This window comes from Arachis hypogaea, chromosome 18 (assembly GCF_003086295.3).
Source record: "Arachis hypogaea cultivar Tifrunner chromosome 18, arahy.Tifrunner.gnm2.J5K5, whole genome shotgun sequence".
Classification (NCBI taxonomy): Eukaryota; Viridiplantae; Streptophyta; class Magnoliopsida; order Fabales; family Fabaceae; genus Arachis; species Arachis hypogaea.
In genome coordinates, this window is record NC_092053.1 from 134,087,253 (window position 1) to 134,159,341 (window position 72,089).

Consider the following 72,089-nt stretch of genomic DNA (forward strand, 5'->3'; position numbering starts at 1 on the left):
GGTATTATGTAAAAACCGAACAGATCGGTTCAATTAGTTTTTGATCCAAAACCAAACCAAACCGAACCGATAACACCCCTAAATAGAGCGGTGATTTTTTACTGTCTTTTGTTCTTCTTTTTTCATTGTGATTGTAGCCAACCAATTTTTGGCCAATATATATATATATATATATATATTTTTTTTTTTTTTCCCCTGATCTGGCACTTTTTGTAGTGGCCCAATATTATTAGATTTCAGTTCTCCAAGACTTGCAATTGTGATTTTTGGGGTTTGTTGCATGAGGATAAAATTATAGGAAACATTTCAGGTGTACCGGGTACACTGGTGTTCCAGTTATTTTAACCGTTGATTTTAATAAATATATATTATATATATTTTTTATAATTCAGATTAACGGTTAAAATAACTGGAACACCGATGTTCTCGGTACACCTAAAATATTTCTAAAATTATATCTTGCCATGTAACCGAATAAAAACCCCTCTCTTGCCATGTTATAAAATTTAATTAATTTATTGATTTTACAACTCTTTTATGCAACTCTACCTCTTAGATTTGCAACTCAGCTTCATATGAATATTTATTAAGTGAAATATCCTCAAACGTAGGTTTCTCCACTTTTTCTTGAGCTTGTCCATTTTTCCTTTGATCTTTGCTTTGTCTTCATTTTTCATGTCATGATTTTCTCCTCCTTAATACTCTGCATGATTTTTTCATAGATATTCTGCATATATAACTTCTGATAAAGATCAATTACACACACCAAAGACATCAAGTAGTATTATGTTTGTAATTATCACAAAGCTTATCTCAAAATAATAGTTTGAGCTAACACTCTTCCCCTTGCTAATGAGAAACATAATCCAATGAGAAGCAAGTATGTTATACGATCATGGAGTAAACTATCAAAATAGTACACGAAAGTTCGTATCACCGATAAAATAAACCAAAACATATGCTAACAACAAATAAGCCCTCGAAATATTTAAAAACACGACAAAAAAATAAGATATTAAAAAAATATATATATATTCAAAAAAAGATTTAAGAGATCAAATTTTGATGCAAATTTTTGTAATTATTATTAAAAAAATAAGATATTTTCATCCTTAAAATTTGATAAATTTTTGTCAAGTGAATTTTTTTATGAAAAAAATCTTGAGATCAAATTTTGCTCCGAATTTTTTTGTGCACCTTCTGAATATGTATTCAAATGTTGCCATCTGTTACTTATAAAAAATATAATATTTATTAGTTCTTTTGTCGAATTTTTAAATTATTCAATGACTATTTTGTCGATAACATCTTTCAAATATTTTTTTTGTCCGTGATTGAATCTTTTGGATACCGAATTAGTAGTTAAGCTGTGATCCTACAAACATAATGCTTTGATTCTTCTCTTACCAAAAAGAGCAACTATAGTTATACAAGGATAGTAAGAAAATAAGTATTGGTATATATCATGTTATGCATATACACTTTTTGTATTGTGAATGTATCTTTTGAATCACAATTACAATTATCAACCTAATCTATTTACACTTGCTCTTCCTATCTAGTAGCTTCAACAATTACATCTCAATATTCTTCAAACTACAATTCTGATCTCTTTGGTTTTGGCTATTAATTTGTTCTTGAAATTTGGTGCCATTATTTGCACCCATCTCATGATGCTGAAGCATAGATTCTGCCCATTGGAGTAACCTAGTATAGGCCTTAGATGGGAACCGAAATTGAGGTACCTGTCTATGCTTATGGAACTCACCCTTGTCCATCCTCCTATCATAATCCTTGATGGTCAAGGCGAACCCCATTCGATTGTCCAACTTGCGCTGGTAATACACGACGGCCGAAAGGCGAGGGAGGCGAAGCTTCTGGTTCCAATAAGTTGTTTGGAACAAAGGGCTATTGATCATGTAGTTTGCTTGCTTGTTAAGGCAACTAAAATGTGGTAGCACTTGTGGAGGAAGGCGTAAAAAGATGTCGAAGATCACATCATTACAAAGCTCAGTAGGTGGTGGCAGCGTCGGAGGAAGAGAGGAAGAGCGAGGAGACGGCCGGAGGAGGGATTGTATGAATTCCACCATCCATTTCCAGCATAAGGATAATGGCAATGTTGTCTTCATTGCAAGTTTGAGAATTCTACTATAACAAAAAGAAACATAAATGCTATTGGATTTTAAGCCAAGCATTGTTGAAACTTGAAATAAAGGGTTTGTACTTGAATTTTAATGCTTGATTTATATTATAAGATTAAAAATTATGAGGTTGTGAGCTATTGGAATGTGAAGGTCAAACGTTCACTAAGGAGACAAACACGGCAAAGCAGAGTCAATGCATGGCATTTTTTATTTTTTCATAAAAAACAAATTGTTGCATGGTATGTAATCCTTTTTTTTTTCTCTTAAAATAAATCAGAGGATAAGAGTGGCATTTTTTCTAAAATAAAACAATAATAAAAAATTGTAACATGCAAAATTTGTCTGTTTGTGTTGTATTATGTAATCTTTTAATAAAATTTACATATAACATATGATTCCATTACATTGCAAATTAGAAAAAGAAGGGTAAAAAATTGAAACAGTGATGGCCATCATGTTGCTCTTCAATAAACAATTCAATCAGCAACATGAATGCTACACTAAGATGAACAGAACCGAACACACAAGCAACATATAAAATTAACCAAAGAAATTTCCACACTTTCTCTTCAACTCTTTTCTCCTTTTGATTCTATGTCTTTGTAATTCTCTGACATTGTGGAACCACATTCTGTTTTGCCATTGCCACTAGTCTCTTCAGTAAAATCACTCGCGACGCGTTTTGATTCGCCAACTTCTTGTATTTCGTCGAGAAATTCTGGATTCATGTCCCACTTTCTGCTGCTTCTGTCCCACAAAGAGTGCCTTAGAATCGAAGCAACTTGTCTCTCGCCGCTTTCTGTTTGAAATATCTTGCTCAAATCCACAGACACATCGGTTAATCCACTACCCTTGTCATTGGTAAGTTCATCTTTAGAATCACTTCCACCCTCTTCTGAGTCATTGTAAACCGGCCATGACCTTCCTAATTCTAAGTCGCCCGGTGGTTTTCTCATAAGAGGACCCTGGTAATCGACACCCCTTCTTTGAGATGAACCTGATGGATCCTTCGGAATTGCAACCTTAGCTCTGAATTTGTTCTTGGACGGAGGAATTATAGTGCAGAACACTTCTTTGAAGTTCTTGGCTATCCCTTTATTGTACGGATTGACTAGTTGTCGGTCATATCGGTATCTAAAATTTTCATAAGTAGACTGCAAATAGAGCAGGAAAAAAAACCTTATGATTTACTCAGGTTAGAAGACCAAACAGAGGATGTTTAATCATTCCGGACGTTCCTATAGTTTCATTAAATTTCAAATAGCTCCCTAAGTTTAAAAGTTTGTAATGAAACTCTTGTACTGTATAAAAAATTTCGACTAGATATATCTATACTTTAGACATTTCTAATTAAGTCCTAATTCTATACAAACTTTTTCAACTAGGTCCTCTTAGTTTAAAAATTTTGTGATCAAACCTTTATACTGGATGATAATTCGCTGGTTTTTTCTGAAAAAACTGTTTATTACAAATACAAATTTATCGCAAAGTTTTTAAATTAGAAGAACTTGGTTGAAAACTTGCTCATATTGTATATGGACTTAATTAGACTGTTCAAATTATATAGAATAAAGACTTGCTTACAAACTTTTAAACATAGGAATCTAATCTAATTGAAAGTTAAGTGAAAACTACAGGGAATTCTAAAGTAATTAAAAAAAAAAAGAGAGACAGGTAAATATTTCGTAAATGAAATCTATCATATTGTCACATATAGAAGAACATCAAGAGGGGCTCACACCTGGTTTGTGCTGATGAGATATGTATGTAAAACAGTGAGCCCGCCAACAAACCAGACGGAGATGAAAGAGTAGACAATTAGCGCAATTGAAGCAGGAGTTTTGATCATTGCTTTCCAGATTGATATCTCCTCAGAATCCTTGATCCTTGTAATATAGACCCAGCTAAATGCATGTATGTATAAGCAAAGAAGCGTTGCAGAGAAGACAAACATGTAGTAGAACCTATAATTTCGCTGCAGCCAAGTACATAAAATTGCAGTTATTGTCATTACATTAACCTGCAAATTTTGGCCACGGATGATGAAAAGATATGGCCATGGAAAATATGATCATCATACAAACAAATAATAAGTAGCCTTGCTATTGGAGGCAAGAAATTGCTCAACCGGCAGAACCAATTCTGTTTAGCCAGTTTGCAGATTTCTGGCCAGTTCAAGCGGTTCAATGGTTACTTTTTGGGATAACCATTTTTTCAGTCCAACCAAACTAGTGGCCCGGTTGGTTCCTTGTTAACTTGGTCAATCCAGCCGGTCTAGTCTAATTCTCAAAACCATGATAATAAGGATCCCTACTTAGTGCTTTTTGTCAACAGATTACAATAGTCAAGTTTTCTTCCTCCAACATGGTGCCTAGTCCTTGTGAATAGTAATTTTGATCATATTCATGTCTACTTTTAGGTAGGCCATAATGGCAGCATCTGAACATAATAAATTGGGTAAATATCCAGTTAAAAATTGTTGCTTAGTGATTCATAATTGCACAAGAAGGATTTCATGCAAAATTCATAATGCTAAACAGAACACAAATGACAAATACGAATCAGAAACACAAAAAACGGTTCTAAATCCTATCATTAAAAAGTAATGAAAGAATGAGCATTACCAATCCAATACACTGACCCACCCATGGGCAGTGATGATCAAATCGCTCCACACAGTTATCGCATACTGAACAATGAGAACAACGGGGAGGTCTATAGAGCATGCAGGTATCACAATATTTTACTTTCACGGATATACCATTGATGATCACATCCTTTGTTCGAGGCAAACTTAGCCTTTGATTCTGTTCATTGTTGACATTGGCACTCCAATCATGAACATCTGGTTCTGGAGGACGAGTATTTCGAGGCACTATGCCAGGATCCCTTCCTGAGGTCAGTAGAAGGGCGGTCAAAACCTGGGAATACATTTTAAGACTTTTAAGAGAACAATGGTCTATGAGAAAAGAAACATAGTGCTTTCACATATTTGAATAATCTTTTTTGAAAATTGTTATACATTTGAGTATGGAAAATAGAAGTCTGGGCTACATTTTTTTTTCTTGGATCAGATTAACTTACAAAAATGGTGTGAATAATAACTATGATCATTATTGAATATCCTGAGTGATGAGAAAAATCGTCCAACAATTTTCTAGCTACAAAAGCACAGAATACAGCAACAGGGGCCACAATAAGAAATATTGTCAGAAATATAGACTTTATATCTGGTCCAAATATAAACCTCCCGCAGCATAAAAACTCCTGAAAAATAGAAAAGCCATGAATCAAAACACAAGCTAGTAAGTAAAAGCAATAAAACAAAAACTTGATCCTTGTACAATACAGATAATACATGTTAAGATGTGAGTTTCCTGATACGTGAACTCCATGAATGAATTTTAATAATCGACACTCAACAACCAATAGAAGCTTGACAAGAAAAATATGCATTCAATACCTTTTCTTCTGCTGGGACAAGATGACAGTGTCATAAACCAACTCCCCCAAAAACTTAAGCTATTACATAAAGGCACGTGAATGGTTCATAACTTGGACAATGCACAGACTCATCCTAACTTGTGCTGAAATTCAATTCGAGGTAACAAAAGTCGAACTCTAGAGTCTAGATCTTATGATCATAGAAGTTCTGATGATAGTACAATACCATATCAGGATTCATCTCTAACCAAAGCTTAAGCTAAAACGAATGATTAATTAACATTTGAACTTAAAACATGGTATGATGCTATATATCAGTATAAACAGGTTGCTCCTAGAACTCAAATTTCTAACTGTATCAACTATCACTATTCATTAACACACACAAACACACATTGATGATTATTCAAAATGATTACTGTTGATCTAACTCATAAAATCAATCCAAAAGATAAATTCCCAAACAACTGATTTCACCTCACAAAAATTTTTTTTTTTTTAATTAACAATAAGAGTCAACGAACAATAAAGTGAGAAAATTCAATTAAGAAATGGAAAATTCAAAAGGCTAATTGTAATTGAACTGAAAAGAAAGTGATTGATGAAGAGGAACACAAAGGAACGAAAGTCAAAGGAAGTATTTGGCTTACATTACTGCCTTTCCAGATTCGATAAGTTCTGATGAGAGAAGAAGAAGGAGCAGTTGCAGAAGCAGAAGTGTCTCCGGCACCGTCACCGTCGGAATTCGGCGGCGGCGGCGGCGCCGGAAGTTGCACTGGATGCATTGTTTGTGAGTAATTGCTGAATAGAATCGATGGATCGATGACGCGATGAGTCAATCACAGAACCCAATCAGAATAAAAGGTCAAAATTTCAAAGGGAAAGGTGGCTTTTTTTTTCATTTTTTTTCTTTCCTTTTTCTTTCTTTGTATATTTTGTTTATTTTTATGAATTTAATTTTGATGTCTTGAGTTAAACGTTTTACATAATCATATAATTATATCGCACATAATTAATATAAAATTAAATGTATGTATAATATTATTCAAACTAAAAATACATTAAAATTAAATTATATTTTTGTATATAAAATTTTATATTTGGTAAAAATACTGAAATAACGATAATGATATTTATTTTAGTATATATTTGTTGTTTATTTTTGTTTTTTGTTTTTTTTTTTACCAAAGATAAAAGACTCGAACTCGCAACTTCTTAATTAAGTATGAGAAGATTATGCCATTTGAGCTATTATTTATTAAGTATTTTTTCTGTTATTTATTTGTTTTTTCTATTAAGTGTCTATTAATTAAGGCTTTTATTTATTAAATATACAAAAATAATAAATAAAGGATTAAGTAAAATAATAGACATCTTTCACCCTAATAAAAAGGATTTTTTTTAAAAATTTAGACATTACAAAAGAAAAAGAAAAATTATGAATATATATGATAAAGAATCTTTCATGAACAAAAATTTGTACAGCAAAATATATAAAGACTGACAAACCACAGATTTATTAATATTTTTTAGGTAGACTTATTGCTTTACCAGTTTTGTTAATAAGTTTTCTTATTAAAAAAATATAAAAAATGTATTAGAAATTTCTTTGTAATATTAGTAAAATACGGTTGACTTTTTTATTTTTTTGGGGTATAAATTGCATCCTCATATATAATATATTTTTATAGAATTTAATTTTTCTTTTTCATCTCAGAATAATTGTTTATTTGGAACATGTAATCTATTAATCTAATAAACAATTATTGTAGATAGTAGAGCCTTCAAAAAGACATTAAGTTGTAATTAAAACTCATATAGTAAGTACTTTTTTTTCTTTTACATTAAGTATCAAAATTAATTTCATATATCTTCTATTAAATTATGATGATTCTGACCTAATTAAGACCTCTCCTTATTCTTATCTGTATTTTATATTTAATCGGAAATTTTTGATAACCAAAGAAAATCAACCAAAAACAGCAATAACTTGTCTTATTTAGTATTCATTAATTTTTACGATAATTAATTAATACTAAATAAAACAAGTTCTAACTATTTTTTTTTATCTACCTAGCATATTTAATATTGTATAAAATTTTTACTCGAATTTTCTAAAATTAAAAGAAATAGACAAGAAAAAAGCCAAAAGAAAAGGTTGAGTGTTGGTTAGATTTCGGTTAGGTAGGTTTATTGGTTGACTCTCTAACTTGCTTCAAAGTTGAATATCTCTTCAAAGTGTTACTTTAATTAGAAGAATAGCACCACATCGTTGACCCATATTTAATTTTTATTGTTGAACTTCCATTATATAATTTTGGAATGAGGAGAGTATTGTTTTAATTTCATCCTTAACGCTTAAAATATCTAATTTTTATTTTAAATATTTTTTATTTTATTTTAAGTTTTTGGTCAAAATTAAAAAGTTTTTTTTTTCAATATCTTTTCCTTCATTATGAATTTATTTTAGACAATGATAAAAATCCTAATTATATTGGTTATAGTAATAAAAAAAATTAATAATTAAATAAAAAAGTATTTTTAAAAGAAAAATATTTAATTTTGATTAAAAAAATTAAAATAAGATAAAATAAAATAATTAAAATAAAAATATAATATTTTAAATATTAAAAAATAAAATTAGAACTTAATTTAAACATTAAAAACTAAAACATTACTCATTTTAAAAACAAGAATCAATTCAAATAAAGATTATTATAGTTAACTAATAATAAATAATAAATTGCATTATGTTAATTTTGAACTTCATAAGCGTGACATGCGGGCAACATATTGAGTATGACTTTTACTATAATAAGATAAGAAGAATTTTAGATATTTTAAAAATATAAATGTTTCAGTAGTTTTATTCATTTATTTCGTCAACAAGATTTTTCAAAATCTGTCTGGGACCAAGCTGGAAGTCTACATATATGACATGCTCGCCAAGACCGATCTATAACAGAGGAAGCACTCGCTAAACCCCAAACAAGAGAGGTCCTCTACCTATACCTATCTATAACAGAGGAAGCACTCGCAACAGCGCTTATCCGAGAAGACGAAAATAAGGCCCAGTGACCCATCTACTTCATAAGCAAAGTCTTACAAGACACAGAATCGCGCTACTCACGTCTCGAGAAACTCACATTTTCACTCCTCACGGCATCCCGTCGTCTCGGACAATATTTCCAGCCCCACCCCATTACGGTATGAACCGACCAAGCAGTCAGGCAAGTCCTGCAAAAGCCCGACCTAATCAAAGGAATAATCGGGAAAGGAGCCTACAAGCTCGAAAAACTCGACGGAACCGAGATCCCGAGAACCTGGAATACTGCCAACTTACGGCGATATTACACGTAGGAACACTCCCTCCCTTAAAACTATGTCTTTCACTTATATTATTTTATTTTATTCTCCTTGTATTATTTTAGGGTACTCTTTTCCTCCCCCCAAAACGGAGGGTTTTAACGAGGCCCAAACTTAATAAAATTTCATTTAAAAACGCACTTGTCCTGCTTCGTCCGATATTGCCGTAACGGCAAAAAGAGTAAAACGGCCAAACACCCGGGAATCGATCACCCCAAAGCCAATAAAACGGATATCCAAACAATAAAACGGATATCCAAATAAGTAAACGGCTACTCGGGAATCGATCACCCCGAGGCCAATAAAACGGATATCCAAATAAGTAAACGGCTACTCGAGAATCTATCACCCCGAGGCCAATAAAATATATCCAAATAACCAAACGGATATCCAAATAAGTAAACGGATACTCGGGAATCGATCACCCCGAGGCCAATAAAACGGATATCCAAACAATAAAACGGATATCCAAATAAGTAAACGGCTATTCGGGAATCGATCACCCCGAGGCCAATAAAATATATCTAAATAACCAAATAGATATCCAAATAAGTAAACGGCTACTCGGGAATCGATCACCCCGAGACCAATAAAACGGATATCCAAACAATAAAACAGATATCCAAATAAGTAAACGGCTACTCGGGAATCGATCACCCCGAGGCCAATAAAACGGATATCCAAACAACAAAACGGATATCCAAATAAGTAAACGGCTACTCGAGAATCTATCACCCCGAGACTAATAAAATATATCCAAATAACCAAACGGATATCCAAATAAGTAAACGGCTACCCGAGAATCGATCATCCCGAAGCCAACAAAACGGATATCCAAAAAATAAAACGGGTATCCAAACAACAAAAATGACGGTCCGAGATCGATCACCCCAAAACCAATAAAACGGATATCCAAACAATAAAACGGATATTCAAATAAGTAAACGGCTATTCGGGAATCGATCACCCCAAGGCCAATAAAACGGATATCCAAACAACAAAACAGATATCCAAATAAGTAAACGGCTACTCGGGAATCGATCACCCGAGGCCAATAAAATATATCCAAATAACCAAACGGATATCCAAATAAGTAAACGGCTACCCGGGAATCGATCATCCCGAGGCCAACAAAACGGATATCCAAAAAATAAAACGGGTATCCAAACAACAAAAAATGACGGTCCGGGATCGATCACCGTGAGGCCAACAAATCGAAAATCTAAATAAGCTAAATAAACAAAGTCTTGAAATCGGCCCACCAAGAGGCCTAAAATAAGTTCACAATAACGGCCTAGAAAAGGCCACACAAAACAAGCATGAGCTGACGGTCTTCCAACTCGCGAAAAACCGGACTGACCAACATCCCGCCAATCAGTGCAGGATGACGTCACGCCCTTTCTAGGCTCCTCACAGTCTCCCGAATTACAGAGAATTGGACTCTCCAAACAACTTAGCATTGAGACCAAGTAAGCATGCTCTCATGCTCCAGGGGCAACTGTTCCAGACCCGATCTCCGGGCCCTTCCTCGGAACGGTCATCAAACCCGGCATGTGATGAGACGCACAAAAAATGCGGTCCTCGCCTGACCATAAAACGGCTAGAAACTCCCCAAAATTCTCGACCTTGATCGGAAAAATCAAACAACGATCTCCTTGTCAAACCACAACGGCGAGGAAAAGGTTCCTCCAGCGATGAGACCGAGCACCCTCACTCTCTCGCTCCGGGGGCAACTGTTACGGATCCGGCCCACGGATCCTACACCCGGAACGGTCTCCGAACCCGGTTACCAGGGTCTGACCCGCTTCGCCATTCCAGAAGGCCCGGAACCAGCCCACTAGAGCTCCTAACCAACTTTCGAATTCAAACGTCTCCCTTATATTCACCATCACCTATAAATAGAGGACCCAAGTCCCTCCAGGTATTCATTCATTCCTCACACCTTATACCTCTTATATCCATCATGACTTGAGCGTCAGAGTGTCTTTGCAGGTATCTCCCCCCATTGCTCCAGTCAAGTGATCCGGCATCCGCCTCAACCCGCAAGTTCTCGATCCATCTCTCAACCCGTACCAGAGACATCTTGTACATATAATATAGATTGAAATTAGCAGTTAAAATTACTTAAACACTGATATTTAAAAATTTTCAATAGTATATTAGTATTCTTGACACAAGCAAATGATTTTCTACTTAAGTTACAAAGCCAATTTGTTATAATTTGGAAAAAAATGTTTATGGGGTTAAAGGTGTTGGAAAAGATTTTGAAAATTTGTTTGATATATAAAGCGGTTTTGGTCAGAAATTTTTTTTTTTATTTGCATTTTTTTATTCACGTTATTCTCTAATTCGACAGGTCAAAGATTAATCTGTTACAGATCTGAACTTCATTTAAGGGTCTGTGGCTTGCCAATAAATTGTTGTATGTATAAGACGAGATTCGAATCTTCGATGTCACTTGACCAACTCAAGTTGTGTTTTTTTTTTTTTTTTTTTTTTTGGTGAACCATGCACTGTTATTTAAACTGGGCTATCTTATGCAAAATCTTAAAATATGAGATGACCCAACTAATACCCACATTTTTTTGCCCAAATCATATAACAGAAAAAATATCCAACAAAAACAAACTGGCCCACTGAGAATTAAAGAAACAGAACTCGGACCCAAAAATTACAATCCAGAATGAAAAAAAAAACTTTTGGACTCAGTCCAAAACAAAAAAGTAAAATTGTTGAACATCACCACCACAATGCTAAGTCCCGTTTCGATATAAAAAAAAAATCACCACAATATTAGAGATATATGAATATTTCAAGTCCAAAAAATAAAAAAGAGATATATGAATATTCATTTGTATGCTTAAATTTTTTAAATAAATAATTTTGTAATATAATATCAGTGTTAAAAATGTCTATAATACGATCATTTTTATCCCAGAAGAAATAAATTTAGCATAAAGACGAACTAAAAAATGAAAAGAAAAGATGGACAATAATTTTTCAAGTCTAGAGAGCATTATCTTCTTAGTAAATAATTTTTCACAAGTTTTTGTGTTTTATGCATTATTTTAAATATAAAAATAATAAACTAATTAGTAATATATGTATATGATGATGATGTTGCACAATTGCACATACAAATTTGTTCACGTTTTCTTGTATGAATATATATAGAAAAATTAAATAAAAAAATAGAAGTATTTGTTATACGTTGTAATATCATCGTTGCTTCCTAAACCTGATTGATGGAAACAACAGTTTTGGATAGCAATTTCTGAAAACAACACAATAATAATAATAATGAACGAACAAACACTATTTCTTTATACAAAAACTTTGCCACATTGTTACTATCACTGTGCAGTTCCCATAATTGAACATTGTCTCGATGCAACACTTTATCATTTAATTTATTTTCTTAATTAAAAAGTACTATATATTATATATAATATTTGGTTATTTACTACCACTTAAATACATATATATTTTTCTTATTAAAAAAATTTCCAATGATGGCCACGAATGCCTAATAATACAGTGGTACGTGTGGACTTCATTGTCTTTCAATTTTGGAGTTATCTTATATTCTTATTATATATATATATTATAGAAATCTAATTTTTAATTAATCAAAATTTTCATATTTTTTTAAAATTTAGAGATTAAAATTCGGATTTAAGATAAAAAGTAATTCAAAAAATTAATTGATATTAGTTGAAAAAAATGCTCACTAATTTACTTATATATATATATATATATATATATATATAATTTTGGATTTTTATTGTCTTTTTTTTTGTTGACAACGATATATATCTCCCAAAAGTCTAACAAGTTAAAGATTAATTCGTCGCGAATCTAAGCTCTTTTTTTGGTTGTCCACGGTATTCCGCAGCCCGACTGGCTAAAGACTAATCCGTCGCGGATCGGAGCTCAATTTAAGGGTCTGCCGCTGGCCAATGAGTTGCTGCATGCACAAGGCGGGATTCGAACCCCCGACACTTGCTTAAGCGGACGAGTGAGTTGACCACTTGACCAACCCAAATTAGTTCGCGAATCTAAACTCTATTTAGGAGTTGGACAATAGCACAAAGAAGAATTTAAATTCTCAACATTTATTTAAACGAATGAGTGAGCTAGCCACTCGAGTAACCAAGATTGATTATTTTCAATGTCTTTTAATAAGATAATTTTGCTTTCTGGCTCCGACAAGATGAGATAAGATCTACTACTAATATTTATTTGATGATCTACATATATACACATTTATCAAACATGGTATAATAATGTTGAAGAGACAAGAATTAATTAATTCCATTGTGAATGTGACTCTCTTCTACTTAAAAAGAAGATTCATATAAATTCCATTAAGCAAAGGGAATTATCTACAAAAGGGTAGAAAGAGAGAGATCCACAATTTTATGCATAAGCTTAGTAGGATCTTAGTGTGCAATGGCTAAGATCAAATAAATATGTGTCATATATTTGTCTAACATACACTTGAATTAAATTTGGTTTCTTCAAGTGGGAGAAGAATAAGAGGAGATGGTAAATTGCCTTAACCTTAGGCCAAAGTAATCTAAATTGCATGGTCTTAAATTTTGGTAATTAATGCTTATATTTGACCAACAATCTCTATCTCTCTCTGTGACAATAACTTCACATTAATTTACTCAACCAATACACAACTAGCTCACTCCTATTAATTCATATATTATATGATTTATATCATAGTACGTTAGAAAACCCTAGCTAGCTTCATTGTTCTTCCTTCGTTTTCTAGGGTGTGGCTAATGATATCAACATCTTGGAAATTTTAATTAGCAATATTTATTTATATGGATATTGTTGATCTATCGGATAGTACCACATTTCCTGCCGTACTTATTGTTAATATTTACGTCTAATATGTCATGAAATTATTTATTCTAAAAATTTAAATTGATAGGATGTGTTGAAATATATTTTATCTTTTGATGTTAATAAAAAATGAATAATTCTAATACAATATTATGATATCACTTCTAATAAAAATTTAAGCTAATAAAAAGAAGTACATGAATATTTATATCTCTAATATTATGTCATAAGAAGTTTTGATATAAATATCTCAAAAATTTAAGTTTTATGAGAAGATACATGAATAATTATATATTTATCGTAATTAAAATATAAATTGAAGCGATATTTTATGTTGAAATAAAGTTAAAAAACCAACATATGAGACATGAGATCTTGTAGATTTGGAAAGTGTTTACCCTAATTATTATCTTCATTTGTGGAACTGAATTAGGGAGGTAAAGGGCTCATTTAATTGGGTTATTTAATTCAACTGAGTTCTCACCACCTTATCCAATCTAGGTGGAAAATGAATTAGGATGTATAACACAACTCATATATTTAAGGATCTTTTAATTAGCACCAATCATTCTATATATATATAGGACTTTACCCTAAAAGTCATAGGTTAAGATGAATAAAGATGTGCTATTGTAATTGATTATGTGTGTTGGGTATTTTTTTTTCCCTTTTGAAAAAAAAAATATATATAATCATATTAAAAATTAAATTAAATTATTATTTAGTATGGGTTCAAATTAAATATGTAATGGAGGCCACATGTATCCACAACTATATAACGCTAAATTCTATTGTGGGGGCATATAGTAAATATATACAAGCATGCCCATAATGTAATTTTAATAAAAAAAAAATTCTATTCATACGGTTAGGAATATAATTATTTATAAATATTTTTTTTATTAATTTAAATTTTAAAACAAATAATTTCATAGCATAGTATCAAAATTTTTATAATTGAAAAGTCTAGAATTTAGTCATTATTGACCCTCAAAAATTCAAAAACTTTAGCATAAAACAAAGGTTAAATTACATAGTTGAACCCTACACTTTCAGTGAAATTATAAATTGGTCTCTACACTTTAAAAATTTGTAATTGGATCCTTAAAGAGAATTAAAATTTGTAATTTAGTCCCGCCGGTCAAAAAGTGTTGATTTAACAGAATTTTCTCAGAATATGCTGAGAATATTCTGTTAAAATAGAGAATATATTGAGAATATTCTGTTAAATCAAACACTTTTTAAACGACGGGGACTAAATTACAAATTTTAATTATCTTTAGGGACTCAATTACAAACTTTTAAAGTATAGGGACCAATTTACAATTTCACTGAAAGTGTAGGGACCAACTGTGTAATTTAACCTAAAACAAATAATAAAAAAAAAACTTTTTTACTATTCAGTTTAAACTTAAATTTTTAAAATAAATAATTTTGTAACACACAGAATATCTATTATAATAATAGTGGTGAAAATTCAGGTGCAGTCCACTTTACGTGAAGTTGATAACTGAGAGTTGTTAGATAATTTGACTGATTTGATTAAATTTTCATCTAACGGCTCTCAACTTCATGTGAAGTCGATTACACCTGAATTTCAACTTCATATGAAGTCGAATACACCTGAGTTTTCATGGTAACATGTGTGTATAATAAATGCATAAAAGAGGATATTGATGGAATAAAAAATATATATATATATATACATGATTGATTGGTAGTTTAATTTGGAAGGCAGAAACATTTGATATCCCCGAAGGCTTGAATTTCTAGAATTGTGGAGAGGGAATAGTAGCAATGCATGCAAGTTATGTTGAGTGATGAATAATTTGAAAAAGACATAGATTCTTGAAATTAGCAACAACGTTTTTTTGCTTGATTCGCAGCATCATCAAGTTTACCCTAGTTGTAGCTAACTTTGTATTATTAAATATGAATATGATTTGGATGATCGAAAAACAAAAAGCAAATAAGAACAAGGCATGCATGCAAAGCGGCACAATGCGTGTGGTCCATGTGGCAATGCCTTCCAATTATTTATAACCATCTAAAAGAGTTTATATATATATTATTGAGTGTATCTTTTGTTGCTTCAATTCATCTCCATCAACTCAATCAAATGATATAAATTGAATTGAAAGACTCACATACCTAGCCACCAGCCACCTTAGGAGAATAACATTCAACTTATGATGGAATATCTTTTGGATTTGTTTAATTTTTTTTTAGGGTAAAGTATATTTTTTGTCCCTAAAGTTTGATAAAAGGTTCAAAAATATCTCTAAATTTTATTTTATTTCAATTTTGTCTCAAAAATTTTTTATTTGCATCAAATATACTCCTGATGGCTAATTTTTCAAAAAATTTAAGACTAATTCAACAACAATTTCATAAGAACAACCCTAAACACAAGCAAATCAAGCATAATTTTCATACATTATTGTTATATTGGTCTTAAATATTTTAAAAATTTAGCCGTTGAGGGTATATCTGATGCAAATCGAAAACTTTTGGGACAAAATTAAAACAAAATAAAATTTATGAATATTTTTAAAATTTTTGCCAAACTTCAGAGACAAAAAATATATTTTATTCTTTTTTATTTTTTTTATTTTATATTATTTTTTTATTTTTAAAATTTATCACGGATCGAACTGATCAAGATCTTTTTGACATAAAATTTTAATATTATATTATGAAATTATTTATCTCAAAAGTTTAAGCTGATAAAAAAATAATATTAATGATTATATCTGTAATAATTTTTCTTAGATAAGAGTCTTTTACTCAAAAAGAGACTCTTGTTTGAAAGAAGTGTTAGAGATATAATCATTCATATTGCTTTCTCTTATCAATTTAAATTTTTAGAATGAGTAATTTCATCACATAATACCAGAGTTTTATGTCCAAAAGGTCTAGAGTTCGACTCTAAAAGTGAAAAGAAAATAGCATAAAATAAATAAAGAAAAAAAAGTCTATACAAAATCAAACAAATCCAAAAAATACTCTTATTTGAGAGAGAATATTAAAAATATAATCATTAATATTACTTTCTTCTATGAATTTAAATTTTTGAAATTAGTAATTTTATGATACAACTAACCCTAAAAATGAAAGAAAAAATAATGTGTTATTTGTATTTATTTTTATTTAGACGTAATATTTTATTAGGATTTATATAATATATTAGATTTTACATCTTATTCGTCCATAATAAATAAGTATATATTAATTTTATAAACATAAAATCACTTGTACATACCATTGTATTTTATTAAAAAATAAATTAAATCTCATAAGAATTTGAATTTAATTTCCGCTTCCAATATGTAAAAACCGTTTTAATTAAGACATTACAATAATGCTTAATTTTATTAATAGTGTTACTAACTATTAAACTGTCGATAGAATAAAATCGTTAGTCACACTATTAAACAATAATATTACTGATGGCTTTAAACCGTCGGTAAAAAAAAAAAAATAATAACGACCCTTTGATCTATCAGTAAAATATAATCACTTAAGTAAACACTTCAACAAAATTCTAACTCTAATAAAATAATCTACACAATTTTCCTAAAATATTACAAAAAAGAGAATATAAGTGCACAAAAAATTAAATATATATAAAAACAGGTTCAAATTTTTAGATATAGGATAAAAATTAGTGTAATTTTTAATATTAAAAATTAGAGTGTTTTCTAAAATTATGGGAACTGTAGAAAGTAGATTGTCAGATCAAATTTTTTTAATTTATGAAGACAATACGTAATGCGTATTGTATTATTATAATATTAAATTGTAATATATAGATTGCGTATTGTCAATGTAATACGTATTCTGCGTATTATGCTTGCATAGAACAACACCTTCAAAACACTGTAAAACTCTATTTTTTATAACATTAACGTAAAATTTTATTCACTCTTCCATATTAAAATAAAAAATCCATAAAACATGCATATCGAAATTAATTAAGATACTATAGAATGATGCAAGAAATTAGTTGTGTGAAAAGCATTTGAATGGTTGACATATGATGATGAGATTAATGTCAAATCTTCCAAGCTTATGTCTAATTTTTTGTGGGACCAGACTCCCATCATTGTGGAAACAGAGATAGGTTTTAGAACCATGCATGCATAATATGATATCATCAAATTGATGTTTCAACATTATTTTCAACTTCCAACCTCATATTAATACAGAGAAAATCGAAATTTTATATAAAATCGAAAAAATAAATTAAATACGTAAAATATTAATTTTTTAATAATATTTAAATAATAAAATTATTAAATTTAATATAAATTTTATAAAATTGATTTATTTATTTAAAATTATAATATCAAAAAATTTTAAATGTTAATTTAAAATTTTAACTAGTAAAAGAATAACAATATTTCTATTAATTAACATCGATCAATCTACCCTAAAATTATACACAATAATAAATAATAAAAATAAAATATATTTTTTCTTTAAAATTTAATAAAAATTTAAAAATATTTTTAAGTTTTATTTTGTTTTAATTTTGTTCTAAAAGTTTTTTATTTATGTCAAATATATTTCTGACAACAAATTTTTTAAAAAATTTAAGACCAATTCAACAACAATTTCATAAAAACAACCTTCAACACAAGCAAATCAAATATAATTTTCATACATTATTGTTAGATTGGTTTTAAATTTTTTAAAAATTTAACCGTCAAAGATATATTTAATGCAAACCAAAAACTTTTAGGACAAAATCAAAACAAAATAAAATTTAAAAATTTTTACCAAATTTTAAAAACAAAAAATACACTCTACCCTAATAATAAAAATCCTAAAAAATTACAGATATATTTCGTCAGCTGATTTAAACTTATGAGAAGATCCTTGATTCAAGCCCATCTCGACACGAATTCATAGCTATATGTACTCTTTAGGATAAAAAGGTGTACCACTATATATATACATATACATCTTATCTTTAATAAAAAAGGCAAGTGTATATCTATTCTCATAAAAAATATATATATATATATATATATATATATATATATATTTTAATTAGATGATCACTATATATATCTTATCATTTTGGTTGATCAAGTGTGCAACTTTTTAATTGCCGAATTAATTTTATTATTGAATTTCAAATTAAAAGTGAATGGTGAATAATTATTAGAGATATAATTCATTATTCAATCACCAAAAAAGTAGATATTATTAATTATTCACTGTTCATTTTTCTAGTGATAATATATTATATGGGTTAAATTAAATAAAGCAATACAAATATTAATACGTTTCGAAAAAAAATGCAGTCTTTTTAAAAATTAACTTTTATTAAAGATAAAAAAATATTTTAAATTTTAAATTCTAAATATTAATTTAAATTATTGATATAAAATATAATAAATAAAGAATAAAATTTTTAATTAACAAAAAATATAATACTTTTTACGTACTTAGAAAAAATATTTAATAAGCTATGATTTAATTAAGGATTAAGTATAATTTTGGTTTCTAAAATATAAGTCGAAAATTTTTTTCGTCCCCAATTTTGTTTTACATACAAAATTCTCTAAGATTTAAAACCAAGTTTTAAAATTGTTTTTTTTGCTTTAATATTAAAATTTTTGAACCAAATTACCTATAACAAAAAAATTATAAAATTAAAAAAAAAATAAGAGAAAGATAGTATTTTTGCTCTTGCAAAAGGGGAAACTAAGGGAAGAAAAAGAAGAGGAAAGGGAAGAAGAAGAAAAAGAAGAAGCTGTCCACGATCCACTTCTACCTCGGCTTCCGTCACAACTTCCGTACAATTTTGGTCCCTAAAGTAAGAACGATTTTAAAACCAAATTAAACCTTAGAGATGATTTTGTATGTTAAAAAGTTCAGGACTAAAAAAATTTTTCGCCTATACTTTAGTAACCAAAATCGTACTTAACCCTTTAATTAATTAAAAATAAATATAATATTCTTTACTTATTAGCTGGTATCCTAATACACGTTGAAATAAAACTTCTCAACTTAAACTAAGTAGCTGTCATGAATTCACCCCCCAAAATACAACAACAATCATATATAATAACTTAATAAGTAGCTGTCGTAAAAAAATTCAACAAAAAAAAAAAAAAGGAAAAACAAGAAAAGTAAGTAATAATAATAATCTCAAATCAAATCATTGGTGAAGACAATCATTCTAAGAAGTCTTTGATTCATTGAAATTGAAGGTTGTTATTCTTGTTCCAATATAATCAATCATAAGTTACATGAGAGAATTGAGGAGAGTTTTCCAGCAATAGCTAGCACAATTGCATTGGTCAATGTAATTTTGTTTCAATCAAAATCATCCCTTATATTATTGGAAAGTTATCAGGTATACTAGAAATACCGGTGTTCCAGTTGTTTTAACCGTTGATTTTAATTAATATATATTATATATATTTTTTATAATTCAGATCAACGGTTAAAACAACTGGAACACCGGTATTTTCAATATACCTAAAACTCTTCTTATATTATTATTTACAAAAAGGTTATTTTAGTAATTTCCAGATTATTCTCCAGGTGTCCCTCCACGTACACAGATAAGCCACACAAAAAAGGTTTGACAAAAAAGTTCTTAGCCTTTTCAGCCACACACACTAACTAAAATAATTAATTAAAATAAATAAAAACAACTATAACACCCAAATCATTCACAACAATTATTTAGTTTTAATTAACTATATATACACATATTTTGAAAAATCTATCAATCATTTGCGGCAAGTGATGGGAAATTTTGTGATAAAACCACTTGTGCAATTTCAGCCACATGAGTATATAACACGTATGATTTAGGAATTTTAGTTAATAATATTTTTTTAATAATTAATTTATTTTTGGTCTGGTAATGTACCACTTAGAAAATTTAGGACCCTACGAAATCCTTTCTCTCTCTCTTTGATATTGTTATTTTTAATTTTTTGGTGCCAAATCATCACACACCCTTTTCTTAAGGAGGAGTAGTTGGCGTCAAGGATCTAAATTTCTGCCTAAATTAGAACCAAAAAAAAAAAGTATTTTTATTTTGAGGCAACAAAATTAATATACAGCACGAGAAGTATGATATTTGTGCATCTAAAAATAGAAAGATATTTATTGGAAACAAATTTAATTTAGAGTTTAATTATTGTGCATTATGTTATCATTTACTTAAAGTTTTTTACATAGTTATTTAATCATGTAATTTTTTTTAAGTGACTATCCAGACAATAATTTTAAGTAGTAATTAATTTTTGTTGACATGATGATAATTCATAATTAAATATACATGTATAAAATTAATAATGCTTTCTTGATTTAGTAGTGAAATTAAAAATTTAAAAAATTAAGCTTTAAAATTGAAATTACATTAAAATTTAAGAATAATAAAATTGATATTGACATATATATATAAAAAATGTGTGAGAAATTAGGTTTCTCAAAAAATATATTTAACATGGATACAAACTGCTTTGACTAGGAGGAGACTTTCTCTTGTGGCTGTAACTTTCATTTTAGAAGGAACTTTGAAAAAAAAAAAAATTAAAGTGTGAAGTAAAATCTTTGAACTTTGAAAACTTTTGAAAGTGGATGGTGGGTTAGTTTTGAAGGATGTTGAAAGTCATGTGAACCATAATTAACTCTTAATCAATCATTGATTTTGGACAATGCTATGGAGAAAAAAAAAACAGTCGAAACTTGTTTTATTTAGTATTCATTAATTATTGTCGCAACAATTAATGAATGCTAAATAAGAAAAGTTACGCCTGTTTTTGGCTAATATTTTTTTGTTACCAAATATTTCCGTTGATTTTTTTTTTTGCTGAAATCTTCATTTTCATTTAATTTATTTTAGCTAGTTAGTCGCATTATATTATTTAGCATTTATTAATTGTCAGATGTCTATTTTTGATTAATTTTCTTTGGTTACCAAACATTTTCGATAAATAAATTACATATTATGACTTAAAGCATCAATCATTATTCTTAGAAAAAGAAAATAATGACAGCTTACAATATATAGAAGAGTACTAAATAACTAATAATGGTAATTAAGTACTAAACTTAAAGAATTATGTACTTCATTATTTATTATGATTTAAAACATCAACCATTATTGTATTTAAAAAGAAAGCAATGCTTGCAAAACTAATATATGGAGATTTAATTTAAATATATAATATATAATATGAGAAGGGTATTTTTGATACATTTTAAAATATGACACTATTTTAAAATTGTTTTAAATTATACATTTTTTTTATTAAACAGGCACCTTACAATAAAAATAATAAATTAAAATTAAACTGGCGCCTTATAATATTGATTAATTAAAGTTTAAACTAAACCAAATCATAATATACAGAACTATTAAAATGAAGTATTACAGTTATTAGTTACCTTGCTTAAAAATAATTACATATCACATTAGTAAAAAAAAGGAATAAGATTAATAATCATAATATAATTAATTAATGAATAACACGTGCAAGCACACCATCGGTAATCACCTGAACCCTAAAACAAAATATCTCAGTTCCTAATTTTGAAGCTATAAAATAATTGAACGCCATAGTTAAACGCAATTAATGCTAATCATATGAAAGACGCTTAAGCTAAGCTAATGTTTAATTATTATTGTTATAAAGTGTAGATAGATATACTCTATGATGCATAGACACTGACACCGACACGGGACACGACACGACACGGAACACGCCGACACGCGAATTTTAAAATTTTATAAGACACGGGGACACATATATATACATATAAAATATAAAGTATTTTTTAGATAAATTATAATGGTATTTTGATATTTTATTGATACTAAAATATAAATTAATTTTTTAATTATTTTTAATATCTTATTTTAATTATATCAAGTATTTAAAATATTTTTTGTTTTAATAAATAATAATATATACTATATCTAAATTTATTTAAAAAATATATGTTAAGAATGAGATTGGACACTCTGACACGTGATGGTATTTAGGTGTGTCCAAACGTGTCTGGTGAAAATTTTTTTATTTTTTATTAAGATACAGGTTAGACACAACAGACACGCGTATCGAATAAATGTCGATGAGTATCGTGTCCAAAATGTGTCCGACACGCGAACACGACAACTTAGCAAAGTGGTCTGTGCTTCATAGGATATACTTAACAAAATCTTAAAATGTTATCCTTTCTTGTTATGCCCTAATTTTTTAAAATTACACCTACCACTTTGGAGTCCAACTATACCTACTAAAGATAGCATTGATCACAACTCACGAAATTAATATTATTATTATTATTATTTTAAAAAAATCTCACTTTATTGCTTTCTTAAATTTATCAATTCATACTAAAGCACACAACCTTTGTACTATCGAACAAATTAGCTTCAAATAGAATGGAATTTAATTTTAATTTATAATATTATAATAAGATCGGTAGATAGATATAATTATCATGAGATCATAAAGTGACACTTGGCTTAATCATAATTCACCAAGAGGACTTTGAATTCCACTGTTCACGCGTGGGCATCAAAAAGCTATTAGATAGATCGCATTAACACAATACGGTTCGATCTAAATACATATATTATATTATGTGAATCATACACCATTAATGGTAAGTATTAATGAACGGTGTAATTAATTAAGATGGTAAGTATTTTTATTTTTTTCATCAAATGTTTTCGGATTTAAATTCTATAAAAAAAAAAATTATCACTTTAAGAATTTTATAAGGGTAAATTATACTTTTTGTCCTCGGAGTTTAATAAAAATTTTAAAAATACCCCTAAATTTTATTTTGTTACAATTTTATCTTAAAAGTTTTCGATTTGCATCAAATATACCCTCAACGGCTAATTTTTCAAAAAATTTAAGACAGATTCAACAATAATTTCATAAGAACAACCTCAACACAAGCAAATTAAGTATAATTTTCATGCCTTATTGTTAGATTGGTCTTAAATTTTTTGAAAATTTAGCCGTCAAGAGTATATTTGATGCAAATCGAAAAATTTTAGGACAAAATTGAAATAAAATAAAATTTAGAGGTATTTTTAAAACTTTTACCAAACTTTAAAGATAAAAAATATACTTTACCCATTTTATAAATAGAATAAATTTATTGAACTTTAACTCGGTATATATATATATATATATATATATATATATTTGAATTAGAGAGCTAACTTTTTTTTGGTCAATATTAGTTAATTTTTGAAATGACTATTTTATTCATTTAAATTCTAATTTTTAAACTTTAAATTCTAAGTATAAATTTTAAATCCTGAAAAAAATAATTAATTTTATAATAAAAATTTATTTAATATTACTTAATTAAAAGTTGATTATTCCTTATATAAAGAAGATACTAATTTATAATGTATAAAGCAATATTAGTTAATTTTTGAAATAATTTTTATCTTAAATTCTAAATTTAAATCTTAAATTTTAAATTATTTAAAAAATAAAATTTTAAAAATTAATTAATTAATTAATATTACTTAATTAAAAGTTTGCTCCTTATATAAAAGAAATACTAATTTGTAATAAGGTATAAAGCAATAGTGCATGAAGATATCTTAGTTTTACACGTGGTTTGTTTTCTTGTGTGACAAGAAAATTTTGGTGACCTAATTAATAGATTTTGTTTTTTGATTAATAGTGGGAGTGATTTGGCAAGGGAAGTTGTACATTGAAGTACTACCAAATATACATTAAAATGATGAGGATCGGATTCCATGAATCACAAGCAACATATATTATAAGCAAAAGTGAAATCATTTACCATTATAAGAATCAAGAAGGGGAGATATTCAAGAAAAAGAAGGAATGGAAGTTCAGATTTAGTTCGATTTGTAGTATCATGATAGTATCACTACAACATATATATTTTTGGTGGAAACTCAGGTGCAGTCGACTTTACGTGAAGTTGATAGATGAGAGATAATTTAACTGATTTGACTAAATTTTCATCTAACGGCTCTCAGCTATCAACTTCACGTGAAGTCGACTGCACCTAAGTTTTCACTATATATTTTAACCCTAATAATAAAAAATAAAAAATATTATTAAAAGGTTATAAAAAAATTAATTATTAAAACACTTTAGTAACCTGGTGTTATTAGCACTTAGAAGTCTTTTACATCCACCTATCAATTTAAATTTTTTAAATCTCTTATACCTAAAGGTATAAAGTTCAATTTTTATTAATTTAAAAAAAAAATTGGCATAATGCCAATAAAAAGAATAAAATTTATGCAAAAAATCACACAAATCTAAAGAGATTACGTGAAGTGAATTTGTAATAATAATTATTATTTATTTATCTATTTTATATATGCCCTTATTAAAAATAATAGTTGCAATGACATGACATGTAGGACAACTTTTTTTATATAATAGAACTATTAGATATATAACTATTTATATATTTTTTTTATTAAATTACACAGTTGGTCTCTACACTTTAAAAGTTTGTAATTGGATTCTTAAAGAGAATTAAAATTTGTAATTTAGTCTCCATCATTCAAAAAGTGTTTGATTTAACAGAATATTCTCAGTATAGTCTCTATTTTAACAGAATATTCTCAGTATATTCTGAGAATATTCTGTTAAATCAACACTTTTTAACCGGCGGAGACTAAATTACAAATTTTAATTCTTTTTAGGGACTCAATTACAAACTTTTAAAGTGTAAGGATCAATTTGCAATTTTACTAAAAGTGTAGGGACCAACTGTGTAATTTAACTTTTTTTTATCAGTTAAAATTTTGGAAAGAAGTAATTTTGTGACAAAAATAACAATATTCATTTAAACTTATTATAAACATTTAATTTTTCATCAAAATTTGATTAAAGATTTGAGGATATAGGGTAAATTAAACAATAATAAAATCTGTTTAGAATTTAGGGTTTTTTTGTTATTATTATTTTCTAATAGTTTTTTGGAATTATATAACCTTTATAAATAAAAATAGTATTAAATGAAGATAATTTCTATGTAATGCAAAAAAAAAAAAAAATGAAAGTCTATGAATGTGACTTGTACTTTACCAATCATAGTATGAAAGAGATGAAAATCATAAGATCGATACCAAAAGATTAAAAGGTAAAATTCTTGAAAAATAACCAATTGAATACAAACACTCATCTAAGACAAAAACGTAACAATCCTAAATTCCATACCAATTGTAATTTGCTTTAAATGAAAACATTCTCTACAACTCAAAGAAGTGTGCACACACAAAATAACCCTTGGCTTTTAATTAATTTATTAACCAACAAACTAAGCATCTAAATTAGCAAGTAAATTATATAGAGAACATAAAAAATTTTGGGCACTCAACAAAAACATCTATTTGTAGTAGTAAGGTTATTATGGAATGAGTGCAAACAAATGTGTCACGTGATTAAGGAATATATATATATAAAGAATTTAATTTTGATACGGTATAAAATAATTTTATACATATATCTAATTATATAATATTATATCAATAAAAATAATTATCAAATTATATAAATAATTATCTAAAAAATCGAATATTATTATGTAACTGTAAAAAGTATTTTAAACCGTTAGTTAGTGCATTAAAATTAAACTCGATATATAAATGTGTTTGGGTAAGGGAAAGAAAAGAAAAGAAAAGAAAAGAAAGGAGAAGAAAGCATTTTGGGTACGTAACGCGTGGTTAAGTAAAAGAGTGTATATGTGTATGTGTGTGTGTAAGTGTTGTGTGTGGCCCAATACCATTAATTATTAATTTATTATTATTATTATTATTATTATTATTATTATTATTATTATTAGAACAACATTGCAACTACATTAAGTGTTGAGCTGGCAATTTTATTTGGTATTGCATGGTTTATTTTGTGTGGCCCTCAAAGCCTATATGCCTTCTAAAGCAACCATACATACATGATTCATTCATACTTTTAATAAAATCATAATGTCCATGCAAAATTGTACTAATTAATAATTATTTTTTTTTAAAAAAATAAATAATCTACTACATACACATACCCTTCCAAGCACCCTATATATAGGGGATTCTATTCTCTTTGAAATGAGTGTGACACAGAGAAATTTAATTTAGAGAGCAAAGTAGCTTCTTCTTCTTCCCCACTTCACACAAGGGAATTTTTGAATTGAGAGATTTTAATTAATTATTCCAAAACCAACATTCAACCATGCCACACAGTCCTTTAGTTTTCACCTTTGGAATTCTAGGTATGTTTAAATTCATCATTTTGCATTATTATTATTATTATGTGTATATTACTATATTCTCCTCTTATTCTTCTTCCTCTTCTTGTTCTTTCTAGTGAAATTATTATTTATTTTAATTTTTATATAATTTTTTTTCCTTATAGAAACATGAACTAATATAGTTTTTCTTGTTAATTATTATTGTAGGCAACATTGCTTCCTTTGTATGCTTTCTAGCACCACTGTAAGTATATCTATATATCTAGCTATGATCTTTCAATATAATAAATATTATTATTTATTTTTATTAATTAGTAAATCAAGTAGTGATGATGAACACATGCATGTGTTTTTTTTTTTTTTTTTCAGACCAACATTTTATAGAGTATGCAAGAAGAAATCAACAGAAGGATTCCAATCAATTCCATATGTGGCAGCACTCTTCAGTGCAATGCTTTGGATCTTCTATGCCTATGTCAAAACCGGAGAAACTCTTCTTATCACAATCAATGCATTTGGTTGTGTCATTGAGACTATTTACCTTGCCATTTTCATCACTTACTGCCCCAAGAAAGTTAGGGTTAGTAATTACATCTTCTAACTAATCAAAAATGTTTTTATAGGTGAAAACCTCAGGTACAGTTATTTTTATATAAATATGACAGTTAAAACATTACAACAGATGCAGATAATAACGACGGTTTTTTTTTTGTCGTTAATTTTTCGTCGCTAATACCTGTTTTTGTTGTAGTGAGAATCGTCAGATGATTTGATATGTTTGGCTAAATTATTATCTAACGATTCTTAGCTATAACTTCATATGAAAACAAATATACGTAAATTTTTTGCTTTTATTATAACTATATAACTAACATTATTGTTTGATATTGTAGATGTCCACATTGAGAATGATTCTATTATTGAACTTTGGAGGATTTTGCACAATTGTTCTATTAACACATATCCTAGCAAAAGGAGCAAACCGTCTCAAGCTTCTTGGATGGATTTGTGTTGTCTTTGCCACTAGTGTTTTTGCAGCACCTTTGAGCATCATTGTAAGTATATATATAAAAAGTAATATAGAATTTCTCATTGAATCTTACTTTATATATAATATATACTAATTAATTAATTTTTTGTTTCCAATTTCAGAGGACGGTTATCCGAACCAAAAGCGTGGAGTTCCTTCCTTTTCCTCTTTCTCTTCTTCTTTTTATTAGCGCAATCATGTGGCTATTGTACGGCATCTTCCTCAAAGACATTTACGTTACGGTGAGTGTAAAATAATTTTATATTAATATTAACAGCTAGTGTATATAAATTAATAAACACTCACGTATAATTGTCTTAAAGTTGATAGTTAAAAACTGTTAAATAATAATTTAGTTAATATGTCAAATGATCTAACGATTTTCGACTAATAACTTCATACGAAGACAACTGCAGATATAATTTTTACATGAGAATATTTTTATGTGAGTAATTATTTTAAAATAATGTATTTAATTTGTATTATTATTTATATAGAGATTGGATTAGATTCTAGTAATTACTAATTTGTCCTTATGGAAAATGCATGAAAAAATGTTGTAACCATGTGTTTTGTGTATGGACAGCTCCCGAACATTGTGGGGTTAACATTTGGAACGGTTCAAATGGTTCTCTATGCAATGTATCGAAATAAAAAACCGGTTCAAGATGAGAAGCTACCAGAACACAAAGCTGCCGACATTGAAAACAACATCGAAGAAAGCGTCGAAGACGAGAAGAAAAAGCAGAAGGAGGAGAAAAAACGCGATATTGAGAAAATAGAAGTAATAGTAAAAAACATAGAAATGAAAGAAACAAAAGAAGAAAAAGAAGAAGAGAAGAATGAAGATTCGTCTTCACAAAAAGAAAACAACCAAACAGAAGTTAAGGACAAGAATGACAACAATAACAACAAGTCATGAAGTGAATAGTATAGAGAGTTTGGAATTATTAAGGGTGCCTCTAGCTTCAATATGATTAAGATCTTCTTCTTCTTCTCTATGATGATGATGATGATGATGATGATGATCTCTCTCATCTATGTTCTTTTCTTGTTGTGGGGTTCTTCAATTTACGTGTAAAATTGTGAAACGCTTAAAACAAAATTAAAAGCTAAGGGGTAGTATGGGACTATATGCCTCTTGTAGATATATCTTTTTCTATAATTATTGTTATTATTATTATTATTGTTATATCCCTCTCTTTATACATAGTTATTTTTAACTTGTTTTGGTTACTCCTTTATTTTATGTAATTTTATATTTGTTTTCATTAATTTTATATTATATAATATATGCCCCCGGATCCAGGGAAGTTCATATAGAAATTGTCCCCACTTCATTATTGTTGTTATTAATTATGATAAATATATATATATATATATAAGTCTCAAAAAATTGTGTATATTATCACACTAGTAAAAATAATTAATTTTTAAATTTTTTATTTAAAAAATTATTTAAATACATAAATTTTATTGGTCAACCTAAAATTTTTTACATTATTAATATATTAAAATTAAATTCTTTATTTAAAAAATAATTGTATAAATGCCAAAAAGTAATAAATTGTTATAGAAGTTTTAATTAAAGCACTGGTTATTGGTTGGTAGTACTAAGGTTTTGTTAATAAGAAGTGTTAATAACAAAATCTTTAATATATATATTTTTTTCGTTGGTGGAGCATAAACCCTTATTAATATAATTAGTGATGGAAAAACTAATCATTAAATATACTCAATAGTAGTTGGTAAAAAGTTATTTATTATTCCAAAGTACCTATCATATGTGCATGATCCGGATCGACATGAAGAAAAAGTTTAGATTACATGTTTCTTCTTTTTTTTTTGTGATGATTTTTTTTTTCTTTTTAACATTAATTATTTTTTAAACTTTTCATATGCATTGATGTCATAAATGTTGACAATGATGTTCTAATAAGGGACAAAATAAATAGTTGAGACTTGAAAGCGACTCATCAAGACACTAATACGACCAATTCGCCGCAAAAAAATCTACTCAAAGAAGCTATAGAGCGTAATTATTGTTGTAATTTATGTTCTTTTATTTTGATTAACAAACTTTCTTTCATTTTTAATTTTAACACCCTTGATCATAGGATAATTTTTTAAGGGTTAAGTATGATTTTGGTCCTTAAAATATAGGCCGAATTTTTTTTTTTATCTCTAACTATTTTTTGCATACAAAATAGTTCCTAAGGTTTAACTTGATTTTAAAATCGTTCTCAAGGTTTAACTTAGGTTTTAAATTTTTGGCAGCGGAAACAGAGGTAGAGGTGGATCGTGACAGCTTCTTCTTTTTCTTCTTTCTTTTTTTCTCCTTCTTCTTCTCTTCCTCCTTCGCAGGAGCAAAAACACTCTCCTTCTATCATTTTTTTTATTTTATAATTTTTTTTGTTATGGATAATTTGATCGAAAATTTTAAGATTTAAGTAAAAAAGACGATTTTAAAATTTGGTTTTAAACTTTAGAAATGATTTTGTATACAAAAAAAAAAAAATTAGGAATAAAATTTTTTTTGCCCCATACCTTAAATACCAAAATCGTACTTAACATTTCTTTTAAGACGCTAGGGACAAAATAATAATAATTGAACCTTTTCTTTCATATTTAAGAAATATTTTTCTATAGGAAAAGTTAGTTTCATCAAATTATACATATCTTGTAATAAAAATTTTGCTACAAAGTAAAAGACATTATAACCTTTTGAATTAGGTGCATAATCTGTGAAGACACATCTATGTAATTTGAAATCTAGTTTAGTTTTATTATAGGGTTTTAAAAGGGAAAACAATAACTTATTCAGCAAGAAAATGAGTGAACTGATTTGAGGTATATTCACCCTTATTTTCAGATTAAAAAGCTTTAATCTTATGGCTAGTAAGATTCTCCATTTGTTGTTAAAAAATTTTGAAGACCTAAAAAACTAAAAGGAAGTATATATGGAGAATACATCAATAAAAATTACATAGTATTTAAAACATAAATGTGAAATAATGGGTGCTAGTTCCCATACATCAAAATATATAAGCTGAAGAGGAGCATTGTAAGTAGTTAGAGACGAATTAAAAGATAATTTATAGAAATAAATGAGAAATCACTACATTATAGAATCTGTAAATGCCTTAGCTTGTTTTTTGGTAGCTTTTAAGTTGAGTTTTAAACTGATTGACACGATATATCTTGTAAATCTTGTTCTTTAATAGTTATCAGAGTCTGTTGTTGTCATGTACGATGATTTTTCTCTCCAAGTTTGTTACTTATGGGATTAAATGGTCTCGAATTCAGAAACTGTGATGGAAAAAAAATTGGTTGGAAGAACATTGTTATTGGATTTGAGTTGGTTGTGTTAGAACGAAGAAGTTAAATTTTTAAAATTAGAATCAGTGAAATTAAGTATCTTTTAAAAATTATGCATCATTTAGTCTCTAGAAGAGAGAAACTAAAAATTAAATAACTTTTTATAAAAGTGGATATTTAAATTATTTAAATAAAAAAACTCACTAAAAACTGAAAATTTAAAGAATAAGTAACATTTTTCAATTGAAATTAGCAAATAAAGCTAATTTCTTTATTCCGGTCCATGTTCTTGGACCGAATTAAGACCGACTCTTGAACCGGAGTCACATCCAAAACAAATTAAACGTTTAGAAAAATTTTTAAATGTATTTAAAATATCGATATTTTAATAATTTTAATCCTTAATTTTATTTAGAGGCCTGCTATACATACAAGTCTTTTTGACTTACAAGTCTTACAAGTTGCTACACATACGGGCCTTTTAATGCGTTATTCAACCGCTTCCTTTTAATGCGTTATTCAACCGCTTTCTGTTTTCAAAGCGCTACACTCACCATGTCTTCTTCTTCTTCTTCTTCCTTCATCCCCCTCTTTGGTTCGATTTCATAAAAAATATGTTAAACATGAGTTTTCTTAATATTCTTCCTTAGATCTCTTGCTTAGCTTGATTTATGAGTCAAGAATCTTCCATTTCCAACACGTTTAAGGTAAGAAATCCCTTTCTAACATGTTGATTAAGGTTCGGTCAGTTGAGGTTTTATAGATTCAAAGTTGTTCTTGATGTGTTTTAGAAGGAAAAAGTGCTTAAAGAACACCTAGAAGCATAACCGAATTTGAGGCAACAAATCAAGGTAGAATTTGGTGAAATTAATCTTGATTAATTGTGTTTGAGTTGTGTAATTGTTGTATGGTTTGGTTATGCTTGAAATTGATTGTTTATATGAATGATTCTTGATGAAATTTTGGTGAAAATTTGATGAAAATTTGATGAAATTCAAGCTATGAATGTGTTCTTGGGCAGCTGGGAAAAATGAACCCTAACCCTTAAATTGGGGTTAATTTTGTGTTGAAATCAAGTGAAAAATATGGAGTTTTGGTGGCTGCAACTTTATTTTGAATTTTTGTAAAATTGGTTACTGAAAAGATTGAAAAATAGGTAAAAACAGAGAAAGAATCTGAATAATTTGCGAAAAACACTTCGAGTATGATGAAGAACACTTTTTTTTGTTTGTAAATATTAAAAAGTTAGGGTGGTTAAAGTAAAAATATTAAAAATTATGGTTGGTAAAAAGTAAATTTAATAAGTTAAAGGTAAAAATATGTTGATTTTCGAAAATTTAATAATAAAATATTAAATAATATTGTTTAATTAAAAATAATAAAATAATACGAAAAATGCAGTTTTCATAAAAGTTGTAGAAAGACAACTTTAAACGCAGAATCTCATAATTACCTTAATAAAATACTTAGGGAGTGGTAATAACATGTTAGTGAGGCAAAGATAAAGGAAAGATAAAAAGTTGAAGAAAAGATACAAATCGAAGAAAAAGTCAGTAAAGTTGCAATGATAGAAATAAATGGTGATTAGTGAGCAAAATAGGAGCAACATAGTTAGTATTTGAGTTGCGCCTAGGGTTAGGTATAATATGAAAAGTTAAACTATTTCAGTATAGACTTAATAAACCTATACTTGGGACATACTAACTATTCATATCGAAATTTACATAAGCTATAAATACACACATTAAACAGAGAAACCACAGCAGAGTAAAGAGTAATATGATAAAGAGATTAGAGAACAAGCAGAGGGCATGTTAAAAGGTCACTTGTTACATTAAGGCAACTCCAGAGATACTTGTATATGCGTTTGTTGTTTATGGCAACCCAGAGCTTCTGTAGGAAAACTAAGATACCTACAACAATTTTCTGTTCCCCAGAGCAGAGTATATATATATATATAATTCCTGTTAGTAGAAAGCAGAGGCTGTCTCAATAGAGTTGCTATTATTATATGCGCATTTATTTGGAACGAAAAATCATATCCGAAAAATCGTGGACTCATGACCGGATAAATGCCGGGAATGCGGGCAGCCAACTGACACATAAGCTCATGGCTTATACTAGGGCTAGACATGCATCATTCTTGTTTGCACATCATTCTCTGTTGCACTCTTTCCTCTTCCTCTTCCTCCATGTATTTCTTCGTTATTCTCTTCGCCTTTTCATTCGTTGTTTTACCTGCGTTTATCACTGGTATTCTTGCTTTGTTTTTTTTTTTCGATTTTCATGGTTTTTGAAATCAAGCTTTGAAATCGTTTTGAAGATAATAGAACTTCAGAAATACACCCAAACGATTACAGAAATACACCCAAACGGTTACAGAAATTTACCCAAACGATTATAGAAATACACCCAAAGAATTGCAGAAATACACCCAAAGGATTACAAAACTACACCCAAAGGATTTAAGAAATACACCCAAAATTCGTTGAAGTACACCTTATGCATAATTCAGAACTCTTTCTCTTTCTCCTCCTCATCTTCTGCTACTTCTTCTTCTTCAAAAACGATTTCAGAACTTGATGTCAAAAAACAATGGAAATCGAGAATAACGAAGAAAGAAAACAGAGAGAAAAGCACGTAAATGAAGAAGGAGAAAGAGAAGGCAAGCAACGAAAGAAAAGAAGAAGAAGAAGGGGAAGAAAAACGTGCAGCAAAAAGAAGAAGGTGCAGTGAAAACATGCAGTAACGGTTGAAGAAGGAGAAAGAAAAGGCAAGAAACGAAAGAAAAAAGAAGAGGAAGAGGAAGAAGAACGTGCAGCAAAAAGAAGAAGGAGGTGCAGTGAAAACGGTTCGAAGCGCATTAATATAGATGACTTGTAAAGACTTGTATAAAAAAACGCTTGTATGTGGAGAATTTCTCTTTTATTTAATATATATTATATATTTTTTATAATTGAAATTGAGAGTTAAAATGATTGGAATATCAGTATATCTGGTACAATTAAAATTCTTCCAAACGTTTATAGTTGTTAGGGTTTTAATGCTTTGTACAAATCAGAGCTTAGCTCTCACTACTGCCACCTAGGGGTGCACATGGGGCCGGGTGAAGCCCGGTTCGCCGTGACCCGAACCCGACCCTAAGTAATGACCGGGTCTATTTATGAGACCCTTATCCGACCCTAGACCTGATGAAATTGTGTTACTTTCGGGCCACACTTAAGCCGGGTCTAAACCGGGTGAAGCCCGGGTCTTGATCAACTTTATCACGACATCACCAAAAATTAGATTCTACATCTTTTGAACCTCTAAATTTTGAAAAATAATTATTCCATAATAATGCAACATTCGCATAATAATAATTTAGAATCTAATAATAATAATTTAAAGTTTCATAATAATAATTATATCAATTACACATTAAACATTCAAAGTTCAAAAGACAATTAAAACAAAGTTAACAACCAACACAAGATTAACATAATAATAATAATTTATAGTGTCATACCAACCAATAACAACAAAATATTAAGTAGCAAACAACTATACGGGTCCAACGGGTCGGGGCCGGGTGACCCGAGGCTTGACCCGAACCCGATTTAATAAATAACCGGGCCATCTATTGAAATCTCGGGTCTGACCGGGCCATAACGAAGTCAGGCCAAATTAGCCCCGAAGTCATCGAGTCCGGTCCGAGTTCGGACCGGACCGGATCTTGTGCACCCCTATTGCCACCTATATATAGCAGTATAGGTTGTTTATTGGCGGTATTTAGGTTTTTATTTTGCCACCGAAGAGGTTGTTACATTGAAATTTTGTATACGGTTCGTTGATAAATGTGTATATAGAGTGAGGTGTTAGTTACATTTATTTGTGTATTGATTTCACATTTTTAGTAATATTAAGACTTATATTTGCATATTTTGAGCTTGAATTGGATCCAATTCAATAATTAATTTTTGTGCGAAACGAATTGATTTTCACAATTTTAGTAATACATCAAAGCATGTTGTTGATTGTTTTCGATGAGTCTCTTGATATACAGTTGTTGGCACTCCATTATTATTTTAGGAAATTTGTGTTTATCTCGTAAGATTGCTTGAAAAAGACAAGATTTTTTAAGTAACTATTTTAATTAATCAATCAAATAAAATATCTTTTAAATTTCTGAATTTGAATCCGAAGGTGGGTGAACCAAAAATCATATGGAATCACGTTTGTTATTTTTTGGGCTACTAAAACTACCAAAGTACGTATATACTAATAATAACCTATATATTATTTATTTATTTTTATTGTGATCTAAATTCCACTTAATTTGATTTTATTATATCTATAAAGGTTTGCATATGTGAATAGAGGTGACATTTTATAGATATATAATATACTGAACTAAATTAATTTGCGTATGCTTATGAAGATTATGTGATGAAGACAGTGGACATATTATAAGAGTGGATCCAAATAAAAAAAATTACGAACAGTCATAAAGAGATGATCTCAAATACATATCAGCTATGATGTCAGCAACTAACTTAGATTGATTTAGTGATTAATTCATTAGTTCATTTAAATAAGTATTAAAAGTTTGAATTTTTTTTTTTGTACATACAGCAATTTATTGGTAAGTGACAAATTCTTAAATAGAGTTCTGATCTACAATAGATTAATCGTTGACTTGTTGAATTAAAAATACCATAGGTAGGAAAAAAAAGCTATGCTGCCAGTAGGAGTAAAAATGGGTCGGACTACTCAACGAAAGCTCCTGGCTCAGCTCGTTTTAGGTTCGACTCAGTTCAGTTTAGCTTGTTTTATTAAACATGCCAGATTTGGATTTTTTGTGAAGTCTATTAATTAAAAAGGTTAGGTCATTGACTTTAAAAAAAACATACGAAATTTGTTGGGTTGACTCATTAAAATATTTTTTTTTGTGAAAATAATTTTTTTTTTAATTTAGACTTTCAACTATTCACTTATATTAAATATAAAATAAAACTAAAAGAATCAATAGGCAAGATCAGATTAGCTAATATTATAGTTTTTTTGTTAAAAAAAATGATTTATAAATCGTAAGTATGCTTATGATATGTGACTAATAATGATTGATATATAAATAAATTATACTTTATAAATTATGAATTATAAATTTTAGAATGCATTTAATATCAATTTAGAATTTTTAAATTTACTATTTTGAGTTATAATTTATGAAATAAGTTTTTCAAATAGGTTCGTGGCCTTGTTCGAATTTTAAATAGGCCGGATTCGAGTATGAAAAAAAGGCTATGAGAAGTAACAAGTTTAGACTTGAGCCATTTATTTATAACAATAGACCAATTTTGTCAAAACTAAAACTTAACTCGTTTCGATTCATTTTCATCCCTATTACCAACTCCAAAATATAAAACAGAAAAGATAATTATAATATATATACACACAAATTAGAGTTTTATTTTCTTTTAAACAAAACAAACCGGAGCCCAACCTCCACATTTTGGTACCAGTATAATAAAATTTATAAAATTCAAATTTTAAATTTTTTATTTTAAACAAAAATATTTACAAAGTAAATTAGTCAAATTTGTAATAATAATGATATGTTGGTGATTACTGAATTATTTATATAAGGTAAAATTTAAATTTTCAACATTTATCTAAGTCGATATATATAAGTTAATCACTCGATCAATCTAAGTTAATAAATTGATAAATTAAAAAAAAAGAAGAGTGAATCATTTAATCCAATTGTCCAAAACTAAATCAAAACCTATAAAATATTAAAAAAACTCTGATAACTTTAATTTAAATATCTTGCAAAGTTAGCTTAGCCAAATTAAACTCTATGACATGGTGTTACATACTTACTCACTATTAATCGTCTCAATTATTAGTAACTGGACCTTGTAGCAACATAATCACCGAAATTGTAGGCATTATTGGTTTGCAAAGAAATGTGATTGGCATATATAGATAGATAGTAACTTTGTTGAATTAAAATTGTTGTGTGATTCATCTTCTGAGAATTTGTTCAGTACCAAAAAGCCACGATTTCAGATTTCTTACTAATATATATATATATAGATGATAACGATGATGTAATTGATAATTAAGTTTTTCCCACTGTAATTTCTTATAATATATACTAAGTGAGTGAGACAGCAATCACATTCATTGATGCTTGAGTTTTGCAGTTCAGTGTGCAAAATAAATTTGTATATATATCAAGAGTGAAAATATATTTTAATTAAACATTGTTTATTAGGGGTGAACTCTTCCTGAATATCTCTCAACCCGACAGATCTAAGTTCCATTTAAGGGTTTGCCGTTGGCCAATGAATTGTTGCATGCACAAGGTGAGATTCGAACTCCCGATACTTGCTTAAGCGGACGAGTGAGCTGACCACTTGACCAACCCAAGTTGATTGTCTATACTCAAGTTAATAATCTAAAACGTATAATAATTATATTAGGGTAGATAGAATATATTAAATGTGTTTAAACTGTCTATTTATATAGTCACCAAAAAAAAAAAAACTGTCTATTTATATTGTTTAGTGGGTGAATTCGATAGAAATTTGGATACAATAGAGCATGGTGAGATATTAACCATATATATGATAAATATATATAATTAAGTGACTTTTATTTTTCTTTAAATAAAAAAAAAAAAGAGAAGAGACAAGTATCACCTACTATTTAAAAATAACATGTGTTTGTTTGTTTTTTTATTTTTTTGGACTTTTTAATTATTATTTCTTTTGTTGATAGTCATTAAATATGTTTCTTATTTTTCTTTTATTTTTTATTTTTTTTAAAGCATGCATGGTGTGGCCTGATGCAAATAATAATGTTTCTCTGTTGTTGAAAAAATGTGTGAATGTCCATAGTCTATGTAGTTATATTGTCAATTTGGAACATTAAAAGACATTGGATTTTCAAGTTAAGCAAGAAAGATGATGCATGCAGATGCAATTATGAGTATTTGAAAAGAGACAAATCAGAAAATGAAAGGGCCACCTGGGCTTTGTTAATTTGGTTGAAAGACAGAATCTATCTCACATTATAGAATTTCATAATAATAATAATAATAATAATAATAATAATAATAATAATAATAATAATAATAATAATAATAATAAATTTTCTTGAAAATAAAAGTGAGAGAATTTCATCATTAGACGTATATATATAACCTATAGAGTTTTATTATTATTATTAGGGTAAAGTATATTTTTTGTCCATGAAGTTTACTAAAAGTTTCAAAAATACCCCTAAGTTTTAATTTGTTTCAATTTTATCCTTAATGTTTTCGATTTGCATCAATTTTATCCTTTTCTTCAAATTTTTTGGTCAAACTATGATCAACATTATTTTTTTTCCAATAACACCCTCCAAACCCTATTCTCTTTCATCATTATCCCCAAACTCACTCAGCAACAGCCCCATCCCTCACTCCCTCTCCAACGGTCTCCTCCGTCATGTAATCTACCTCCAGAACAACTCCCTCTCTAGCCACCTTTCTCCGCCGCTCCTCAACCTCACCAACCTGTAGGGACTCAACCTCGCCAACCTCCAGCTACTCAACCTCGCTTACAACCTCCTCTCCAGCGACATTCTCCGGCAACATTTCAATGAACTTCTCCAAATCTCAACACCAGCTCATCAACTTGCCCTATAATGGCTTTTTCGGTGGGATTTCGGTCACCATTAGAGCTCTAAAGAAGCTCGAGCATCTTTGGCTTGACTTCAACAACTTCCATGGGACCTTACCTTCAACACTTGCAAACTGAAAGATATGAAACGCCCCATGAGAAGAGAAGGTTGTTGATTCCCAACATGATTGCGATGAAGATCGATAAAGGTAGAATCTTTTTGTTGAAATCTTTGAGAGCATGTTTGAAGATACAGTACCCACAAAGAGGAGAAAGTAATTGAGAATCAGAAATGACATGCACCTCTTGTTTGTTATGGAGTTTTGATCTGTTGTTACATGGAGCTGTTGTTGTGTTTTGTTGTTGTTGATGTTGCCGTTGCCCATTTTTTATTTTGCTTCTTCTTCTTAAATGTTGATGGATTCAAAGTGCTTCATAGTTCTTGTTGGTTGGAGCCATGGTCAGGGATCGGTGGTGGAATGGTGGGTCTTGTAATGGAGTCTTCTCCATGAAAGAGAGGAGGATTTGATATACATCACTTACGGTGGCCGGAGTTGGGACGTAAATGACGGCGGGAGTGTTAGGTAGTTGTTCTTGATGATGATGAAAGAGAATAGGGTTTGGGGGTATTATTGGAAAAAATTAATGTTGACTATAGTTTGACCAAAAAATTTGAAGATAAGGATAAAATTGATGCAAATCGAAAATATTAAGGATAAAATTGAAACAAATTAAAACTTATTAGGGGCATTTTTAAAATTTTTAATAAACTTTAGGGACAAAAAATATACTTTACCCTTATTATTATTATTATTATTATTATTATTATTATTATTATTGATGGATGTATTAGCATTATGCTTAGAGTTAAGCCAGCTAAGCAAATGCAAGATGGTGTACAAGTTGTTGTTAGTTAGTTAGTTACTGATTTAAGAAGTTAACAATTAGTTAGTTGTTAAGCTGGAACTCTCTAGAAGTAAGTAGTTAGTTAGAGCCAGCTCACACTCTTTTCTTTTTACTGCTTCTCCTCTTTATAAGTTACAGAACATTGTCACTGTAGCTGATTTTCACTTTTTCATTTCTTCAATTCAAGAATTGAACTTCTCTCTTTCTCTCTGATTTCTCATTTTCTGTTCTCTCTTCTCTGTTCTCCTTTTTCATGCTTCACTAACCACTTTCAAGATTCACACCTAGGTTACTGATACCTTCATGGTATCAGAGCTTATGGTGCCATAGCTTCCGCAAGCAACCAATTGAATCTCTGACTGAAGACTGCTCAAGAATCATGGCGCAAAGTTTCGTTGCAACTCCCATATCCATGAAGTTGGATGAAAACAACTATCTACAGTAGTGGAAGGATCAAGCAGAGTCAATAATCGAAGGTAATGACATGCTGAATCATCTTACTGGAGAGAACATTCCTCAAGTGTTTCTTCCTGACAGTACAGTAAATCCAGAGTTCCAGAAATGAAAGCGGCAAGATGCTCTCTTAGCTTGAAGTCCTGGTTACTGGCCTCGATGTTAAATCGCTTCACTACAAGAATGGTTAGGTACACACTCACATACCAGATCTGGAAAAAGCTCGAAGATCACTTCGTGTCTCAAATTAAGGCCAAGGTAATGCGGCTGAAGAACAAATTAAGCACGATCCAGATAGGTACGTTAGTCACTGAGTATGTTCTGTCGATAAAGAGCACTATGGATGCATTAGCTTCTTTTGGGTGAATCAATAAAGGAGAGTGATCATGTCAATGCAATCTTATATGGTTTAACTGAAGAATATGGTAATGTGATGACCTCAGTGTTAGCAAAATCTACTAGCATAATAGTGGGAGAATTAGAAGCACTATTGCTAGCTCATGAAAGCATGTTAGCAAGATTTAGAAGATCTGAAACTCTTATGCAAGCAAATATAGCTCAGCACTCACAATACACACAAGCTCACTAAAATCAGTTTTATTCTTAGAATTCAACAAGCAAAAGAAATTTTAGAGGTAACTTTCATGGCAGAGTAGGACGAATGTTTTGAGGAGGTAGAGGTACCTATGAAGGAAGAAGAATGACTCAAAATGCAGGAAGATTTACACAAGAACTTGACAGCAGTAAAGGTCGTCATGGCAGAAATCAGTATGGTAGAGGAAGAACAATGCAGGGAGATGGCAGGCCACAATGTCAGGTCTGTGATAAAGTAGGACACACAACAAGATTTTGTTGGTACCGATATGATAAAAAATAGTATGAAGACACCTATGGTAGCAACAATCAGATCACTCAGTCAAAGGCAAACTATAACAATGTGTTGACAACACTTTCGACCATTCAAGATCCAAACTGGTACCTAGATTCTGGAGCTACACATCATATCACTCATGATGCACAGAACCTCATGGAGAAAGAAGAATACACAGGAGATGAGCAAGTTGTCATAGGAGATGGATCAGGTTTGTATATTCACCATGTTGGAAAAATGTGCTTTAACACTGATTTGAGCTCTAAATTACTCTTCCTAACAAAACTGCTTCATGTACCTAAAATCACAAAGAATCTTATGAGTGTATATCAATTCTGCTATGATAATAGAGTTTTCTTTGAATTTCATGCTGATAAGTGCTGCATTAAATGACGGGGAATTAAAGAACTCCTCCTCTAAGAGAGTGTTGATAAAGGCTTGTATAAGTTTGGGGATATCACTGCTGCACACACACCTTCAATTTACATCTCTTCACTAGCACAGTCAAATAAATTTTTGATTTGGCATGCACGATTAGGTCATGCAAATCAAAGTGTAGGGTCAAAAGTACTCAAGTCTTGTAATCTCTCTTTTACACCTAATAAAGAAATCTGTGAAGCTTATTGTATTGGAAAGTCACACCAATTGCCATTCTTACCTTCACAAACAGTATATACATCACCACTAAGCCTTGTCTATTCAGACATTTGGGGACCAGCACCCCTGTCAGATAATAGTGAAAACTGGTATTTTGTGATTTTTATTGATGCTTTCTCAAAGTTCACTTGGTTTTACCTTATTAAATCTAGAGCTCAACTAAAATCAGTTTTTAACCACTTTCAACAAATGGTTGAATTGCAATTGAATACAAAATTGAAAGTGTTACAATCTGATAATGCAGCTGAGCATGTTAATTTGTCTAAAACTTCAAAGGAAAAATGAGTGCAGCACAGGTTTTCCTGCCCCCACATCCATCAACAAAACGGCTCAGCAGAACGAAAGCACAGACATATAGTGGAAATGGGGCTCACACTCTTGGCTGGTGCCTCTATGCCAACAAAGTTCTGGGGTGAAACATTTAGTACTGCTGCAAGATTGATCAATATGCTGCCTACACTAGTCTTAGAAGGAGTGTCTCCCACAGAAAAGCTCTTTGGCAAAACACCAACATATGCAGATCTTAGAGTATTTGGCTGCCTCTGCTTTCCTCATCAAAGACCCTACAACAAACATAAATTGGACTTCAGATCCTCACCCTGTACATTTATTAGTTACAGCATAGCTCACAAGGGCTATAAATGCCTCACCCAAGATGGAAAGACAATCATCACCCGAGATGTAGTATTTGTTGAAGACAAATTTTCTTTTAAAGAACTTAAAGAGAAAGGTCAATCCCCAACATCCTCAATTGATCCAGCAGTGTCACAGCTACCTACCATTCCCAAGCTTCAAGTCTCAATAGCAACAGTAGCAACACAAGAAGCTACAAACTCATCTCCAAGAATGTAGCCAGTTCTAGCCTCTCAACTAGCTCAAATCCAACCAGACTTAACTCCAACAAGTCAATCAGTCCAAGGCTCAGGTTCACTATCAAGTACCTCATTGACTCCAGTCTCAACACAGCAACCAATTCAATCAATCTCAGACAGAACAATTCAGCCAATTTCACCTCCAGCAATTCCTTCCACAGCAAGAAACTCTTAAAGACCTATAGCAGCTTCATCAGTACTAGTTCCAATACCAATCAATGACATAGAGATAGTCCTTCCAATCTCTGAGCCCTCTCAAAAAGTCCCACCAGCTACAAATATTCATCCAATGATCACTCGAAGTAAGGCAGGGATAGTGAGACCAAAAGCCTTTCAAGCCAGCCTGGAACCTAGAAGTGTGAAGCAAGCACTTAACATGCTGGAGTGAAAAACAGCAATGGATCTGGAATATGATGCGTTGATGAAAAACAACACATGGGAGCTAGTGCAATTGCCACCAAACAGAGAAGCAATAGGTAGCAGGTGAGTTTTTAGAGCAAAATACAACTCTGATGGGTCTTTACATAAATACAATGCAAGGTTGGTGGCTCAGGGGTTATGCCCAAAAACCAGGATTTGACTTTACAAAGACCTACAGCCCTGTAGTGAAACCTACATCTATCAGAGTAATTTTATCCATTGCCTTAGTGAACTCGTGGATAATAAGGCAGCTTGATGTTAATAATGTCTTTCTACATGGTGACTTAATGGAAGAAGTATACATGAAACAGGCTCAAGGGTATGAACAGGGAAACTCATCACTAGTGTGTAAGCTGACAAAGACACTCTATGGCCTAAAACAAGCACTAAGAGAATGGTACTGCAAGCTAGCTTCTGGCCTGAAAGATATTGGCTTCACCCCCACCAAATATGATGTTTCTGTGTTTCAAAGCAGCTGTCAAGGAGAAAAAATGTTTGTGCTAGTCTATGTAGATGATATTATAGTCACCGCTGAGTCTGAAAATACAGTTAATCAAGTCGTCAAGAAGCTAAACAACATGTTTGCCCTAAAAGATATGGGAAGCCTGCACTATTTCTTTGGCATTTAGGTGACAAGAACAAGCAGTGGTGGACTGATTCTCACTCAACAAAAATATATCAAGGAGCTGATGAGAAAGGCAAACATGGTAGGATGCACTTCTTGCCACACCCCTTTACCCTCCACAGTCAAGCTATCAGCCTTTGGTGGTGCAAAATTTCATGATCCTGCCTTTTACAGGTCTTTGATTGGCAGCCTTCAATACTTGACTATAACAAGACCTGAAATATCTTTTAGTGTACACAAGCTGGCACAATTTGTTCAAACTCCATTAGAATGTCATTGGAAAATGGTAAAAAGAGTGCTGAGGTATTTGAGTGGAACTGCAAACTATCAGTTGCATCTGAAGAAAGAAAACTCTATGTCAATCATTGCTTACAGTGATTTGGACTGGGGTGGGGATCTTGATGATAGGAAATCCACCAATGGCTATTGTGTGTTCTTAGGGTCAAATTTGGTATCTTGGGCTTCAAGAAAGCAAACTGCAGTTGCAAGATCCAGTATAGAAACAAAGTACAGGAGCATGGCAGACCTAGTCGCTGAGTTAATTTGGGTAAACAACCTACTGTGTGAGCTTCAGTTCCCTCCCAAGGAGTCTCTCATCCTGTATTGCGATAACTAGAGTGCAGTATTACTAGTTGCAAATTCCATTCTGCATTCAAAGTCCAAGCACTTTGAAATTGATCTCCACTTTGTGAGAGATCATGTCAACAACAAAAGCATAAGAGTGAGCCACATTGCAGGAGCAGTTCAAGTAGCTGACATTCTCACAAAAGCAATTCCATCTAAAGTCTTTCTGCACTTCAGAGAGAGGTTAAGTGTTGCATAAACAGTCCAAAGACAGGATACAAAAGCAGCCCAGAAACAGGACGTGCTTGTTAAAGAAAACAAAAGAAAAGAAAACTAGAGATGATGATGGATGTATATATTAGCATTATGCTTAGAGTTAAGCCAACTAAGCAAGTGCAAGATGGTGTACAAGTTGTTGTTAGTTAGTTACTGATTTAAGAAGTTAACAGTTAGTTAGTTGTTAAGCTTGAACTCTTTAGAAGTAAATAGTTAGTTAGAGCCAACTCACACTCTTTTTTCTTTACTGTTTTTTCTTTTTATAAGCTGCAGAACACTGTCACTGTAGCTAATTTTCACTTCTCCCTTTCTTCAATACAAGAACTAAACTTCTCTCTTTTTCTCTGATTTTTTTATTCTCTTCTCTCTTCTCTGTTCTCTTTTCTTATGCTTCACTAATCACTTTTAAGATTCACACCTAAGTTACCGATACCTTCAATTATTATTATTATTATTATTATTATTATTATTATTATTATTATTATTATTAAAGTTAAGAGAGTTATTATGTACAAGTATATTTATAACAACCATCAACAATAATAGATTATAAATACTTCACATTTGAATTTATGTGTAGTTGTTTGTAATTAAGTACGTCTAAAAAATGAATTGATAATAAATAGTACAACTCTTAGTCTTAACATTGTAAATTATTCTCAATTTTATTTTGGATATAGTAAATTTCATTCTCCATTGATTACTAGGGTACAGTAAATTAGAAATAGTGTTAAAGTTGCAAGAGTATATAGAATTAATCTTACATCAGAAAAATATAAAATAAAAAATATATAAAATAAAAAGTTTATTATCTTAATATCTTAAAATTTTGAGTTAAATATAATATTTTTTTATTTTTTATTTTTTATTTAATTTCTTTTCAAAATTCTTTCGATCGTCGAGAATTCTTTATGCGGTGGCCAACAAATGTAATATGTGATTACCTCTCCCGTACACAACTTAAAATTCTTGAAAGCTGCACTTAATTACTTTTTAATTTTAAAAATTATTATTTTTCTCATCTTATAATAATATTATGGATTATTACTATAACTCAGAATAAAACTCATTAATTAAATTTACTGCTCAAGCTAATGAAAATAAAAAAAAAGTATTTTTCGTTAAGTGGTTAATAAATATTTCTTTATAAGTATTTCAAAACCCTAAAAATATGCTTTAATTCTAATAGAATAGTTGGTGTCAAAGTTATTCATACTTTTATTTATCGTTAAAATAAAAAAAATATTCAAATAGTAAAAAAAATGTATTTTTAATAAGTTTAGTTAGTAATTATGAATCAAACATCAAAAATATGATTTTAAAATAAAACACCTAACTAATTTGAGTTGATCGAATAATTAATTCATTCGTTCACTTGAATAATTATTAGAAATTTAAATTATGTCTTATGCAAGTTAATATAATTTGTTCTCTAAAATTTGAAGTCCGATTTAATTTGATACTTAAAATTTTAATAGATTTAAATTAGACTTCGTAATTTACAATCATAACTCACATTAATCTTTAAGCTAATTTTCATTAACGACGTATTAAAATTTGGTACATTAACTTAATACTATTTAGATTACTCGCTTATACTCCATGTGATCAAGACTTATTAGAGTTCTAAAAGCTTAATTGTTACTACTAGAATCACAAAATTTTCAAATTGAACTTATTATTGTTATTTTATGAGAATATTAGGGAGCCAATTAAATTTTTAGGAAGTCTAATAAGTCTCAGTCACATAAAATATAAACGAGAAATTCAAATCTTAACAAATTAGTGAACAAACACGCCATTTACAGAAATCAATTCAGAAACTAATACAAATTATTATTATAAATTATGATAACCAAATTGAATTAATCATAATTTTAAGAGTCAATTTAAATTTAATATTAAATTTTAAGAGTCAAATTAAATATTAATTCCGTGTTATGTATATATCATCACAGCAATAACCCACTCTTAAATTGAGATAAAAAAGAGAGAAATAAATCAAATATCATTTCTGTCGGTATTGTATGTTTGTGGCTAATTTAATTTTCTGGTACAATCATCTAATTAACTAATTATTAATTAAATAATAAATTGATGTATCAAGAGAATATTTAAGTACTATGATTGCTCTCTTGAGAGGTTGTTGGGGTGTTTCTTCCTTTGTGCTTCATGAACCTTACACGTTCACCTTTGATCTGCCCCCACAAGTACGAATTCCCAATAATTGAAGATGGTGATCGAGATTCTTATCAGCTCTACCATTGTTCATTGATAATGCTATTGCTACCTTCTAGCTAGGGCTATATAGCTACCATACAAAAACTTATAGATCACATCTCTATATATATGTCTCATAATATAATGTTATCCTTTTATTCTTAGATATCAGGATTGTATGTGTAATAATCTTCTATGACATTCAACACATAAATTTTGAGATAATTTTGTAGTTAGAAGAGATAGAGATTGATACATATATAATAAGAATTTAATTTTAATGTACTCTCAGTATAAAATTATTTTATATGTGTGTTTAATCAGATAATATTATTAATAGTTCTCTTTGAATTTGAGAAGGGAGGAGTTGAATTAAGTTAGCTCAAAATTTAAAGTTTTAGATTCTGTTTTCATTGAAGTTAAAAATGCAAGAGATTTTTTCGTTTTGTCTCATGTGCAGAAAAGAAATAAAGAAGGGAAGAAGAGAAAGAGGCCAGCATGTATCCTGGTTCGGATTCCAAGTGCCATGAATCCTACGTCCAGTCTCCACCACAAACCATGGTGAAATTTTCACTATATCCACTGATTACAATCACCAATACTATTGAATTACAACCTAATTCAACTAGTATCTATCCCAAAACTTTCTTCACCAAAGCTTATCACCCAAAGTGCTGTCCCAACTTGGAAGGAGAATCTAGACAGATTCAAACTCACCACGTGCTAACCCAACTTGGCAAGGGAACTAATCCTAGTTCAACAACTCAATTACATATGAATTCAGTGGCTCTTTTTGCATCATTCTTGCCTTTTCTCTCTTGACTTTTACAACTCACATGTTTAGCCTTTTCTCACTACATAAGATGACACAAGACAACCATAACAATGAAAATCAGAAATTAAGCTTGAGTAGAAGAAAAAGATTTCAGCTCAATAGTTGAGATGATGCTATGAATTTTTTGCTCTCTTTTTCTTGTCTTCAAATGTTGGAATGAGGCTTCTTATATGTCTTCAGCTTTCCTTCAATTTTACCTCTTCCATTTCTTGTACCGGCTTGCCCGTTGGAGCTGTCTCTGCTGGCATGCAGTCCTTTTTCATTTTGCTCTACTACCTCTGCTGGTTGAGGAACTCGTTCACCACCTCTATGGTCCTTTGCTTTTATTTCTTCCTTGGCATGTACTCCCTTTTCATTTTGCTCCATTTTCTCTACTGCTTCTGCACTTGTGCAAGTTTGTGTTTTGCTCACCCATGATCCGAATGTTGCTCTGCTGATGTCCTTGGGATAGTGGAGATGTCCTTGTATCCTTCTTGCTTTCCCAGAGCCACACCTGTCCTTGCATTGTTGTTGTTCCCTTTTTGTTCCAGCTGTCCTCACTTTTTATTTAGTAGACACATAACCTTGTATTTACTGAATGGTGCTATGATGAGGAGCTTTGGGCTTGTTTAATTTTCTTGAAACACTAAGGAACAAATGAGCTGCATTCTTTTGGCTGTGATAGAAATAATGGGCCTGAATGTTAGAGCTGTGGTAATCTAAGATGCTGAAGCAACACAAGCATGGACTGAAGCAACATTTGATTGGGCCTGCATCACTTAGCACACACATTAAACACATTTGGGCTTTAACCCAAGAAATGTTTGTCATCATTTATAACACCCAAAATCAAACTAAGCTTAATAATCTCTCTTTTGATGACAAACATGATAAAGGAGGATAATTGAATTTAAAATGTTAATTTAAATGAGTTAAAAGCACTTTCCTTTGATGACCATTCGTGCTGTTGTTATGTTGTATGATGCTCTCCCTCAGTGTTGGCATTGCTCTCCCTTAATTACAGCTTCTTCTATGAATATAAATTACACAAAACAGCCAAAACACCAATGCAATATAACATAGAAATAATGACTAACAGACTAAAAAATATCACTTAATAACAAGCGTTACAAAAGTCACATAGTCGTCATTTTTAACTAGGTGTCTAAGCTAGCCAATTCTAACATCAACATCCTTTTTTTTTCTCCTCCTTTTGTCATCAAGGAGGAAAAAAAACCTGCACAAAATTTGTTAGTGTCTAATGCAGACAATGTATATAGTAGAGTAGTTTAAGTTTTGTACAGTCATAAAAAAAAATTAAAATGAGTTCAAAAAGAAAATGAGCCATAGTCATAGATGAGATGAAAATTTCTATGCATCAGAGTTGGATTCATCAGAGGTTCCATCATCATCTCCCTCATTGTCAGTAGTTGTGAGGCCAGCTTCTATGTCCTCCACAAAGTCCCTCAGAATCCGAATCCTCCCCTTGGTTTTCTTGAGCGCATTTTCTTCCATGACTTGATTTCTATTGCGCTCGGCTCCATGAGTGAGGAGAAGGTCAGTGAGATTGATGAACTCCTCGAGCACATTTTTTATCATGCGCGTCATAACCTTGACTGTGGTTGAGGTTGAAGGGGGGAATCAGAGGATCCTCATCATGGGATGGAACATTAGTGCCGTCATCAGTGTTGCAGCGTCTGGGTGCTGTTTTCTTTACTGCACCACTCCCTTTGATGTATGAGTTACAGTCTCTAGAAATCTTAGCCCCAAAATCAACATTATAATATTAAAATTTCTTTATAAGAAGCATGGCATAAGGTAAAGCATTTTTAGTACTGACACAAGCATGCATATGCCGCACTAGCAAGTAAGCAAAAGAAATTGGAATTTTAAAGAGGAGAGCGAACAGAACCAGTGTGTCACAAAAGGATACGCGTTGAAAAAAGCCGCTCTGAGGCAAAATTATATGGTTTACAATCCTATGCAACTGGGCACAGATTGGGCCAAGAGACTTGTGAGGAGGAGTGGTACCTTCTAGGAGAGGAATATTGACGCACACAGTACTCAAGGCTTCAAAATAAGACACATTGAGAGTTTCGTCCCACTTACCCATCGAATAAACATCAATCCCCCTGTCCTGATAATCTAGGACTTTGCTTAGGTGATACTTGTCAAGAATGATCACCTGACCTTTAACAAATGAGGCAATTCTCCCTTCTTTGTAGGACAAGTTGCTATAGAACTGCTTTACCAGATCAGGATAAATTTTCTCTTTAACGGACAGGATGGAAATCCATCCTTGACATGCAAACAGAGGTATAAAGTTCAGACCTTTTCTACGGAGTTTGTCGAGATTGACAAGTTTAGAGGGACAGAGAATACACTTATAAATGTCTTTGCAAAAGAATAGGTAGTTCATGAGAGATTGAAAACGACGATGGTCAAAGGACTCTTTGGAAAACTCAGCATAAAAGGACTTGTAAGCAATAGAATTGGACAGTTTAGGTTCAGAAACAAGACGAAGAGGAAAGTCAATGACTGTACCACGGGTATGGCGAGCCTAGGAGGAGGGAATCTCTTCATCTTCTTCATGAAGAGGTCACTTACCCTGGGAAGAACTAGGTTTGGATGAGCTGGGCTGAGAGACATTAGGAGGAGTAGGAATAGGGCGAGGAGCCACGCCAGGACGGCGAGCCATGTCAGGAACAGTGTTGGGAGGAGAGGGAGGAGGAGAGTTAGTAGGAGATTGTGAAGGGGAAGAGTGTGAATAATCAGAACGTGAGGCATGAGTGCCACTGTGAGAGCCTCTGCGGACAGCTATTTTCTTGCTAGCCATATTTATAGAGCACTGGTTACTTGCAGAAGATGAAGAAGTGGAGAGAGTAGTGTGTGAAAGGATGCATGTAGTGAAAAGTTAATATAGGCTTAGAGGAGTGTAAAGGTTGCATCTTGAAAAGAAAAAAAATGAAAAACTTTGAAGAACTTTGAAAGTTACAGCGGTAGTCTCCGTACGTTTAAAAAAAATTAAGAGTAAAGTATCATTTTTGTCCCAACGTTTGGGGTAAGTCCCAAAGTTGTCCCTACCGTTTTAATCGTCCTATTTAAGTCCTTAACGTTTCAAGATTGACTCAATGTTGTCCTGCCGTTAGGGATCTGTTAACAGAATTGACGGCAGGACAAAATTGAGACGATTTTGAAACGTTAGGGACTTAAATAGGACAAAAACGTTAGGGACAAAAACAATACATAAAAATAAAATTTAATTTAATTTTATCTTTCAATAATATTAATTTTTTACTATACATAGTATTCAATTATTTTTTAATTACATCTAAATAAATTACACTTAATCACATTACTTTCATTTTAAATAAATTTAACTTTTTATAATTTTAAAGAATTTTGATACATTAGAGACAAAAGGTATAATTTATATTTTATTGTATATATATTATTTTTTTCTTTTCTGCAAGTTTATATACTAGTCATTCTACAAACATTTCATGATAACTAAAAATCTTTAAGAGTAAAATTATAAAAAAAAATAATTTATTTAAAATGAAAGTAATATGATTAAGTATAATTTACTTAGATGTGACTAAAAAATAATTGAATATTATGTATAGTAAAAAATTGATATTATTGAAGGATAAAATTAAAATTTATTTCTATGTATCATTTTTGTCCCTAACGTTTTCGTTCTATTTAAGTCCCTAACATTTCAAAATTGTCTCAATTTTGTCCTGCCGTCAATTCTGTTAACGGATTCCTAACGGCAGGACAACATTGAGTCAGTTTTGAAACGTTAGGTACTTAAATAGGACGATTGAAACGTTAGGGACAACTTTAGGACTTACTCTAAACATTGGGGACAAAAATAATATTTTACTCACAAATTAATTTAAAAAAATAAAATTTAATTGAAATGAGGCCCAATTTAAAAATGAAATGCTAATGTTAGATAATGGGACCAAGCACCATATCATGAGTCCTTAAAGTGACTTCACTTGTCACATGAACCTCTATCCGCTAGATGGGCCAAGCACCATATCATGCCATGCATTACATAGAAAGAAATTCTCTCTTTCTTCTCCAAGACCCAACAAAAAAAAAACTTTATTTACTTTTTTTATATATAAATGTTTTATGCAAATATTTAATATTTGATTTTAATTCATTAATAATATAACTGATTTTACATAATTATTTAATTATATTTATTTTTATGAATAATTATTCATACCACTATTATGAAAAGTAATTACTTTTACTTATCTACTACTTAACTATATATATAATCTCTTAAATTAATCAAATTTTGTTAGATGATTATTTAAATAATTATTTTTATTAATATAATATATAACACAAAACAGTATATAAAGCAGTTATTTAAATGGTGGACATAGTTTTTTTTTAGTTTAATTTGTTTGAATTGTTTTTATTCAGTGGGCTTACTTCTTTCAAAAATTTAAGCTCATAGAAAAGGTAATATAAATAATTAGTCCAACTTCTCCTGTTCATTATGCAGATTCACTATTGTCGTCGCTTCTGCTGTTGTTAAAGTGAGAAGAAGGAAGAAAGAAAGGCGAGAAAAGAGACAAACAAAGCAGAACAGAGAAAGATGACACGAGAGAGAATAAAAAAGAAGAGGAAGAAGATGACAATGCCGACGACAGTAGAAGAAGTCATTACTACTGCTGTCGAGTACAAGATGAAGAGAGAGGGACGCTAAGCAGAGAATCATTACTTTTTTTTTCTGGAAAATGTGGGTGAGTGACTGAGTTGGATGATGATGATGATGAAGAGATGATAGTTATGATTGAGGGGATTGGGAGTATGAGGAGATTGGACAAGAAGAAGAAGAGATTGGTGGATAACAAAAAAAGAAGAAAGATGAGAGTTTTAGTGAGAAAAAAGAGGATTGAGATTTTTTTATTTATTTAGTGATTGAGTTAGATGAAGAATAAGAAGAGATTAGGGTTTTTTTTTTTTCAATTCGTTTAGTGACAGAATGACTAAATTAATTTATCAAATCCAACTTAGTGAGTAATTGAGTTGAATGCTGATGATAAAAAAAAGATATTAGTATTTTTAATTATAAAAATTAAAATATGAATAATTTTTGTAATTATAATCATTGATGACTATTAGTTTGGCGTTTAATGTTAACGTTAATTAATGTCATCTAACTTAAAGGATTGGTCATTTTTGTCAAAATTAATAATTTTTTAGAAATTATTTTGTTAATAACATCATTTGGATACAAATTTATCAGTGGTAGAATCTTTCGAGTATTATTGATTTGGTAGTATACTGTTAGAGTTTGTTTGGATGTTGAAAAGAAAATGAAAGGAAAGAAAATAAGAGGAAAGAAAATAAGAAGAAAGAAAATGGAAAGAAAAGTTAAGTTATTTGTATGTTGTTTGGATGAATAGAAAATAGATGGAAAGAAAATAGAGAGAAAATTTTCTTTTGTTTGGATGGAAAGAAAAGTGAGAAGAAAGAAAATCATAATAGTATAAAATTACATTAATACCCTTATCATAAAATAAAGTATAAATATTTTTATTTATTCATGTTTTATTATATTTTATAAATATTATAAAATATTATAATTTTATATATTTAATTTAAATTATTTATCTAATACATATAATATTTAAATATAAATTTTTATTATAATAATATATTAAAACTAAATTTATATTAATATTTACTAATAATAATATAACTAAGGGTAGTATTGAAAATACAAAAATATAGCACTTTTCTTCTTATTTTCTTTCCTTCTTATTTTCTTTCATAACCAAACAAAAAAAAAATATCATTTTCCATCTATTTTCTTTTCATTCATTTTCTTTCCACCCATTTTCTATCAAACCAAACAATGTGTTAAGAAATTGTACTATTGTGAATGCATAGTAGTGTTTGCTAGAACATAAAATAAATAAAATGACAATATAAAATACATTTTAAAAGCAACCAAAATTCATATTTAAAACTATGGATTGGATAATATTTATTTAAAAAAAATGTATAATTTTAGGAACGCGGTTAAATTTGGAACATTTTAAAAGTTTATCTAGTTATATTTTAAATTTTGGCTAAAGCATTTAAAATTTTTTTTATACATATACATATACACATGCATAGTTGCATACTATCACGTCCTATAGGCCAGGTGATTAGTGTTAGACACACTTAAAAATTGGAATTAGTGCACTCCAACATCCACCATCATATCATATCAAAACCAATATATTATACATTTTTTGGTACAACCATACCATATTATATAATTAAAATAAAATAAAATAAATACTATACATTTAACAAACATATCACTCAAAATTCAACATCTCAATCATGAATAAGCACAAAGTCAAAATTCATTGAAATTACTATAAAATAAACGAATTATAATCACACAAAATGAAAGTTAAACGTGATCTTGTCTTCAACTTTTATTTGTTTTCTCTTTTTACCTTTCCGACGATATTAATTATTATTATTGCTTTGAAGAATTATTTGTAATAAAATGGTGTCTTCTTACCTCATGCCAATGGTTGGTTACACTCAATTCTATCTCGTGTAGGCACCACCTAATAAGACTTTATTCACATGCTTCATATCCAACATATCGGGAACATGTTACTAATCATCACTACTTATTATTACTTTTGATGACGCCATATAAAACATATTAAAATGATGGTGGAAACTCAGGTGCAGTCGACTTTACGTGAAGTCGATAGCTGAGAGCCATTAGATAAAAATTTAGTCAAATCAATCAAACCATCTAACCATCTAACGACTCTCAGCTATCAACTTCACGTGAAGTTGATTGCACCTGAGTTTTCACCTAAAATTATTTATTTTGTAAAAAATAAAATTTAATTTAATTTAATTTAACGTATTAATAGCGCAAAAATTCGGTTGTACAAAATTACTAATATATAACATAACTAAATTTATCAAAATAATATATATTTAATTTTTATTTAAGTTTCGAATTCAATTCTTAGATAATAATAATAATAATTTTATTTTTTAACCTTTAATAAGTCAAATCAAATGAGTCAAGTAGTAACTTGGGAGTAGGCTAAAATTTTGACTTATGATTTGAGTATTTAAATCAATTAATAAATATAAAAAAAAATTTAATTACTCTATTAGTCTCTATAGTTTCGCAAAATTTTTAATTAGGTCCCTGTACTTTTTTTCTTTTAATTGAATCTCTGCACTAAATTTTTTTTTTAATTGAGTCCTTACACTTTTTTTCCTTTTATTTGGGTCTCTGTACCAATTTTTTTTTTTAGTTGGGTCCCTATAAAATTAAGCCAATTACGGCTAAGAGGGACCTAATTGAAAAAAAATTTAGTGTAAGAACGCAATTAAAAGGAAAAAAAGTATAGGGACTTAATTGAAAATTTTACAAAACTATAAGGACCAACAGAATAATTAAACCTAAAAAAAATTATTTTTGTTCATGTTATGATACATAATTGAATATTTTTTATATTAATAATATATTCGTATATTGAAATCAAAGATAAGTAAAAGAAAGTTAAAGCTAAGGATGCATGCACTCATGTATATAATAGCATATCGTTTCTTCTCGTGGATGCAATTAAAACATTAAAAAAAGTTGACGTGTTATGGGAAAATATCTGAGAATGAAACTTTCTACGTTGCTTCATCTTATTCAATATATAATGCACATGCAAAAAATGATGTTATTTTTTTCATTTTAAAAGTAAAGACAGGCTTTTACTAGGTCTTACCATAATTGAAATCATTATATTGTTCTTGATGTGTCATTGTAAATGCAAAAAAGATTCTGTATATGAATCTTGTAGATAGAATCTGATGACCTCATCATTCAACTTCAGTTCAACTCGCATATCATTGAATTTTGAATCGATTAGAATTTTTCAACCTAATTTCATACATGGTAGGCGGTGTAATAAGCCCATTTCTTGTATGATATTCCAATACGAGTTAATTGGTTCGAGTATCCATCAGGTAATCGAATAAAAAAAACATACTATATCTATATATATATTAGAAAAACCGAATCGAATTTAATTACCTGATTAGTTTATATATTACATTAAAAAAACATAATATTTCGATTAAAGTTTGAAAGGATTTTGGAGAGAAACGTATTAATTGGTTAAAATAATAAGGTCAAAGAATATGTTAGATAAGTAGAGAAAGAGTATTTTGGTACTTATCTACAAGAATAAGAGAGATATACAAAGTTGTGAAAACTATAGAGGGATCAAGCTCATAAGCCATACAATGAAGTTATGGGAAAATATAATAGAGTGGAGACTGAGACAAGAGACACAAGTAACAGAGAACCAACTTGATTTTATGTCAGACAGATCTACCACTGAAGCGATATACCTGCTAAGAAGGATGATGGAGAAGTATCGTAGTAATAAAATGGATCTACATATGGTGTTTATTGATTTGAAAAAAAAAAGCATATGATAGGGTGCCAAGGGAGGTCTTATGGAAGGTTTTGGAAAGGAAGAGAGTAAGGATCGGATATATTCGTACAATTAAAGACATGTATGATGGAGCTACAACTAGTATGAAAACTCAAGGTGGTGTGACAAAAGAATTTTCTATTGGTATATGATTACATCAGAGATCATTCTTAAGTCAATATATTTTCACATTAATTTTGGAAGTACTCATAGAGCATATCCAAGAGCCTGTGCTATGGTGCATGCTATTTGCCGATGATATCGTCCTTATAAGAAGTTGAATTTATGGAGAGAAGCTCTAAAAGTGTATGGTTTGCGCATAAGTCGTAGCAAGACGAAATATATGAAATGTAAGTTCGGCCACCGAAGAAAAAACCCTAATAATGACGTGAAGATTGAAGAAAACATCCTACGAAAAGTTAAAAGTTTTAAGTATCTTGGGTGCATCATACAGGGTAATGGAGAGATTGAACAGGATGTAAATCATAGGATCCAAGCAGGTTGCTCAAAATGGTGGAGTGCGTCTGGTTTTATATGTAACAAAAAAGTGCCTTTAAAACTTAAAGGTAAATTTTATCGTATTGCTATCAGATCGGCTATGCTTTATATGGTACAGAGTGTTGGACGACTAAAGGGGAGCACAACATAAGTTAAGTGTGGTGGAGATGAAGATGTTGAGATGGATGAGTAGTAATATGCGATTGAATAGAATAAGAAACGAAGATATAAGAGAGAGAGAGAGTTGGAATAGCACCTATTGTGAAAAAGATGGTATAGAATCACGTCTCAAGTGGTTTGGACATGTAAAAAGAAGACCGACAGAGCACCCAATTAGGAGGGTGGATGAGATGGAAGATGAATACGAGGTGAAAGACAGAGGAAGATTTAGGAAAACCATCCACGAGATGGTCAAATGATATTTACATATAAACGGTCTCTCTATAGACATAATAAATGACAGAGCTCAATGACGTCGTTTCATTCATGTAGCCAATCCCACTTAACGAGATAATACTTTATTGTTGTTGTATTACATTAAAAAAATGTATTATATATAATATATACTAACTTTATGAAATGTTATTAGTATGTCAGTCTAATTGATTGTAATTAAAAATGTTAAATGACCTGAAATTCGTTGAATTTAGTTTATTTAACTCGCTAAAAAATAGATTGGACTTGAAAATAATTCAACCTGCTGATAAAAAATGCATGCCAAAGCTGCCCTGCTTTTTTTTTTTTTTTTTGTCATGGACTAAGCCCAAAAATCCTACCCAAATCCTAACTCAACCTGCACACCCAATTCCAAAATTCATCCTCTCCCTTACGGGAGTTATGCTGTGAGCCACCGAAGACTTCCTTCCATGGCCTCCATGAGAAAATTATGGCTATCCACTCCGGAATGCTCCAAGATTTGGAATTAAGTTGCGAATCTGTTGTTGAGGTCTGAATCATGTTTCTCTGCTGGCTTCACTTTAGTATAAAGCTCCACCGCAAAGGTTAAGGATACCTCCTTCAGGTTGATGCCATGCTTGATCGCCCAGATGAGGATATTAGTGCTTCTCTTCGAAGAATGCCTGCAACGGTACACGGTAGTTCAGTGCACCATCTCTGACCCAATTGATTTGTAATTGCTAAATTTGCTATGGTATGGACTAATTGGTTCCCTTCTCTTGGAATCCAGGTGAATCCGCATTTGTTGAAATTTTTCTGCAATTCAAAAATATCTTGCAAAATTAGATCAATCTCTTGAAGGCTACTTTTTTATTTAATTGCCTGCACCAAAGGTAAACAGTCAGATTCAATTAGTATCATATCTAGCTGTAAATTTTTTGCCAAAATTAAGACTTTTCTTGTAGCTAATGCTTCTACTGCAATACTGGATACAACTTTAATTCTATCTGTGTACTCAACAAAAAAATTTTCCAAAGCTATCTCTTGCAGTTACTGCCGTTGCTCCATCACCAGAGACTTCCTGAAAGGCTGCATCAACGTTCAGTTTCAGCCAATTTCTTGGCGGGGGTCTCCAGGTAGCTCGCTTTGCTTTATTTCTTTTATTCTCTGTTTGCTTCTGAATTGATAGATCAATAGTTGCTCTGTATTGATTTTCTGCTATTCTAGCCTTGATAATAGCCTCCATAGGATTGATCTCCTTACTATTGAATATGGCTTGGTTCCTGGTTTTTCATATCTCCCATATTAGAAAAATCATCTTCCCTATCCTTTCCTCTTTGTCAGTTTCTCCTTCCTCCTTAATTCTTCTAATTTTCTGTAAAAGTCATTCTCCAAAGCTTGTGATGTGATCCTGAGAGGGGCAATATTGACATTGGCTACCAAACCAAGCTGCTCTCGTCCATGAACATAGTAACAATGTATGCTCGATAGTCTCAGGTTCCATGAAACAAATCTGACACGTAGGGGAGTTGACCATTCTTCTTTTAAACAACTTTTCATTAACCGGCACTATATTATGCGCTGCTCTCCAAATGAAGCTTTTAATCTTTTGGGGAGTTTGGACATTCCATATCTCCTTCCATAATTCTTCCAAATTCCTACTTGATGAAGCTTCTTCCAATCTGTTACCTTGGGTTTCCATCTTAGCTATGTGATATCCAGTTTTGACACTATAGCTTCTATCCTTTCTATATGTCCATATAAGTCTATCTTCTCTTCTCAAAATGCTTGTAGGAGTCTTAAGGATTTTTTCTTTGACAATATTAGTAAAAACTCCTTCCATCTTTCTCACATCCCACCCTTACCCTTCTTTCAAGAGTCCACTAACATAATTTAACTCTATTTCTTGTTGTCTTTGAATTTTTCCTTCGCCCACTACCTAATTATCATCCCAAACATTAATCCTTGATCCGTCACCCACACTCCATCTCCCATTTCTACGAACAAAATTCCTTCCTTTAATTATACTTTTCCAAGCCCAAGATGCATTACTATAGTATTTCGCATTCCAAAAATCTCCTTCAGAAAAGTAGACCGCCTTCAAAATACGTACCCATATTGAATTAGGATTTTCTATGATTCTCCATGCTTGTTTTGCTAAAAGAGTTAAAATTTGGCCCTGAAAATCCTTGAAACCTAGCCCTCCATTTCTTTTGCTTACACAAACCTTATCCCAACTTTTCCAGTGTATGCCTCTTTCTTTTCTAGAATTCGCCCACCAAAATCTTGCTATCCTAGCATTTAATCTCTGACAGAATACTTTTGGAAATTCAATAACTGACATAGCGTAGCTAGGAATAGCTTGTATCACAGCTTTAATAAGGACTTCCTTTCCGGCTTGGTTTAGGAGCTTTTCTTTCCATCCTTCAACTTTTTCCATCACCTTCTCCTCTATCCAATTCAGAGCTTTAATTTTTGACCTGCCCCAAATTCCTGGCATCCCTAAATACATTCCTGGATTATCCCAACACTTCATTCCTATAATTTCCTCTATGTTAACTCTAGTTTGTATGGGTACTTGACTACCAAAAATAATTCCCGATTTATCCAGATTGATCATTTGACCTGATGCTTCTGTATACTTATTAAGAATCAAAATGAGATTGTAAATTTCCTCCTCTCTTGCTTCTGTAAAAATAATGCAATCATCCGCAAACAAAAGATGAGTGATTGGAGGGGCTGTTGGAGCAATTTTGAACCCTGAAATTTCCTTTCTTTCTCTTGCTTCCTCCATGAGAATAGTGAAGACTTCAGCCGCCATTATAAATAAGTATGGAGATATAGGTTCTCCCTGTCTCAGCCCTCTTTTAGGTATAATTTTGCTAGTGAGCCTCCCGTTAATTCTAATCTTATACGTAGCACTTCTAACACACTTCATTATTAAGGAGATCCACCTCTGGTCAAAACCAAAAGCTATCAACGTAGCCTCAAAGAAGTCCCACTCTAATCTATCATAAGCCTTATTCATATCTATCTTAATAGCTAGGCTTTTCGATCCATTCTTACCTTTTTTATTAATACTATGAAAAACCTCTTGAACTATGATAACATTATCATGGATCAACCTACCCCCTAGAAAAGCACTCTGGATAGGCGAGATAATCTTATCCATAAATCTTCTAAGCCTTAACACTATAATCCTAGATATAATTTTGTATATATAATTACAACAACTAATATCAGATTTTCTGGTTGTTTCACTTTAGGAACAAGAACAACAATAGTCTCACTTACCTCTTCTGGCATAATACTCTCCTCAAAAAAGCTTTTAACCACAGCACAGACTTCTTTTTTGATTGTATTCTAGTAACTCTGATAGAAAAGTCCATTCAAACCATGTGGTCCAGGGGCTTTGAGGCTGCCCATGCTAAAAACAGCTTCCTCAATCTCTTTTTTTTGAGATTTTTCCATGAGTTGTTCATTCATATCTTGAGTAACTCTTTTTGGAATCCTATTTATGCAATCTCTAAAATTTGATTTGGCTGAGGATGTAAACAACTTTGTAAAGTGCTCCTCCACTATATTCAAGATTCTATCTTCTCGTAAGACCCATTGGCCCTCCTTATCTTTTAATCTTTTCACTTTATTCCTATTTCTCCTTTGAATCGTTGTCGCATGAAAGAATGAGGAATTTTTGTCTCCCCACTTTAGCCACTTTAGCCTGGATCTCATTCCCCGGTATTTCTCTTCTTGCCTCCATAACTGGCTTATCTTTTCCTTGATTTAACCTCTTCGTGCTTGCTGTTCTTCATTTAAGTTTGCCTCTTGAAGCTTCTGTAGTTCAACCTTCAACTTGTTAATCTCTATATCGACTCTAGCAAAAGTTTTCCTACTCCAATTCTTTAAATTTTTCTTGCAATTCCTCATATTCTTCAGCAGCCTACCCCATTCGTTATTATTATGCTCCTCTTTTTTCCAACTCATCTTAATAATTTTCTCGCACTCTTTGTGGTCGTTCCAAAATGCTTCAAATTTGAACGACTTATCCGCCTTATACTTAGGCTGTAACCTCAAAACAATGGGCGTATGGTCTGAGCTCACTACTGGCATAGCTATCAAACTTGCATTCGGGAACTTGTACCTCCATTTTCAGTTAACAAGAGCTCTATCTATTCTTTCCTTAATTATTAACCCATTTTGAGGATTGCTAAACCAAGTGAATTTACCTCCTTTTAGGTCGATGTCCATGAGACCGTTTGAATCCAAAAAATTCTTGAATCCCACAATCAGATTTCTCGGCTGTTTATGCATGCCTTCCTTCTCTTCTTGAGCTAAAACATCATTAAAATCTCCTATAAAGAGTTTAGGTTCATTCATGTTAAGGTTGCTTGTTGTGAGCTCCTCCCATTCCTCCCTTCTCTAACCTGGTTTTGGGTTCCCATACATGAAAACAGTTTCTCAATCATTTCCTTTTCCATCTTTAATATAAGCTTTAATATAATAATTAGACCAAGAGTAAACATCAACTTTAATATTTTCATTCCACAGCAAACATAGACCTCTGGACATACCTCGGGGTTCTACACAAAATATTTATCAAAATGAAGCCTTCTCTTGATTTTACTTACACTACTATCCTTAGCTCTAGTCTCCATGAGAAATACAATGGCGGGTTTTATCTGTTTACACAGATGCAAAAGTTCCGAAACTGTCGCAGGGGCCGCCACCCCTCGACAATTCTAACTTATGATGCTCATGGCTGAGGGTGGGGCATGATAAGGCCCGCCTCCTCAGCCATGGATTTATTTTCTACTTTACCTTCCATAATCCAATTCCTATTTGCTTTTTCAACGTTCTCCTCACTGTCTCCACTCTTGCCTTCTTCCTTCCTTTGCTTCTTTATATTCTCTGTCCCTTTAATGTGCTTATCATCTGACTATTCAGAGTTAGCCAGCAGCAATACCTCATCTTCATCTCTTTTTCTTTTCAGGTTTAGACCAATTTCCATTTTTTGTACTAGTTGAATCTCCCAACCTGTAGTTTCAGATTCTGTCCCTTGTTCTCTATTACCCCATTCTTCTTCACTTGCCAATTCGACAAAATAGTCCATTCCTTCCTCAAATATCTGCAATTTAGTATCCTTCTCTTTCATGCTTACCTCATTGATGATTGGTTCCCTATACATCCACTGTCCTAATGCCCTTTGTTGTTGTTCATCCTCCTGCGTCCTCTGTTTTCCTTTTCCTTTACCTGTATCTGCACCTCCTTTGCCAATCTTGTCCCCTTCTCCCTTAGCAAAGTTTTTTAGTATTTCTCTGATCGTTCTTATTTGTTTGGTGCCTCCTGCTGCCTTGTCTCCACTTTCCAACACTTTATAGCTATTAACCTCTTGCTCCACTCGATGAGGCTTCAGCCCGTCTCCTTTTGCCTGGTTGTTAGTTTGTTTTACTCTATCTTGTGCAGATTTAGTTCCCATTCCATCCACTAATTGAATTGGATCCACTGTATTGGTTGGCCATATATTTCTAATCATCCCAGAGTTCCTTTTCAGCCTTTCTTCCTTATTTCCAATGTTCTGGTCCTGTTTAGAGAAAGTCCAATATCCACTTTTCTTCTCCACCTCCTCATTTGGCTTATTTACCGGGAATAAAACTCTTATTTCATTATGTTCAGCCTCCAATCCCTGAAAATCAGGGATTTTCTGCAGAGTTCTTACTTGCTCCCCTACCTCATTCTTCTAATTCTCTCTCCATGTTTGGTTTTCCAAGAAACCTTCTTCCCTTAATTCTTGCTGCATATTTAGATCAGCTCTGATCACACTTTATTCTGTTTCTTGTTCCTCTTCACTCTCTTTGCCCATGTTTTGATTTGCACGCGTCTGTTCTTCTTCTTCCTCATTTTTCTTGCTTCTCTGACCTGAGCTTCCTATCTCCATGGCTGGTAATGATCGAATTTGGTTTACCCCTAAACCGGCTGAATACTTTGGTTTAGTCTGGTCCCAGCAAGTCATAGCCGTTGGATTCTTGTAAGTCTTCCTCTCATGTCCTATTATTCCGCAATTAAAGCAATAACATTCAGGTAACCTTTCATACTTGAAAAACACCCAAAGCGGTGGCTGTGATTCTCCCTGTCCATAAAGAAACCCGTAGATAAAGGCTTTTTAATATTAATCCCCACTCTAACTCTTAAGAATGTTCTTCTAAGTATCCCATCCACCATTGAACTAAAAGAACAAGGATAATTTTTTTATTATCTTTTCATATAACTAAAAATCATTTAAATTTAATAAATATGAGATGAGTTATATATGACTATATCTTAAAAGATTATTTATTTCGTTAAAAATTTAAAAGTATTATTATATTTTTAAATTTAAATTCGATGTTAGTCTTCGTGTGCGTTATTCTCTAGGTTTTATTTTTGTTATGAATTTAAACTTTAAATTATTAACATTTTAATTAATTAAATATTGAATAATAAACATGATTTAAAAAAAAAAAAAGCTGAAATGGTACAACACAAAACCTTAGAAACCCATTTTTAAAACCTAAAAGTCAAACTTATAACTGACTCATACCTTACTATTTTAACCCAAAAAGGGAAGTGAGGGGATGTTCATACAAGATCAACCTGATAACTATAATTTAAAAACTAAGTAAATTTAATTAGTTTAATTTTAATGTACTGAGAGTCACTACAAAAAATATCGTTAAAATTGACGGCTAAATTGATGGCTAAGTCGTCGATAATATTAAAATTCGACGGCGAAATGGACGGCGGAGGTAGTTGCTATTAAACTTGTCGATTTTTCAAAATACTAATAAAATCGACGGCTTGCCTAGCCGTCGATAATAATTTAATAAAAAAAAACCTATAGCGTTAAAATTTATCGACGACAATACTGTCGATATTTTAAATAATAAAATAGACGCCATATTTGTCGATTTTAATTTATAAAAAAGCAACACCTATAGCGTCTATTTTATACATTAAATCTACACCGTTTATTCATTTTTGAAAATGATCTAGACCATTAAAATTTATCGACGACAACATTGTCGATATTTTAAATAATAAAATAGATGCCATATTCGTCAATTTTAAAATAAAAGTATTTTCAACTTTTGGTGCGTCAATAATGTGACGATAATAGAAAAAAAAATTAATGCATCATAAAAATATTGACGAATTGGCCGTCGATTTTAATATTTTATTTTTAATTTTTTTTTTGACAATATCGACAGCAAGCAGTCAGCCGTCGATTTTTGACATCGAAAAAAATGCTCTTTCTTGTAGTGAGTGTTTACACAGTCGTGCAATTATATCTATCTTTTTAAATGGTTATTCACGCGATCAATATAAAAAGTAATTATTTTGACCGTAACTTAAAAGAATAACTTCTCCATTTATTTATTTTGGTTCTAGAAGCTTTGACTAAAGTCAAGAAAAATAGAAGAGAGATGGACAGACTGTGATAAATAACTACTCTTACCACAAAACCAACAAAAACAGGTGCCAGAATTGAATTAAATGAAAAACAAGCTAATAAGTTACCAAAAAAAAAAAACTTTTTTTCCTGCCTTTAAATAAAAAGTCTTATCCTCTCTTTACTAATTGTTTCTCTAAATGGTAACAAGTTAATTAAGCATAGTACACACACTACACAGGTTGATGAAATTTTTAACTTGTTTGAGAAAGAGAATATTAAAAAGGGTGATGAATAGATTTGGATAAGGGATATTGGTGCTGGTTGGCAACAATAATAGACCCACTTTTTCATAATGGAAATATGAATATACATTAGTATGGTTATTGCATTGGGAATAATTCACACTATATAGTACCACATATTTATATAACATCAAAAAGAACAAACTCCAAATTTCACGCAGTAAAGTGTCACACACAGATTAACCAAAAACATAGTCCTATGGATTCGAGTATACATATGTTACTGTTTATACCTATGTTTCACTTGAATAAAAGGGACATGGAAACAGCGAATATGTGACTATGTTAGTCACTAGTATCTTACCTTTTTTTCTCACTAATTAAATCTAGCCAAAGAAAAAGTAATGACTATAAAAGAAAAATTGTAGGAAAGAAAGGGTACTACCAGGGACGGATATAAGGGGGCGAGTGGAGGCCTCGGTCCCCCAACTTTTTTTAAAAAAATCAATAGTAATAAATTATTAAATATGATTTAATTTTAAAAAAAAATTATTTAATATTTAGTCTAGTATAAATAAAAGTTTAGTCTAACTATTTAGTCTAGTATAAATAAAAGTTTAGTCCAACTTAAATATTAATGATTTTTAATATCTAAAAAATAATTAACAATATTTAAAAAATCTGAAAAATATATTATTATTAATATTTTTAATTAAATACAATTTTTTAAATTTCACAAAGTGATTTTTTTTTCTTTTTGTGACAATCCTTTTTTATTCATTTAGTATTAATTCTCTTTATTTCAATTGTTACAACTGAGAGATCTTTCTCAATTATGAATATTATGAAGAATAACTCAAAAATAAAATGAAAGATGAATTAAAAAAAATACACAGATTCTATTATCGATGAATTTTATGATACGAAAAATCGACCACTTTATTAGTAAAAAATACACATATATTTTCTATATTTTAAAATATATTTTCTATCAGTATATTTTTGTAATACATCTTACATTATATAATTTTTTACATAATTTTTTAATATTATATATGTTATTGGCCCCATAACAATATTCCTGAATCCGTCCTGCCTACTACAACATTTTTGTTATATGAGTGTAAAGTGATGTAGTAGCTTAATACACTTTTCTCGCTCATATATGGTTACATATTTGAAGCATCAAGTAGTTTGCAATAAAAAAATCTATTCGGATGATTCAAAGAATAAAAAATACACAATAAACAAAGTATGATACAAATATTCAAATAAATTAGGGTAAAATGCCAATTACTTTTCTAAATTTTGAATGATGTGCAATTAAGTTTCATCAAAAAGTATAATTATATTTTGTTAGGTAAATTCAATTTTAAACTTTATCACGATCCAAAAAAATATGGAACGCAAGTTAGGTATCAGAGATCAAAGGAAGGAATGAATTGTAATATGTAAAAGAGAAGCAGAGATGAATTTGTTAGGAGTGTACATAGTCTGGTTCAGATTTAAAGACCTGATCCAGATTCGAACACTTTAGAGGGTTAATTTGGTGTGATTTTATCGGATTTAGAGTCAGATAAAAGTCTAAAAAATAAACCTGATCATTATTTAGGGCCTGGGTCGAATCAAGGCGAATCCAGCTTCATTCGACCTATGTGCACCCTAATGTTGCATTTAGAAGGGAGACTGAAACTAAGATTGGGAGACGAAAACTGAGACTGAATTATGACTCAGTATTATATTTAATTTAAAATAAATATGAAGATTAGAGGATAGATTTGGAATTTGAAAAGTTAAATTAAGATATTTTAAAAAAAAAATGTTATTAAAATTTTAGTTTTCATCTCCAAAATTTTAGTCTTCTGTATTAATTTTATAATATTTAAATAAAAAAAAACCAAATATTTTTTAAGAAAGACAAATATTTCTTTAAGTTATTTTTTATTTATTTTTTTCTTTAAACATATTTTCTTTCTAATTACTTATTATATTCAAATCTTTATTAATACACTCTTACTTATAACAAAAATTTATTCTTATACACCACCAATTTACCATTAGTAAATAACTTTATTGTTTCATTGCACTCTCAAAATTAGACATAACATAAGAATAATGGAGAGAAAAAAAATAATTTTATTATGAACATAAAATATATTATTATTATTATTATTTTGTTGTTATAATTATTTATATATATTTTTAAGTCGACTTTATTAATTCTTTTTGTAAGAAAATAATTTTAATATTATTTTTTTTTACCAAAGATAAGAGACTCGAATCCGCAACCTCTTAATTGAGTATGAAGAGACTATGTCATTTAAGTTATAACTCATTGGTATTTTAATATTGTTGTTAGATAGTGTAAATTTTGTCTTTATTATTAATCTTGTAAAATTGAATTTGATTATATGATTTAACAATACCGATCGACATAAAAATTTTACAAAATATGTACATTATAATTAAATTGAGTTGTTTTTATAATTTTTAAAAATAATTAAAATAAAAATAATAATATATATTCTCTTTCTTTCTCTCTTAGTTCTTATTCTTTTATTGTTGTGTTGGTTTTGGAAGCACAAAATGAAAGTATAAAATAAAATGACAAAGTTATTTATAATAAAATTTATATAAAAAGTAAAATAAGACTAAGAAATTAATTTGATGCATAAAAATATAATTAAAAAAATAAAAATAAAAATAAAAAAGATTCAATTAAAAAAAATATGTCTTTAAAAAATTAAATAAAAATTAATTAAAAAATATATTTATCTTTTTAATAAAAAATTGTCTTTTTTTTAATATTTTATTAATTAATTCTTCTTAATCATTTTGATAAAGATAAATATTTTTTAGGATAATTTTTTTAATTAAAATATAAATTTAAAAAAATTGGTATTTTTTATTTTGCACAATTTGATAATATTAAGGGAATTCAAATGATACCTTTTAAAATGTTAAGCGTAAAGTGCACATGAACAAAAATTTCCTTAGTAATATTTTACCCGCAAAATAAAATAATAGTTTTGTTATTTTATTAACCCTTTATAGTTTTATCAAAATTATAATTGTAGATTCTTATATTTTTTTTAATTAAGTTTTTACGGTGTTTTCTTATTTTATAATTAATAAAATATTTTTTTACAAATTAAAAATACTCATAATTAAAACTTAATTAGATCTTTAACTACATTTTTTAAGAAGAATATTTTGTTAATTTTAATATTTTTTACATGAAAGAATCTAATTACAAAATTAAAAATAGATTAGAGATCTAATTAAAAAAATATAAAAATTTAATTATAAATTTGATAAAACTGTTGAAAACGAGTTAATACTCGAAATGACCTATGAAATTTGACCTCGACTTAATTTAGTTCTTCAATTTTCAATTGACTCAAATTGTATCCTCAAACTTTGAGGTGTAACTCAAACTGACTCTTCCGTCACCGAAACGATGGCGTGTCATGTTTAATTGACACTTGACACCGATTACACAACGCCATTTTACTGTTCCCACCTAAACATTTGCAAAACAACGCCGTCTAAATCTCAATTCATTGTTCATTTATCGCATAAAATTCAATTGACCATTCTTCTTATTGCTCCTCTTGTATACGCTTTGAAATTGAAGAACAATTGTCATCGTTGTAGGCTAAGTTGGAAGCTGTTCTCACCTACTTCGTTTGTCCCTAGTGAAGACGAAGAGCTTGCGAATAACCATTTGTGCAAGAACAGGTCAATAACAAAATCATGACTCTCAACCCTCGATGCTCTGTTTTTATATCTTTTGTTGGTACTGTTGAGGTTTGTTGTTACTCTCAACCATGACACAAACTTAATGTACAAGCGTGCTAGCTCCTTCAAAATGTAATTCATCCAAACGGACAAAAAGTGAGATGACTTTGTCAATCAGTACACAATCACCCAAATTGCGTCAAATCCAACTCGAGTCCTTGGCAATCCTGACACGAAGTCCATTGCAATACTTTCTCACTTCCATTGGAAAATTTTCAAAGGTTGTAGGGTTTTGGATGGTTTCTGGTGCTCAATTTTTACCTTTTGACAAGTTAGACACTTAGAAACATGCAACGCCACATCGCTTTTCATTCTCAGCCACCAGATCATCATCTTCAGGTCATGATACATTTTGGTACTCCCTGAATGAATTGAGAACTTACTCCGGTAAGTTTCCGTTAAAACATCTTGCCTCAAATCTCCCACGTTTGGTATACAAATTCTTCTCTTATATTTTCACAATCTTTTTCTGTCTTGTATGATTCCTCCTGATTCCTTTTGTTCGACTGTTTGCAACACATTTTCTGCATCTCCTGATAATTCAACTGGACTTTCTAAATTTAAGCTTTAAAATCATTAGGGACGTGCAATTGACCCAAACACACTTTACCTGCTACTTTCCTGACACCTAAGTTTAAGTCTTCAAACTGCTTCAACAACCTTTCTTTTTCAACAATCTGCTACTTCCTTAACGCAATACATAATGATTTTCGGCTTAAAGCATAAGCCATTATAGCAAATAATGCTATTGCTACTTGAATACTATGATTAACTACTATGAATTTTAGTTAATATGTTTAAATTTTGTTTTGGTTTAATTATTTTGGTATATTACAGTAGTTAATCTGTTGTAATGATTAATATGTATAACTTTTGAGTTAACATATTTATATGTAGTATGCATATTTTATTTTTTATTTTAAAAATACAGCTTTCATAATAGACATAGTTCATCATTTCATTGCAAAAAAATATATCTGACTTTGTATGCTATCTCATATTTCAATCACCACTTCTTCTCCTATAGACCATAACTTATACATATAAGTCCAAACAGAATAACAATGATAGATAGAATAATATTTCACATTTTTAAAGCTCTAATTTCAGCTTTATCTGCATTAATTCTCCATTCCAGATTGATCTTCCAATGCTTTTCGTTGATTTGAGTTTTATTTTTTTTCAATCATGTCATTATTTTTACTAACATCTGTCTCTATAGATAAACTACACCATCTCTTTCCAACGGTCTAAAATACCCAAAAAAAAATGAGAGAAAGAACAATACAAAACTAAGAAGGCATTTAGTAAAAAGGACGAAAATCAAGTAGCGAGCATTCAAGCAACTCACATTATAATTAGAGCATCCATAAAATGGGTTTTGTGGGTTCGCATTTATGCTAGTCCAGCAAAGAATGGGTCACATCCCATAGACACACCAATGCGGAATCTTCCCACTTCTGTCATGATGTGCATTTCTCACCTAGTTATTATGCAAACGAGATCTACTCGAGCTTTGGGAAGCTTTGTCGCTGCTCCTCAACATCCTTCCTAACTCGTTAAAAACGGGTTCAATTTGAGAGATTTGGGGCTAGTTTTTTATGTTCAAATCCCAAATGTTGGAGGCTATACCTATAAGAATTTTGTCACGTCATATAACGATTAAAAGTGTCAGGTGTCAATTAAATGTGACACGTCATCGTTCTAGCGACGGAAGTGGACGGAAGGGCTAGTTTGAGTCACGCCTCAAAGTTTTAAGATACAATTTAAGTCAATTGAAAATTGAAGAATTAAATTAAATCAGAAGTCAAATTTTATAGACTATTTTGAGTATTAACTTGTAGAAAATAGTAAAATAACGCAAACCCTAAAATAATTATACCTTAATCCCAAAATCTAACTATAAGATTGTAGCTTTAACAGTACACTTAGAAAAGTAAATATATAAAAACAAAAACAAAGCTAACACAACTACTCTCAAGCGATTTCAAACTTATAATAATAATAATAATAAAAAAGCGTCTCTTTTATGAACAACACATATATAGCATATTCTCCATCAATCTTGACCTGCTTATACACCGTTCATTTGAATCTATTTTTTCATAATCAGCATATTCTTGCAAACAATTACTCGTAGGTAGCTTTATACCACACATTTTAAGATCCGAACCTCAAAATGTGATTCATTATACGCATCTAAAAAGCCCCCCTATATGTAGCTAGTAATTAACTATTTTTAATGCAATATAATTATTCTAAATTTTATGGACTCAAGAAAAATAATATTGCCATGACACAAACTTTATTTTATTTTATTTTTTTTGGTGACGACAAACTTTAATTTATTGGGAGATCGGAGATGCAACTTGATTTTAAATTAAATATGTTTATTCTAAAAATATTTATTATTGTAATTATTTAATTTTATTTACTTTGAATAAAATTTGTATTTTTAAAAAAAGAGTGATTTTGATTATAAATTTTTAAATGATATATATGTATTAATAATGTGTTCTAAAAATATATAAATATTTTTCAATTATTAAATATCCTTTAAATTGAATATAAAAAATACTATATATCTATAAAAAATTAATTACTAAATTAATTATTATATATTTATATATTTTATATTTTTATATATATTTTATATAAGTGTTATTTAATTTAATTATTGATATTCGATAGTATATATGTAATATAATTGATTAAATATTTATGTTGTAGAAGTGGGCAGTGCATTACAGTGAACCTTGCACAAAATTTGGTGTGTGGAAGATGTTAAAGCTTTATTATTAGGGTAGAGTTGTGGCCCTTTTCCCCACCCATTGTGGTTGTGGAAATATTTGTAAATAGAATTTAATTTTGATGTACTGATAGTATAAAATATTTTATATAGTCGTGTAATTATATTAGTTTTTTTATATGAATATTTATGTAATTAATGTAAAATATTATTTTTATTAATGTAATTTTACATAAATAAATATACGTATAAAATTAATTTATATTAATAGTATATCAAAATTAAATTATTTGTAAGTGATATCCAAATGTCTTTTGTGTTAAAGAAACCCAAAAAGAAAGAAAAATTAAAATGAACACGAATAGGGACATGGTGGCTCCCGGGACCCCAGGACCAGGTCTATTATAGAGACACATAATAATTATAGCAAGAAAACTCCAATTTTGTCTCCATGAAAAATCTCAAGGACCATCTAGTCCATTAGAATTGGAAAGAGATAAATTTGTGTTTTGTGAAATAATTTTATTTAATCCCAAAAAATAAATATATTAATTGTTTAATACATATACAAATTTTACATAAAATAATTTTACTTATCACATGTTTACTTATCACATATTAATTTTTATTATGAAGTGAAATGTTTAATCTAAATGTATTTTAAATAATTAATTTGCCATTTTCTTTTGTCACAATTTTAAAATTTTTTTATCTTGATAGAAAAGTTTGATTAGAACTC

General features: G+C 30.1%; 3 protein-coding genes across 3 annotated transcripts; 2 read left to right on the top strand and 1 right to left on the bottom strand.

The window, feature by feature from the left end:
* Positions 1-2,466: 2,466 nt before the first annotated feature.
* Positions 2,467-6,557, bottom strand: LOC112771393 (probable protein S-acyltransferase 6). Its single transcript, XM_025816121.3, has 5 exons — positions 6,239-6,557; positions 5,229-5,411; positions 4,769-5,065; positions 3,886-4,119; positions 2,467-3,298 (listed from the first exon to the last, which is right to left on the bottom strand). Exons 1-5 carry the CDS (start codon positions 6,371-6,373, stop codon positions 2,714-2,716), a joined length of 1,434 nt encoding a protein of 477 aa, XP_025671906.1. The 5' UTR covers positions 6,374-6,557; the 3' UTR covers positions 2,467-2,713.
* Positions 6,558-26,681: 20,124 nt separating this feature from the next.
* LOC112772695 (bidirectional sugar transporter SWEET12) lies at positions 26,682-29,412 on the top strand. The gene is made up of 6 exons (XM_025817672.2): positions 26,682-27,077; positions 27,264-27,300; positions 27,426-27,636; positions 27,950-28,111; positions 28,209-28,328; positions 28,673-29,412. Exons 1-6 carry the CDS (start codon positions 27,038-27,040, stop codon positions 29,006-29,008), a joined length of 906 nt encoding a protein of 301 aa, XP_025673457.1. The 5' UTR covers positions 26,682-27,037; the 3' UTR covers positions 29,009-29,412.
* A 14,527-nt stretch (positions 29,413-43,939) lies between these two features.
* LOC140181511 (secreted RxLR effector protein 161-like) lies at positions 43,940-44,476 on the top strand. The gene has a single exon (XM_072225142.1). It carries the CDS (start codon positions 43,940-43,942, stop codon positions 44,474-44,476), a length of 537 nt encoding a protein of 178 aa, XP_072081243.1.
* The last annotated feature ends 27,613 nt before the right edge of the window (positions 44,477-72,089 follow it).

What these genes read in the sequence shown, in the direction of transcription:
- LOC112771393 (XM_025816121.3), bottom strand. Translation starts at nt 6,373, where the DNA reads ATGCATCCAGTGCAACTTCCGGCGCCGCCGCCGCCGCCGAATTCCGAC. An exon ending in GAATCTGGAAAGGCAGTAAT is followed by an intron (nt 5,412 to 6,238) that starts GTAAGCCAAATA and finishes TCTATTTTTCAG; the next exon opens with GAGTTTTTATGCTGCGGGAG. An exon ending in TTATTATTCACACCATTTTT is followed by an intron (nt 5,066 to 5,228) that starts GTAAGTTAATCT and finishes ATGTATTCCCAG; the next exon opens with GTTTTGACCGCCCTTCTACT.
- LOC112772695 (XM_025817672.2), top strand. Translation starts at nt 27,038, where the DNA reads ATGCCACACAGTCCTTTAGTTTTCACCTTTGGAATTCTAG. An exon ending in ACTGCCCCAAGAAAGTTAGG is followed by an intron (nt 27,637 to 27,949) that starts GTTAGTAATTAC and finishes TTGATATTGTAG; the next exon opens with ATGTCCACATTGAGAATGAT. An exon ending in CAGCACCTTTGAGCATCATT is followed by an intron (nt 28,112 to 28,208) that starts GTAAGTATATAT and finishes TTCCAATTTCAG; the next exon opens with AGGACGGTTATCCGAACCAA.
- LOC140181511 (XM_072225142.1), top strand. Translation starts at nt 43,940, where the DNA reads ATGGTAGGATGCACTTCTTGCCACACCCCTTTACCCTCCACAGTCAAG.